At 44.0% G+C, this 72,089-nt stretch overlaps 4 protein-coding genes across 7 annotated transcripts in view; 1 reads left to right on the forward strand and 3 right to left on the reverse strand.

Moving 5' to 3' along the window:
* The first annotated feature begins 12,085 nt into the window (after nt 1–12,085).
* On the forward strand, nt 12,086–14,606 carry LOC106612127 (D(1) dopamine receptor-like). The gene has a single exon (XM_014213017.2). It carries the CDS (start codon nt 12,089–12,091, stop codon nt 13,235–13,237), a length of 1,149 nt encoding a protein of 382 aa, XP_014068492.2. The 5' UTR covers nt 12,086–12,088; the 3' UTR covers nt 13,238–14,606.
* A 17,052-nt stretch (nt 14,607–31,658) lies between these two features.
* LOC123744802 (proline-rich extensin-like protein EPR1) lies at nt 31,659–34,479 on the reverse strand. Its single transcript, XM_045724989.1, has 2 exons — nt 34,472–34,479; nt 31,659–33,177 (listed from the first exon to the last, which is right to left on the reverse strand). Exons 1-2 carry the CDS (start codon nt 34,477–34,479, stop codon nt 31,659–31,661), a joined length of 1,527 nt encoding a protein of 508 aa, XP_045580945.1.
* Nucleotides 34,480–36,514: 2,035 nt separating this feature from the next.
* msx2 (Homeobox protein MSX-2) lies at nt 36,515–38,830 on the reverse strand. Its single transcript, NM_001141603.2, is given in 2 exon segments — nt 36,515–37,450; nt 38,387–38,830. Coding segments are annotated over 2 exon segments (837 nt in total). The 5' UTR covers nt 38,754–38,830; the 3' UTR covers nt 36,515–36,980.
* Nucleotides 38,831–64,704: 25,874 nt separating this feature from the next.
* Nucleotides 64,705–72,089, reverse strand: part of LOC106612156 (cytoplasmic polyadenylation element-binding protein 4) — a 10,918-nt gene continuing 3,533 nt past the window's right edge. For 2 of the 4 annotated variants that reach the window (XM_014213087.2, XM_045724167.1), the window contains exons 3-12: nt 71,734–71,829; nt 70,467–70,560; nt 68,327–68,377; nt 68,134–68,157; nt 66,974–67,150; nt 66,686–66,775; nt 66,461–66,579; nt 65,926–66,040; nt 65,561–65,742; nt 64,705–65,338 (exon numbers count right to left, since the gene is read on the reverse strand). In XM_014213087.2, the coding sequence (XP_014068562.2) occupies nt 65,111–65,338; nt 65,561–65,742; nt 65,926–66,040; nt 66,461–66,579; nt 66,686–66,775; nt 66,974–67,150; nt 68,134–68,157; nt 68,327–68,377; nt 70,467–70,560; nt 71,734–71,829 (1,176 nt within the window). In that variant the 3' untranslated portion in view covers nt 64,705–65,110. The remainder of the gene's footprint in view (nt 65,339–65,560; nt 65,743–65,925; nt 66,041–66,460; nt 66,580–66,685; nt 66,776–66,973; nt 67,151–68,133; nt 68,158–68,326; nt 68,378–70,466; nt 70,561–71,733; nt 71,830–72,089) is intronic. The other 2 variants (XM_014213082.2, XM_045724168.1) reach the window with 2 other exon arrangements.

Below are 72,089 nucleotides of genomic sequence, written 5' to 3' on the forward strand. Positions count from 1 at the left end.
CACAAAAAACATGAAACTATCATAATCATAAAACACTTTCATCAGATTCATATATGAACGAATATCATCCCTGACCATTAATTGCTGTGGTGATGATGATGATGATGATGATGATACTGTGTTTTCCTTGATGTCTCCGACCAGGGCTGTTTCAGTGACATCACGGTTTCTTTACGCCCTCTCACAACAACTTCCTGTTTGTTTATCATAAAAAGCATCAATGCTGCTGATCTCTATCATATTCACTTCACACATTTTACAGAGACCGACCGACCGAGAGACCGACAGAGAGAAACAGAGAGAGACAGAGAACCAGAGATCACAGTATGAAAATGATAAAGTCTGTTGTCGTCGTTATGTTTCTCAACATGCTGCATCTCTGTCTGGGCAACAACGTACGCACAGAGATCCTGGAAGACTTGGAAAGCCTCACTAGGAAGAACTTCGCTTTTGTAAGTATACAGTCATAGGAATGTTTTCATCACTTGTAGTTAGAGTTGTGCCACAAATGACACCCTATTCCCTATATAGGGCACTACTTTTGCCCAGAGTAGTGCCCTATATGAGTACAAGGGTGCTATTTGGGACGCAAACTTAGAGTTCAAAGTTAAGCTCACTGACAGTAGTTCACATGTGAGGAGTTGGTTGGTGAGTTCCATACTACGTGCATCATCGGGGCTAGTCACAAACTGCAGGGCACTGGTTCAACAAGAGATGCTTTCTAAATGAAATAAATACACAGAGACAGTGAGATGACTGGTGGAGTTGTAATATACTACCATTCTGAATGACTGTTTTACTTCCATCATACAGACATTTCTGAACTACAGAGTACCAACACCAGAAATGGAGGATAACGCAGTAAGTCATCTATCCTTCATCAATCCACACGCGCACACACACACACACACACACACACACACACACACACACACACACACACACACACACACACACACACACACACACACACACACACACACACACACACACACACACACACACACACACACACACACACACACACACACACACACACACACACACACACACACACACACGTCTGTAGTGTATGCATAACTCACAACTGTTGTCTGAATTGTGGTCTGATCAAGTCTACTCATGTATTAGCGGGAGTGTAAGTGCCAGGGGGTGTTTGCCACTGAGCTGAAGCGTGTGGTCAACAAGGTGGAGGCCCAGACCGAGGAACACAAACCACTTCTGAACAGACTGAAGAAGAACATCCAGGCTCTGCCTCAGATCTCTACCCCTGAGGTGAGTTTCTGAACACTGGCTGTTTTATACACATTGTTTAGTGAAGTGTTTTGGACAAGTCAGTCCCTATGGGTCCTGGTCAAAAGTAGTGCACTATATAGGGAACATGTTGCCATTTGCCTCTGTTTAATACACACAGTTTATTCAAGTGTTTTGGACAGGTCACTCCCTAAACACTCTCTGGATGCATCCTAAATATCACCCTATTCCCTATATAGTGCACTACTTTTGACCAGGGACCATTGGAATAGGGTGCCATTTGGGACTGTTTAGTGAAGTGTTATTGGCAAACGATAGCACTCAGTTCAGGTCCAGCTCCGGCACAGTTCTGCCCACTCTACTTGTAGAAGTTGGTTCAGGTCCAGCTCCGGCACAGTTCTGCCCACTCTACTTGTAGAAGTTGGTTCAGGTCCAGCTCCGGCACAGTTCTGCCCACTCTACTTGTAGAAGTTGGTTCAGGCCCAACTCCGGCACAGTTCTGCCCACTCTACTTGTAGAAGTTGGTTCAGGACACCGAAGGCTACATACTAATGGTTGAATGTGTTTTATTTTTAAAGGAGGCCAGTATCTGCCCCATGATGGACAAAAAACTACCCCTTGACCTGTCGAGAATCGTTCTAATGAAGTACATACTTTTCCTCAAGAACCTTAATGAAAATGATTGTGTGTGAGAGATACTACTGTATAGATACAGTAATCAGATTATCTCTATATCTTCTAGATTGATCTCTTTGGGTAATATGGCCCATAAATATGCTGCATCGCTCTTTGTGACAGAAGTAATTATTATTTATAGACCGTTCTCAGGTTTAGATTGTTCATGTATTTTTCAATGTACTACTTACTGATTGGATCACTATGTTTCTAATGAAAAGGTATTCAAAAGTTTTGAGTCATTTTTTTTAATGTATTTATTTATTTATTTAAACAAACATATGTATTTGTTAAATTATTACTTTTTAAATATGTCTTGAAGATTACAGTCCGTGTTCTTCCCATGTCTGTTTGTAGACAGAATAAAAAACGTTTGATTGATATATGGTACTAGGTACTTCCATGATGAAAAGCATAATAAGATAATTTTATATTGTATTACAGAATATTTCAAATGAATGTACAAATGTTATATGTAGTGATTATTTATTTATTTATTCTATAATGGTTGAATGTGGATTAATCCTACATTTTATACTGTAAAGAACTTACATCAATGATGTGCGATCAACTGTATTTCTTAAGGAAAATAAATATATATTTTTCAAAACATTTTCTTGTGAGTAATAGCAAACTACAGATATCTACACGGAGGGCCGGAGTTTGTTCCTACAAACAAGACCCAGGTCATCCAGTGGTGTCCAGGGTTCATTTGTCAAGTCCCTGTCAGGAGAGATATCAGATAGATACCATATTTATGTCTCTGCGTGCTGGAAGTCTACAGGAACAGGTAGCATGTAATTTCAGCCAGTGGTGCCTGGCCTTACAGACTTCAACATCCTAACCCCCAACGGAAGCAGAGGAGGACACATTGCACAGTCTCCTGTGTCCCAAATGGCATCCTATTCACTATATGGTGCACTAGTACCCTATGGGTCCTGGTCAAAACTAGTGCACTATATAGGGAATAGAGTGCCATTTGGGGTGCATCCAGTGAAAGGAGACGTAATCAGTGAAATGAGATGTGATAGCTACTGTTCATCACCTCTGTAGACCTCAACCCAGATATACAGACCAGATTTATGATGTACAAGAAGATACATGCCGTTATCCACAATCCTCTCTATGAGGATGGAGAGATCTTATCTGAGTCCTTTATTTAGTCTCTCCATCTGAAGAGGGCGAGGATTTAAAGTTTGTACGAATGCACACACGCACATACACACACACGCACACATATGCGATAAGATACCCCAAACATAACTCGTTACTCCAAACATCATTTCACTATTTTGCTGCGCTCTTGTGTGTGTTTTCCGGGTGACTACGTAACTGTCAGCATTTTTCTGTTTGAATGCTCTCCACTGTGTTATCATGCATTGAATAATTCCACCAAAGATCTTGGATATTTTAAGACGATCAACTACAGTACAAAGTCTGGAGAGGAGTACAGGAAGACCAACATGTGGGTTATGTCCCAAATGGCACCCTATTCCCTATTTAGTCCCATACTTTTGACTAGGGCCCATTGGGAATATGATGCCCTTTGGGACGCATCAATGGTATGGGTTCAGAGCAGGTTTGTCATCTCTGTGCTTTTACAACATCTTGGAGTTCCAAGGAGACTCATTTCTTCTGATAGTGGATTACTACTCCAAATATCCAGAGGTGCTGAGGCTGTCAGACAAGACATCAGGTAGACAGTAGATCAGGTACTATCATAGCAAAGTTTAAAGCTGTGTTTGCAAGACATGGTATTGCAGCTGAACTGATTGCAGATCATGTACCCTTTGCCAGTGCTGAGATGGCTCAGTTTGCTAAAGAGTGGGGTTTCAAAATCACTCATTCTGGTTCAGGGTTTCCCCAGTCAAACGGAATGGCTGAGAGGACCATTCAGTCAGTGAAAAACTGAATTTGACAGCACAGACAGGTGTTGACCCTCACACAGCTCTCCTGAATCTAAGAAACACACCTGTCACAGCTCTGCAGTACTCCCCTGCTCAGCCACTCATGGGATGTGTCCTACGTTCCCACCTACCTCCAAGTAAAGCAGCCCTTCAGCCCTTCAGCCCTTCAGCCATTGACTCCCATTTCCATCATGCCTTGAAACGCAGACAGCTGCAGCAGAAGACAAACTATGACAGAACGACGTCACCACTTCCTTTGTTTCGGGAGGAAGAGAGAGTGTGCATGGAGAGGGACAAAGGATGGCAGCCAGCAACAGTGGTGAAAATCAGAGAAATTGACCAGGAGAGTGACTCAGAATGAATGGATACCCAAGAAGACTCAAGGCTGTAATCTGCCAAAGATGCTTCAACAAAGTACTGAGTAAAGGGTCTGAATACATATGTAAATGTGATATTTAAGTTTTTTTTTATTTTATACATTAGCAAAAATGTATAAAAACATGTTTTGCTTTGTCATTATGGGGTATTGTGTGTCGATTGATGTGGAGAAAAAAACAATTTCATTAAGTTTTGAGTAAGGCTGTAACGTAACACAACGTGGAAAATGTCAAGGGGTCTGAATACTTTACAAATGCACTGTATATGAACATGTATTACAATGTGAAACATGATGTACAGTATTTCTATATGAAACACTGATTAAGTTTGGTGAAAAAGAGACTGTATGATTTTGTGTGTTGTAGACTACTTAGCTAATTTAACATTTAGCTTAGCCTTTTAAATGATCTGTTGTGAGTTTTGTACTAAGAGTTGTGAAAATGTACCACATACTTGTGAAAATTACACCAAGTCATACAAAAACTGTAATTTGCTCTGTTGTTATTTAACATATGTTTGTCAGTGTCGATCACTGAGCTGCTAACTCAATGTGGCTCTACACGCTAGTTGCCTGTTCCGTCAGCCTGTTGCAGTTGCCTGTTCCAGCTGCCTGTTCTAGCTGCCTGTTTAAGCAGCCTGTTCCAGTTGCCTGTTCCAGTTGCCTGTTTTGCAGCCTGTTCTAGCTGCCTGTTCTAGTTGCCTGTACCAGTTGCCTGTTTTAGCAGCCTGTGCCAGTTGCCTGTTTAGCAGCCTGTTCCAGCTGCCTGTACCAGCTGCCTGTTCTAGCTGCCTGTTCCAGTTGCTTGTTACAGCTGCCTGTTTTAGCAGCCTGTTCCAGTTGCCTGTTTTAGCAGCCTGTTCTAGTTGCCTGTTTTAGCAGCCAGTTCCAGTTGCCTGTTCTAGTTGCCTGTTGCAGCTGCCTGTTCTCGCTGCCTGTTCCAGCTGCCTGTTCTAGCTGCATGTTCCAGTTGCCTGTTCCAGTTGCCTGTTGTAGTTGCCTGTTTTAGCAGCCAGTTCCAACTGCCTGTTCCATCTGCCTGTTCCAGTTGCCTGTTTTAGCAGCCTGTTCTAGCTGCCTGTTCCAGTTGCCTGTTCCAGTTGCCTGGTCTAGCTGCCTGTTCCAGCTGCCTGTTCCAGCTGCCTGTTCCAGTTGCCTATTTTAGCAGCCTGTTCTAGCTGCCTGTTGCAGCTGCTTGTTCCAGCTGCCTGTTCCAGTTGCCTGTTTTAGCAGCCTGTTCCAGCTGCCTGTTCCAATTACCTGTTTTAGCAGCCTGTTCTAGCTGCCTGTTCCAGCTGCTTGTTCCAGCTGCCTGTTCCAGTTGCCTGTTTTAGCAGCCTGTTCAAGCTGCCTGTTCCAGCTGCCTGTTCCAGTTGCCTGTTTTGGCAGCCTGTTCTAGCTGCCTGTTCCAGCTGCCTGTTCTAGCTGAAGGTTCCAGCTGCCTGTTCTAGCTGCATGTTCCATTTGCCTGTTCTAGCTGCCTGTTCCAGTTGCCTGTTACAGCTGCCTGTTGCAGCTGCTTGTTCCAGCTGCCTGTTTTAGCAGCCTGTTCTAGCTGCCTGTTGCAGCTGCCTGTTCTAGCTGCCTGTTGCAGCTGCCTGTTCTAGCTGCCTGTTCCAACTGCCTGTTCCAGCTGCCTGTTCCAGTTGCCTGTTTTAGCAGCCTGTTCTAGCTGCCTGTTCCAACTCCCTGTTCCAGCTGCCTGTTCTAGCTGCCTGTTCCAGTTGCCTGTTTTAGCAGCCTGTTCCAGCTGCCTGTTCCAGTTGCCTGTTTTAGCAGCCTGTTCCAGCTGCCTGTTCCAGTTGCCTGTTTTAGCAGCCTGTTCTAGCTGCCTGTTCCAGCTGCCTGTTCTAGCTGCATGTTCCAGCTGCCTGTTCTAGCTGCATGTTCCAGCTGCCTGTTAGAGTTGCCTGTTACAGCAGCCTGTTCAAGCACCCTGTTCCAGCTGCTTGTTCTAGCTGCCTGTTCCAGTTGCCTGTTTTAGCAGCCTGTTCTAGCTGCCTGTTCCAACTCCCTGTTCCAGCTGCCTGTTCTAGCTGCCTGTTCCAGTTGCCTGTTTTAGCAGCCTGTTCCAGCTGCCTGTTCCAGTTGCCTGTTTTAGCAGCCTGTTCCAGCTGCCTGTTCCAGTTGCCTGTTTTAGCAGCCTGTTCTAGCTGCCTGTTCCAGCTGCCTGTTCTAGCTGCATGTTCCAGCTGCCTGTTCTAGCTGCATGTTCCAGCTGCCTGTTAGAGTTGCCTGTTACAGCAGCCTGTTCAAGCACCCTGTTCCAGCTGCTTGTTCTAGCTGCCTGTTCCAGTTCCCTGATACAGCTGCCTGTTCCAGTTGCCTGTTTTAGCAGCCTGTTCTAGCTGCCTGTTCCAGCTGCCTGTTCCAGCTGCCTGTTCCAGTTGCCTGTTCCAGTTGCCTGTTTTAGCAGCCTGTTCCAGCTGCCTGTTCCAGTTGCCTGTTTTAGCAGCCTGTTCTAGCTGCCTGTTCCAGCTGACTGTTCCAGTTCCCTGATACAGCAGCCTGTTCCAGCTGCCTGTTACAGTTGCCTGTTACAGCAGCCTGTTCTAGCACCCTGTTCCAGCTGCCTGTTCTAGCTGCTTGTTCCAGTTGCCTGTTTTAGCAACCTGTTCTAGCTGCCTGTTCCAGTTGCCTGTTACAGCAGCCTGTTCCAGCTGCCTGTTCCAGCTGCCTGTTCCAGTTGCCTGTTACAGCAGTCTGTTCTAGCTGCCTGTTTTAGCAGCCTGTTCTAACTATCTGTTCCAGTTGCCTGTTTTAGCAGCCTGTTCTAACTATCTGTTCCAGTTGCCTGTTTTAGCAGCCTGTTCCAGCTGCCTGTTCTAGTTGCCTGTTACAGCAGCCTGTTCTAGCACCCTCTTCCAGCTGCCTGTTCTAGCTGCCTGTTCTAGCTCCCTGATCCAGCAGCCTGTTCTAGCTGCATGTTCCAGTTGCCTGTTTTAGCTGCCTGTTCTAGCTGCCTGTCCCAGCTGCCTGTTCTAGCTGCTTGTTCCAGCTGCCTGTTCCAGTTGCCTGTTTTAAAAGCCTGTTCCAGCTGCCTGTTCCAGTTGCCTGTTTTAGCAGCCTGGTCTAGCTGCCTGTTCCAGCTGCCTGTTCCAGTTACCTGTTTTAGTTGCCTGTTCTAGCTGCCTGTTCCAGCTGCTTGTTCCAGCTGCCTGTTCCAGTTGCCTGTTTTAGCGGCCTGTTCCAGTTGCCTGTTTTAGCAGCCTGTTCCAGCTGCCTGTTCCAGCTGCCTGTTCTAGCTGCATGTTCCAGCTGCCTGTTCTAGCTGCATGTTCCATTTGCCTGTTCTAGCTGCATGTTCCAGTTGCCTGTTACAGCTGCCTGTTGCAGCTGCCTGTTCCAGCTGCCTGTTTTAGCAGCCTGTTCTAGCTGCCTGTTGCAGCTGCCTGTTCTAGCTGCCTGTTCTAGCTGCCTGTTCCAGCTGCCTGTTCCAGTTAACTGTTTTAGCAGCCTGTTCTAGCTGCCTGTTCCAACTCCCTGTTCCAGCTGCCTGTTCTAGCTGCCTGTTCCAGTTGCCTGTTTTAGCAGCCTGTTCTAGCTGCCTGTTCCAGCTGCCTGTTCCAGCTGCCTGTTCCAGTTGCCTGTTTTAGCAGCCTGTTCCAGCTGCCTGTTCCAGTTGCCTGTTTTAGCAGCCTGTTCTAGCTGCCTGTTCCAGCTGCCTGTTCTAGCTGCATTTTCCAGCTGCCTGTTATAGCTGCATGTTCCAGCTGCCTGTTACAGTTGCCTGTTACAGCAGCCTGTTCTAGCACCCTGTTCCAGCTGCCTGTTCTAGCTGCCTGTTCCAGTTCCCTGATACAGCTGCCTGTTCCAGCTGCCTGTTCCAGTTGCCTGTTACAGCAGCCTGTTCTAGCTCCCTGATCCAGCAGCCTGTTCTAGCTGCATGTTCCAGTTGCCTGTTTTAGCAGCCTGTTCTAGCTGCCTGTTCCAGCTGCCTGTTCCAGTTGCCTGTTCCAGTTGCCTGTTTTAGCAGCCTGTTCCAGCTGCCTGTTCCAGTTGCCTGTTTTAGCAGCCTGTTCTAGCTGCCTGTTCCAGCTGCCTGTTCCAGTTCCCTGATACAGCAGCCTGTTCCAGCTGCCTGTTCCAGTTGCCTGTTTTAGCAACCTGTTCTAGCTGCCTGTTCCAGCTGCCTGTTCTAGCTGCCTGTTACAGTTGCCTGTTACAGCAGCCTGTTCCAGCTGCCTGTCCCAGCTGCCTGTTCCAGTTGCCTGTTACAGCAGCCTGTTCTAGCTGCCTGTTCCAGCTGTCTGTTCTAGCTGCCGGTTCCAGTTCCCTGATACAGCAGCCTGTTCCAGCTGCCTGTTCCACTTGCCTGTTACAGCAGCCTGTTCTAGCTGCCTGTTCCAGCTGCCTGATCTAGCTGCCTGTTCCAGTTGCCTGTTACAGCAGCCTGTTCTAGCTGCCTTCTCCAGCAGCCTGTTTTAGCAGCCTGTTCTAGCTGCCTGTTCTAGCTGCCTGTTCTAGCTGCCTGTTCCAGTTGCCTGTTTTAGCAGCCTGTTCTAGCTGCCTGTTTTAGCTGCCTGTTCTAGCTGCCTGTTCCAGTTGCCTGTTACAGCAGCCTGTTCTAGCTGCCTGTTCCAGCAGCCTGTTCTAGCTGCCTGTTCTAGCTGCCTGTTCCAGCTGCCTGTTCCAGTTGCCTGTTCCAGTTGCCTGTTTTAGCTGCCTGTTCTAGCAGCCTGTTCTAGCTGCCTGTTCCAGTTGCCTGTTATAGCAGCCTGTTCTAGCTGCCTGTTCTAGCTGCCTGTTCTAGCTGCCTGTTTTAGCAGCCTGTTCTAGTAGCCTGTTCTAGTAGCCTGTTCTAGCTGCCTGTTCTAGCTGCCTGTTCCAGCTGCCTGTATCAGTTGCCTGTTTTAGCAGCATGTTCTAGCAGCCTGTTCTAGCTGCCTGTTCTAGCTGCCTGTTCCAGTTGCCTGTTTTAGCAGCCTGTTCTAGCTGCCTGTTCTAGCTGCCTGTTCCAGTTGCCTGTTTTAGCAGCCTGTTCTAGCTGCCTGTTTTAGCTGCCTGTTCCAGCTGCCTGTTCCAGTTGCCTGTTACAGCAGCCTGTTCTAGCTGCCTGTTCCAGCAGCCTGTTCTAGCTGCCTGTTCCAGCTGCCTGTTCCAGTTGCCTGTTTTAGCTGCCTGTTCTAGCAGCCTGTTCTAGCAGCCTGTTCTAGCTGCCTGTTCTAGCTGCCTGTTCCAGTTGCCTGTTCTAGCTGCCTGTTCTAGCTGCCTGTTCTAGCTGCCTGTTTTAGCAGCCTGTTCTAGTAGCCTGTTCTAGCAGCCTGTTCTAGCTGCCTGTTCCAGCTGCCTGTATCAGTTGCCTGTTTTAGCAGCCTGTTCTAGCAGCCTGTTCTAGCTGCCTGTTCCAGTTGCCTGTTCCAGCTGCCTGTTCTAGCTGCCTGTTCTAGCTGCCTGTTTTAGCAGCCTGTTCTAGCAGCCTGTTCTAGCTGATAGACAGACACAACTAGGACTATGAAAGCTATTGTCAAATTGTTTTATTTTTAGAGAAGCAAACAATTTATTAGTTGATGACGTACACTATTTCACCTGCATCAGCAGGGGCTAAAACCGAGGTGCCTTTGCGTTGTACAAGAAAGGCACTCTATTCTGATGGAGAGAAACTTGGCAATGTCCCAAATGTTAACCTATTTCCTACATAGTGGACTACAAAAGTAGTGCAGTATCTAGGGAATAGGGTAACATTTGGGACGTAAACTGGGAGTTTGATGGGTAGGCTAATGTGCTGACTAGACATTAAGTTATCTTTCACAGGTCATCACTAATTATTCGGATTGATTGAATGACCTCGTCTACCCACAGGTCACATCCTTCACAGATAGATGGATTTATAGACATCCCTTCATCCATCCATTCATCCATCAGTATTCTCTCTCTCTCCATTAGGTGGCCTCAGGGACCTGTGTGTCCAAGTGCATCCGGAAATAGTCTCTCCCTAAATGACCTTGAACACTAATGCTCTAAAAGGTTGAAGAAATCTTTATTATTCAGTAACACTTATTCAAGAAGAAACACAAGTAGGAGGATACTCCTCAATGAGGTTTGTAAAATGTCAACGTTTTATTCTGGAAGAGTGTCTAATTCTCATTTTTATATAAATAAAAAAACGGGTGAAGATTGAGTAGAGATTACCAGATTTGCTCACATTTTTCCAGACCGGAATGAAGTGCGCATGCAGGGGGATAAACCAAACGACAATCGTCTCATGTGGTCTCCTCTTCGAATGGCCAATGTGACGTCACAGCAGTGATGTGAAACGGGGTGGCTGGTGGTAGTGAGACCTCTCGGTGCCTTTGGTGTTGCGGAGACTGGGAGACCGGGAGAGCGGATATACCGGACTTGACTCCGCTGAGGGAAGCGTTGCGCAAACGAAGTGCTTTCGCGCGCAACTTCAGAAAGCGTCAGGGATGTTAGGCCGAATCAACTGTCAAATCAAATGATCATTGTGCTCCTGCAACCGTCGTGTCTGTCCGTATACCGTCGTTCATTAACTGATGGTCTGAAGTCAAGACTTAGGTCGGAGGTCGCCTGTCACTACCCCATTGATTTGTTACCTTCGTTCTTTGACATGGATCTAATTGGTAACTACGGTGCGGCTTCACAATATAGCCTCGGTTATTTGCCATAGCTTTACAGAGAGTGAACAGAACTCAATCCCCAACAAACACGTTCTTATTCAAATAGATTCATTATGTTTTCCCAAAGGAATGTACTTTTGGAGAAGTGATGCTGCCCTATGAAATCTCATGGTTGCCTTGTCCTGAGTAGATTGGTGAGTAACTGCTTATATGGATCTGGCTGGATGTTAAATAGTTGATCTAGTTCTAATCCACACTCATTTTTACAAAGCATCCTAGGTATGCAAAAACATACACTGGGAAACTAGAATATAATTGAATTAAATAGTAAAGTATTCTATATACTAGAATACAATATAATACAATACAATATAATTGAATAGAAGAGAATATGACTTCATTTTCTAGCCAAAGATTTTTGTACTAAAAATCTGATGTCCCCGGACCTGCCAGTACATTCTATGGCGTTAAAGCATGTGAAAACAACACAGAAGCTAATTCTCTCTATCAGGGAACCATGGAAAGGTATTTCAAAGAGGCAGAGTAAGTAACACAACATGATTGTTATTCAAAATAATGTAACTATTAAACAGACACTATTAAGGAAAAATATACAACCTAGTTCTATTCTGAGAACCACTATTGTGTAGGCTCACACTATTCATGATCTGACGCTGATGAGGCTATGTTGTCAGTCCTCTGGGACCAGTGCTGATGGTAGGGAGAGTCACCTCGGTCAGCCTGGGACCAGTGCTGATGGTAGGGAGAGTCACCTCGGTCAGCCTGGGACCAGTGCTGATGGTAGGGAGAGTCACCTCGGTCAGCCTGGGACCAGTGCTGATGGTAGGGAGAGTCACCTCGGTCAGCCTGGGACCCGTCTACCTGTCTTTCTGTCTGTCCACAGGACACATGGGATATAGCAGACAGAAGGACTCCTCTCACCCTGTACCGAGATCTAAAACCTCTACTATCCCTGTGGGAATATGTACAACCATCCACCTGTCCAGGACAAAGGATATCAGAACTGATACAGAGAGAGGCTGCCTGGAATGTCTTTTACCTTGTTGTTATTTGTTATCAAGGGACACAAACAAACAAGAAGATGTTATCAGAGATGTTTGTTTGGATGAAAAGGAGAAACCCAGGGGGCTTTCCTTGTAACGCGGCTCTTCTCTACACTATGAGCTGATTGACCCCTCTCCCCCAGTCCCCCAGTCCCCCCGCCCCTCCCCTCCCCCACCACACACACACACACACATCTTCCCTCCCCACCAAAGATGGATCTGACGAATGACACTATGGTCATCACAGACAGCGACAGGGGCGTCTTATTGGATGACTCCTCAACCCGCGTCCTGACTGGCTGTTTCCTCTCGCTGCTCATCATCTCCACGTTGCTCGGCAACATCCTTGTGTGTGCCGCCGTCATCAAGTGCCGTCACCTGCGTTCCAAAGTCACCAACTTCTTTGTGATCTCGTTGGCTGTCTCCGACCTCCTGGTCGCTGTCCTGGTGATGCCGTGGAAGGCCGTGACGGAGGTCGCAGGGTTCTGGCCATTTGGCTCGTTCTGCAACACTTGGGTGGCATTCGACATCATGTGCTCCACGGCATCCATCTTGAACCTGTGTGTGATCAGCGTGGACCGTTACTGGGCAATATCCAGCCCGTTTCGCTATGAGAGGAAGATGACTCCTAAAGTGGCGTTCGTGATGATCAGCGTGGCCTGGACGCTCTCCGTCCTCATCTCCTTCATCCCCGTCCAGCTCAACTGGCACAAAGCCCAGACCTTTACCTCTACCTCCATCACTACATCCACAACCACCCCCTACGGCCTCCAGGCCCCCCCAGACTCCTCTAACCCTGTTGGGGATGACAACACACATCAGGCCCCCCGGGACTGGGACAACTGTCACTTCAGCCTGAACCGGACCTACGCCATCACTACCTCTCTGATCAGCTTCTATATCCCAGTGATCATCATGGTGGCCACCTACACCCAAATCTACCGCATCACTCACCGTCAGATCAGATGCATCGCTACCCTAGAAAGGGCCGCAGAGAGTGCCAAGAACCGACAGAACAGTATGGGTGGAGGTGGCGGAGGATCCAGCATCTCCGAATCAGAGAGCTCGTTCAAGATGACGTTCAAACGGGAGACAAAGGTCCTGAAGACGCTGACTCTGATCGTGGGCGTGTTCGTGTGCTGCTGGCTGCCCTTCTTCATCCTGAACTGCATGGTGCCGTTCTGTGAGCCGTCGCCCCGCGGTGCCGCGGCCTCCTTCACCTGTATCAGCCCCACTATGTTTGATGTGTTTGTGTGGTTGGGCTGGGCCAACTCTTCCATCAACCCCGTCATATACGCCTTCAACCCAGACTTCCGTAAGGCCTTCTCTATCCTCCTGGGCTGCAACAGACTCTGTCCCGGAGATCACAGCATGTCTCAATAAGAAATGAGCTCAGAGCCTCAGAACTCCCAGTGGTAATACAACATCTGCTAAGACACTGGTCTCAGAAGAGGATCTACAGGACCAGAAGAGGATCTACAGAACCAGCTGTCATGGAACAACAGAGAACCATGGCATGCCATCATCTGGTGTGTTGTATCGCCATAAGAAAGCAGAGTAAGCATTACAACCTTGGTGTAAAAGGTTTGATGTTGTCGTTGAGGGTGCCACCACCTATCATGCAGTGTGATCTGAATTGGCACTGCAATAAGAGATGAGCGACACTGTGCAGTGTCCCTGACTGTGCAGTGTCCCTGACTGTGCAGTGTCCCTGACTGTGCAGTGTCCCTGACTGTGCAGTGTCCCTGACTGTGCAGTGTCCCTGACTGTGCAGTGAATGCGGGAAGTCTAGTGAAACAGTGTCTCTATAGAGTAGATACTACAGTGAGTCTGGTGTCTCTATAAAGTAGATACTACAGTGAGTCTGGTGTCTCTATAAAGTAGATACTACAGTGAGCCTGGTGTCTCTATAAAGTAGATACTACAGTGAGTCAGGGCCCCAGACTGGACTCTGATCCAGTGAGTCTGGTGTCTCTATAGAGTAGATACTACAGTGAGTCAGGGCCCCAGACTGGACTCTGATCCAGTGAGTCTGGTGTCTCTATAGAGTAGATACTACAGTGAGTCAGGGCCCCAGACTGGACTCTGATCCAGTGAGTCTGGTGTCTCTATAGAGTAGATACTACAGTGAGTCAGGGCCCCAGACTGGACTCTGATCCAGTGAGTCTGGTGTCTCTATAGAGTAGATACTACAGTGAGTCAGGGCCCCAGACTGGACTCTGATCCAGTGAGTCTGGTGTCTCTATAAAGTAGATACTACAGTGAGTCAGGGCCCCAGACTGGACTCTGATCCAGTGAGTCTGGTGTCTCTATAAAGTAGATACTACAGTGAGTCAGGGCCCCAGACTGGACTCTGATCCAGTGAGTCTGGTGTCTCTATAGAGTAGATACTACAGTGAGTCAGGGCCCCAGACTGGACTCTGATCCAGTGAGTCTGGTGTCTCTATAGAGTAGATACTACAGTGAGTCAGGGCCCCAGACTGGACTCTGATCCAGTGAGTCTGGTGTCTCTATAGAGTAGATACTACAGTGAGTCAGGGCCCCAGACTGGACTCTGATCCAGTGAGTCTGGTGTCTCTATAGAGTAGATACTACAGTGAGTCAGGGCCCCAGACTGGACTCTGATCCAGTGAGTCTGGTGTCTCTATAAAGTAGATACTACAGTGAGTCAGGGCCCCAGACTGGACTCTGATCCAGTGAGTCTGGTGTCTCTATAAAGTAGATACTACAGTGAGTCTGGTGTCTCTATAAAGTAGATACTACAGTGAGTCAGGGCCCCAGACTGGACTCTGATCCAGTGAGTCTGGTGTCTCTATAAAGTAGATACTACAGTGAGTCAGGGCCCCAGACTGGACTCTGATCCAGTGAGTCTGGTGTCTCTATAAAGTAGATACTACAGTGAGTCAGGGCCCCAGACTGGACTCTGATCCAGTGAGTCTGGTGTCTCTATAGAGTAGATACTACAGTGAGTCAGGGCCCCAGACTGGACTCTGATCCAGTGAGTCTGGTGTCTCTATAGAGTAGATACTACAGTGAGTCAGGGCCCCAGACTGGACTCTGATCCAGTGAGTCTGGTGTCTCTATAGAGTAGATACTACAGTGAGTCAGGGCCCCAGACTGGACTCTGATCCAGTGAGTCTGGTGTCTCTATAGAGTAGATACTACAGTGAGTCAGGGCCCCAGACTGGACTCTGATCCAGTGAGTCTGGTGTCTCTATAAAGTAGATACTACAGTGAGTCAGGGCCCCAGACTGGACTCTGATCCAGTGAGTCTGGTGTCTCTATAAAGTAGATACTACAGTGAGTCAGGGCCCCAGACTGGACTCTGATCCAGTGAGTCTGGTGTCTCTATAGAGTAGATACTACAGTGAGTCAGGGCCCCAGACTGGACTCTGATCCAGTGAGTCTGGTGTCTCTATAGAGTAGATACTACAGTGAGTCAGGGCCCCAGACTGGACTCTGATCCAGTGAGTCTGGTGTCTCTATAGAGTAGATACTACAGTGAGTCAGGGCCCCAGACTGGACTCTGATCCAGTGAGTCTGGTGTCTCTATAGAGTAGATACTACAGTGAGTCAGGGCCCCAGACTGGACTCTGATCCAGTGAGTCTGGTGTCTCTATAAAGTAGATACTACAGTGAGTCAGGGCCCCAGACTGGACTCTGATCCAGTGAGTCTGGTGTCTCTATAAAGTAGATACTACAGTGAGTCTGGTGTCTCTATAAAGTAGATACTACAGTGAGTCAGGGCCCCAGACTGGACTCTGATCCAGTGAGTCTGGTGTCTCTATAAAGTAGATACTACAGTGAGTCAGGGCCCCAGACTGGACTCTGATCCAGTGAGTCTGGTGTCTCTATAGAGTAGATACTACAGTGAGTCAGGGCCCCAGACTGGACTCTGATCCAGTGAGTCTGGTGTCTCTATAAAGTAGATACTACAGTGAGTCAGGGCCCCAGACTGGACTCTGATCCAGTGAGTCCAGTGACTGCAGACGACAGTAGAGATGAAAAAGGGTGCAGGATGTGATATTAAGACTGTGTGTGACAGAGTACAGGAGGAGAGAGAGCTGTGCTAACGATTCTCCGAGACTGATAATCCACAGACTGGGCAGGTAACACGCGCACACACACACACACACACACACACACACACACACACACACACACACACACACACACACACACACACACACACACACACACACACACACACACACACACACACACACACACACACACACACACACACACACACACACACACACACACACACACACAGTGACCGCTACAGATCTCAAATGTCATAGGGGTTTAAGACTCAAACCAAATCATATTTATGTATGAACATAAACATGTGAATTTATCCACAAGTGACTTAGAAACTGCTCTACTGAAGCAGCTAGAAGGCTTTCAGACTGTCCAATAGAGATATACATTGTGTGCATTATTGTGAATTTAACAGAATGTTAAAAAACAGGGACACTTTATTAGAAAAGTGAAGAGATGTAATACAATACTTCAATAAAATATGTTATTTTTTACAATGTGTTCTCTTACAAACAGTAACTTTGAGTGTTGTTCAAGTCCATACCAATACTGCAATTGTTTTAATTGATGGGGGAACACCAAATGATGGTCAACTGAATAATCTTTCTAATGATGGTAATGAAATTCAGAAAGCGTAAGGCTTTTTCATAACAAACATCAATTTAATTTGGAACACCATTTTCAATCCCCCTCCAAAGTGTTTTACCTTACTAATGAGCTACTCATCTTGCACTGTCTGTGGCTTTTCCAAAGCAATGCCAGGTGACTCAACAAGCTCTCCCACTGTCTGTGGCTTTTCCAAAGCAAAGCCAGGTGACTCAACAAGCTCTCCCACTGTCTGTGGCTTTTCCAAAGCAAAGCCAGGTGACTCAACAAGCTCTCCCACTGTCTGTGGCTTTTCCAAAGCAATGCCAGGTGACTCAACAAGCTCTCCCACTGTCTGTGGCTTTTCCAAAGCAAAGCCAGGTGACTCAACAAGCTCTCCCACTGTCTGTGGCTTTTCCAAAGCAATGCCAGGTGACTCAACAAGCTCTCCCACTGTCTGTGGCTTTTCCAAAGCAAAGCCAGGTGACTCAACAAGCTCTCCCACTGTCTGTGGCTTTTCCAAAGCAAAGCCAGGTGACTCAACAAGCTCTCCCACTGTCTGTGGCTTTTCCAAAGCAATGCCAGGTGACTCAACAAGCTCTCCCACTAGACGTTCAGCCACATTCTCCAAATGTCAAATTTTGAAGTGTTTTTGTAGCTCCTGCTGCTCTGTATGGTTCCATTTCTCCAAATGTCAACTTTCAAAGTTAAAGGTTAAGTTTAGGCACTCATTGCAAATGGTTAAGGTAAGGGTTAAGGTTTGGGATAGGGTTAAAACATTTGTTTTTAATTGTCTCAACAACTGGGATTAAAAACGCAACATTCTGATCCAGAGTCATGCGTCATGGGATTACGGCCATCTGCCACCCCTGTCCACAACACCCTAGCAAAACTCAAGTCTGTCTGTCTCTCTGGGTCCATCTCAAGTGGCATGCTGTTCCCTATAACGTCTGTCTGTCTCTCTGGGTCCATCTCAAGTGGCATGCTGTTCCCTATAACGTCTGTCTGTCTCTCTGGGTCCATCTCAAGTGGCATCCTGTTCCCCATAAAGTGCACTACCTTTTATCAGGACCCATAAGGTGCAATTTGGGATGCAGCCTCTGCATTTCTCTCTCTCTCTAAGGGCTTTATTGGCATGGGAAACATATGTTAACATTGCCAAAGCAAGTGCAATAGATAATAAACCAAAGTGAAATAAACAATACAACATTTATAGTAAACATTACACTCACAGAAGTTCCAAAAGAATAAAGACATTACAAATGTCATATTATGTCTATATACAGTGTTGTAATGATGTGCAAATAGTTAAAGTACAAAAGGGAAAATAAATTAACATAATTATGGGGTGTATTTACAATGGTGTTTGTTCTTCTCTGGTTGCCCTTTTCTTGTGGCAACAGGTCACATATCTTGCTGCTGTGATGGCACACTGTGGTATTTCACCCAATAGATATGGGAGTTTATCAAAATTGGATTTGTTTTCAAATTCTTTGTGGATCTGTGTAATCTGAAGGAAATATGTCTCTAATATGGTCATACATTTGGCAGGAGGTTAGGAAGTGCAGCTCCCTAGCAAAACTCAAGTCTACTTGATGGTGATAGCGTTCACTGTTGCATCAAGTGTCTGGTTTTGTAGGCAATTCTCATCATCCTTAGGACATGGAGAGATGTCCAATCTTGAACGATCTCCCTGGGTGGCCAGCTATTACATAGTCATTTTAGGAATATTTTTATAATTTTTGTGTCATGTCTGAATTTCTCATTAAAAGTTTCCCCTTAATTATCTGGGGGGGAAACTAATTAAAACAAACGACCGTGTGATTGTCATGAAACCGACATGGAGCCAAGAAAGAAAGTCTGTGTCCCAAACGACACCCTACACCGTATAGTGCATTACTTTTGACCACGGCCCATGAGGCTCTAGTATAAAGTAGTGCACTATATAGGGAATAGGATGCCATTTGTTTATTACCTCTCTGAAACCAATAGCTGTTATCTCGACTGGAAGCATCTCATTGTAGATCCTATAACAGCTATGTGTCTGTGTGCCAGTATACAGCTATTCTTTCTGAATAAATATTATAGATGTGTTTTCATTTTCATCATATGGCCTCTATCTGTGGTATGCTGATGATTACTAAGGCCTATGCCTGATCCACGCTGAATAGAAGTACAGTGAAGTAGCTTTGTCCGAGCAAGAATGGCCCATAGGGCAGGTGTTTATCTCCTGTTTCTGTAGCGTGAGGCAGCTTGATGTACCACCCCCTGGACAGGGCGGCTAGTCTTTTGCAGGGCTTTGCACCCATTGCGTCTTCCTCGTCATCTCCAGTGAATAGTGTGGATCACTGAATAAAAGCAATAGTCAATAGTCACCAGAACAACATTCACTTTGGGTTCCAGGTTAGTCACTCTGAAGTTAATGTCATACCTCCAATGTTATCAAACCTGACGAGAGGAACGCTCTGTCTCTCAGCCAAAGCCTCTCTCATATTGTACTGTAGACTGTACACACACACACACACACACACACACACACACACACACACACACACACACACACACACACACACACACACACACACACACACACACACACACACACACACACACACACACACACAGCGGAGCACAGTTCTGCAGTGGGATGACAGTGTTGTGCAGTGTTCTGATGTTCAGTACGTTCAGTACTGCCCTTGCCTCAGTGTCAGCAGAATGTCCTGAAGCGTGCTGGGGGCTGTATTAGAGGGCCACAGCAAGGGGACAGCAATTAATGTGACTGACATCATTCAGAGTGATGGCTGGGGCCCTGAACTGAACTAGTGAGGGAGGGAGAGAGGAAGAAAGGAGGGAGGGAGGGGGGTAGGGTTGGAGGGAGGCAGGCAGGCAGGCAGGCAGGGTGGTAGAGACATATTGATGATGATGACACCTGTTTCTGTCTGTCTCTCTGGGTCCATCTCAAGTGGCATCCTGTTCCCTATGAAGTCTGTATGTCTCTCTGGGGCTTTATTGGCATGGGAAACATATGTTAACATTGCCAAAGCAAGTGCAATAGATAATAAACCAAAGTGAAATAAACAATACAACATTTATAGTAAACATTACACTCACAGAAGTTCCAAAAGAATAAAGACATTACAAATGTCATATTATGTATATATACAGTGTTATAAAGATGTGCAAATAGTTAAAGTACAAAAGGGAAAATAAATTAACATAATTATGGTTTGTATTTACAATGGTGTTTGTTCTTTACTGGTTGCCCTTTTCTTGTGGCAACAGGTCCCAAATCTTGCTGCTGTGATTGCACACTGTGGTATTTCACCCAATAGATATGGGAGTTTATCAAAATTGGATTTGTTTTCTAATTCTTTGTGGGTCTGTGTAATCTGAGGGAAATATGTGCCTCTAATATGGTCAAACATTTTGCAGGAGGTTAGGAAGTGCAGTTCAGTTTCCACCTCATTTTGTGGGGAATGTGCACATAGCCAGGTCTGCCTTCGGCGGCCTTTCTCAATAGCAAGGCTATGCTCACTGAATCTGAATTTTGGGTCAGTCACAGTGGTCAGGTATTCTGCCACTGTGTACACTCTCTTTAGGGCCAAATAGCATTATTTTTTGCTCTGTTATTTTTGTAAATTCTTTCCAATGTGTCAAGTAATTATGTTTTTGTTTTCACATTATTTGCTTGGGTCTAATTGTGTTGCTGTTCTGGGGCTCTGTGGGGTCTGTTTGTGTTTGTGAACAGAGCCCCAGGACCAGCTTGCTTAGGGTGCTCTTCTCCAGGTTCATTTCTCTGTATGTGATGGTAGAATTTTAACGGCTCTTTTCTGGATTTTGATAATTAGCGGGTATCGGCCTAATTCTGCTCTGCATGCATTATTCGGTGTTTTACGTTGTACACTGAGGATATTTTTGCAGAATTCTGCATACACTCTCAATTTGGTGTTTGTCCCATTTTGCGAATTCTTGGTTGGTGAGCGGACCCCAGACCTCACAACCATAAAGGGCAATGGGTTCTATAACTGATTCAAGTACTTTATATCCTAATTGGTATATTGATTTTATGTTCCTTTTGATGGCATAGAAGGCCCTTCTTGCCTTGTCTCTCAGATTGTTCACAGATTCTATGGATTCTACAATTACATTGAGCTGATTTCTGACATGCTGTTCCTTCTTTTTCCGTAGTGTATTTCTGTATTGTTTTAGTGATTCACCATAGTGAAGGTGTAGACTCAGGTTTTCTGGGTCTCTGTGTTTTTGGTTGGATAGGTTTTCTCAATTTCTTTCTTAGGTTTTTGCATTCTTCATCAAACCATTTGTCATTGTTGTTAATTTTTGGATTTGATAGGGAAGCTGAGAGGTCAAATATACTTTTTAGGTTTTCTACTGCCAAGTTTACACCTTCACTATTACAGTGGAACGTTTTGTCCAGGAAGTTGTCTAAAAGGGATTTAAGTTGTTGTTGCCTAATTGTTTTTTGGTAAGTTTCTACACTACTTTCCTTCCATCTATAGCATTTCTTAATATTACTCAGTTCCTTTGGATTTGATGCCTCATGATTGAGTATTGCTCTGTTCAAGTAGACTGTGATTTTGCTGTGATCTGATAGGGGTGTCAGTGGGCTGACTGTGAACGCTCTGAGAGACTCTGGGTTGAGGTCAGTGATAAAGTAGTCTACAGTACTACTGCCAAGAGATGAGCTATAGGTGTACCTACTGTAGGAGTCCCCTCGAAGTCTACCATTGACTATGTACATACCCAGCGTGCGACAGAGCTGCAGGAGTTGTGACCCGTTTTTGTTGGTTATGTTGTCATAGTTGTGCCTAGGGGGGCAGATGGGGGAGGGAATGCTGTCACCTCCAGGTAGGTGTTTAGCTGTGGCTCAGTTGGTAGAGCATGGTGTTTGCAACGCCAGCATGGTGTGTGCAATGCCAGGGTTGTGGGTTTGATTCCCACGGGGGGCCAATACAAAAAAAAGAAAAAATTAAATTAAATAAAAAAATGCATGAAATGAAATGTATGCATTGTAAGTCGCTCTGGATAAGAGCGTCTGCTAAATGACTAAAATGAAATGTGTTTGTCCCCCTGTGTATTGAGGGTGTCAGGTTCTTGTCTGGTTCTGGCATTTAGGTCGCCACAGACTAGTACATGTTCCTGGGCCTAGAAATGATTGATTTCCCCCTCCAGGATGGAGAAGCTGTCTTCATTAAAGTATGAGGATTCTAGTGGGGGGATATAGGTAGAACACAGGAGGACATCTTTCTCTGTTGAGATCATTTCCTTTTGAATTTCTAGCCAAATGTAAAATGTTCCTGTTTTGATTCATTTAATAGAGTGAGTTAGGTCTGCTCTATACCAAATTAGCATACCCCCTGAGTCCCTTCCCTGTTTCACACCTGGTAGTTTGGTGGATGGGACTACCAGCTCTCTGTAACCTAGAGGGCAACCGGTGGGTCCATCTCTTCTATACCATGTTTCTTGTAGGATGACAATGTCTGTATTTCTGATTTCTTTGGTGAAGTCCAGGCTCCTGCTCTTTAGGCCAAAGGCAGATGACCTCAGGCCTTGGATATTCCAGGATGAGATAGTGAAGGCTTTGTGTTCCATAAAGTGTCCAATGTTGTTGGTCGTGTGGTTTGGCCTCAGGCCAGTAGGTGTGAGCAGAACCTGCTGAGCATCTGGCATCTCTCTCTCTCTGTATCTTTGTGTATGTGTGTGTTGGGATATAAGGTTAGGATGAAGAATATTTTGTATCTAAGTTTATGGTCTTATTTAATCTCTTAAATGTTCATTCGTTTTACTCTGAATGTGTCACTCAGTAATCAGTCTTTAATTGAAATGTGTAATTATATTTTTTACTCTGTATCTGTAACTCATTTTGTTTTAATCGTGTCAGGAAACACTCAGGAAATCCAGCCCAGTCCCACAGTGTCCTCTCCTCCTCTCCTCCTCTCCATCTTGTGGATGAGGAAGATGATTGGGACAGCTGCCTGCTGCCTGCACTCTAGTTATCAACAGGGAAACAAGACAAGGAAGCTAGGACAGGGAGAGAATCTCAAAAATCCTTCCTCAATTCCTATCGTCTTGTCATCTCTGACTCTGTCTCTAAAGGGGTTAGTGAGGATCTTCAGAGGGAAGTGAGGAGACTATTGGAGGAGAAGTGCTGAGGAGAGAGGAACCAAAGGAGGACTTTAGAGATTTACTCTGAAACAAGGACATAGAACACAGTGAGAGGTACGGAACTATGCCAGGATAGTTGGAGAGGTGAAGGCTAGCTTATGGGGACCACCATGGTGGCTGGTGAAGGGAGGTGGGTGAAGGCTAGCTTATGGGGACCACCATGGTGGCTGGTGAGGGGAAGTGGGTGAAGGCTAGCTTATGGGGACCACCATGGTGGCTGGTGAGGGGAAGTGGGTGAAGGCTAGCTTATGGGGACCACCATGGCGGCTGGTGAGGGGAGGTGGGTGAAGGCTAGCTTATAGGGACCACCATGGCGGCTGGTGAGGGGAGGTGGGCGAAGGCTAGCTTATGGGGACCACCATGGTGGCTGGTGAAGGGAGGTGGGTGAAGGCTAGCTTATGGGGACCACCATGGTGGCTGGTGAAGGGAGGTGGGCGAAGGCTAGCTTATGGGGACCACCAGGGCGACTGGTGAGGGGAGGTGGGAACTTCTGGTCTCGGGCACCTTGTCATCGCTGTCATTCACGGTCAGTATAAAGTGATATAAAACACTGGGTTTTGGAGTATAGGACAGTGGAGAGGAAAGATGGTAAGCTACTGTAGCTAGGACTGTGAGGTCACAGGCATTCTCCCTGCGACCGGTTCATGTTAATACCAGGGAACATCTGGTCTGGGGCACCTTGTGGCATGAATCATCGCTGTCACTCACGGTTAGCATAAAGAGATGAAGAGATGAAGACGGAGGGAGAGAGAATGAGTGAGAGGCTGAGAGAAAGTGAGTTTGAGGAGGAGAGATAGAGAGACAAGAAGAGAGCGGCTTAAAACAAGTGATGGAGTCAGAAATACTTAAACATTGATTAAAGCTATGTGTGTGTGTAGAATAGTTTTAGCTCTGTTTATGTTGAGAACAGGAGTGATTGTTTCTGATGTCAAAAGTCTCCAAACCCTGTTCCCACACTGAGTCTCTCTCTCTCTCTCTCTCTCTCTCTCTCTCTCTCTCTCTCTCTCTCTCTCTCTCTCTCTCTCTCTCTCTCTGTGTGCTGTTACCTTGGTGAGTAAAAACATATGTACATTTCAATAGGTGGTCCTGGTCTGTCATGACATCACAAGTTGGGGGCTGGGCCTTTCGTCTTTTGTTCTCGACTGCTCCTCCTTTGTTCTTCAAGCAAGGGGGAGGCCGATGACATCACGGATTCCCATCAGACCAACATTGCAGTTGTGTGTAAAAAACATTATTTTACTCAAAACATATATATTTGTTTTACCTTTTAGTGTGTGTACTTTACTGTATTTATACTTGGGATATCACTTTTCAACAGTAAAAGTAAAAAAAAAAATCTGTTGGATGTGTATAAGTTAATAACATATGCATATATCCTGACCTTTGACCCCTTTGTTGACCACTATTGTTACCTACGACAAGTTACCTACGACCTGTAATGGCTGGCTGTTTCCAGTTGCTTCTAGTTGCTTTTGACCTGTAATGGCTGGCTGTTTCCAGTTGCTTCTAGTTGCTTTTGACCTGTAATGGCTGGCTGTTTCCAGTTGCTTCTAGTTGCTTTTGACCTGTAATGGCTGGCTGTTTCCAGTTGCTTCTAGTTGCTTTTGACCTGTAATGGCTGGCTGTTTCCAGTTGCTTCTAGTTGCTTTTGACCTGTAATGGCTGGCTGTTTCCAGTTGCTTCTAGTTGCTTACGACCCGTAATGGCTGGCTGTTTCCAGTTGCTTCTAGTTGTTTACGACCCGTAATGGCTGGCTGTTTCCAGTTGCTTCTAGTTGCTTACGACCTGTAATGGCTGGCTGTTTCCAGTTGCTTCTAGTTGCTTACGACCTGTAATGGCTGGCTGTTTCCAGTTGCTTCTAGTTGCTTACGACCTGTAATGGTTGGCTGTTTCCAGTTAATTCCAGTTGCACACATGCACACAGGGACCCAGCTGAGACTCAGAGTGTGGGAACAGGGTTTGGAGACTTTCGACATCAGAAACAATCACTCCTGTTCTCAACATAAACAGAGCTAAAAGTATTCTACACACACACACACACACACACACACACACACACACACACACACACACACACACACACACACACACACACACACACACACACACACACACACACACACACACACACACACACACTAATAAATGTTTGTGTTTCTATTCCTAGCCCATTTGTGTAAAGCTGAGTCCATCACTTGTTCTAACCTGCTGTCTTCTCATCTCTCTGTCTCTCTTAGCATCTCTCTCTTCTCTCTCTTCTTTCTCTCCACCCTCAATCTCGATTAGCCTCTCTCACTCTCTCTCTCTCTCCCTCTCTCTTCTTTCTCTCTCTCTCTCTCTCTTAGCCTCCCTCCCTCTCTCACTCTTCTTTCTCTCTCTTAGCCTCTCTCTCTCTTCCTCTTTTCTCTGAGGCAGATTGTTTCTTCAGCTTGTAACCTCGGTGACAATGGATTTGCAGTGTGTGTGTATTTGAGTGATGGGCTTTTCTCTCGTCCCCCTCTCTTCCGATACACAGAGCTGAACCATTTCTTCCTGTCTGTCTGTCTGTCTGTCTGTCTGTCTGTCTGTCTGTCTGTCTGTCTGTCTGTCTGTCTGTCTGTCTGTCTGTCTGTCTGTCTGTCTGTCTGTCTGTCTGTCTGTCTGTCTGTCTGTCTGTCTGTCTGTCTGTCTGTCTCTCTCTCTCTCTCTCTCTCTCTCTGTGGGTGTGTGTGTTGGGATGAAATGTTAAGATGAAGAGTATTCTGTCTAGGGTTGAAACACTAGAGGCGATCACTCGTCAGAGAGGATAAAACTCACCAGGCTGCACACAGAGATGTCTGTGGGAGGAAGGATCCTTTTCAACTGTGCAGAGGCTCACTATGATTGTGAGCACACACACACACACACACACACACACACTCTAGCAGTGGGATCATAGTGAACTTGTCTGGTCTCGACCCTGGATGGAACCTGTGAGATTCAATTCTATGCGATTCAATTCAATAGATCTGTATTGTCCCAAAGGCAATGGCGCGCAGTAAAGCACACACATACTGTACATCGTACATACAAAATAAAATGATATGGTTGAGCCCCATATGGCACCCTGTTATTCCCTATATGCTGCACTACCAATGGGCTCTGGTCAAAAGTAGTGCACTACATATGGAATAGGGTGCCATTTGGGATGCAGGCAATATGTAGCAGAGGAGGTTAGAAGGTTAAAGACATTACAAATAGGATGTGATGTGAGATGTGACAGAACATGAAATAATATTTTATCTTCTGTATATGGTGGAAGCATCCCTTCAAGAAGCAGAAACACATCATACTGAGGCTTTTTTATGCAAAGAGATCTCGATTTGGGTAGTCCTACCTTTGTAAGGTGTGAGTCATTTAAATAGCATCCTACCTTTAAGGGACAGGCCAGTGTCAACTGAGTTAGAAACTCACTGTAACATGTATATATTACTCTGTAGATGTCACACCCTGATCTGTTTCACCTGTCTTTGGGATTGTCTCCACCCCCCTCCAGGTGTCGCCCATCTTCCCCATTATCGCCTGTGTATTTATACCTGTGTTGTCTGTTTGTCTGTTGCCAGTTTGTCGAGCCAACCAGCGTTTTTGTGTCATCTCCTGCTTTTCCCCAGTCTCTCTTTTCTCGTCCTCCTGGTTTTTGACCCTTGCCTGTCCTGGCCCTGTACCCACCCACCTGACCACTCTGCCTGAGCCTGACTGCCATCCTGTACCTTTGCCCCTGTTGCTGTTAGAAACATTGTTACTTCGACACGGTCTTCATCTGGGTCTTACCTTTATCCTGATGGTAGGAGATTTCTCTCTCTCTCTCTCTCTCTCTCTCTCTCTCTCTCTCTCTCTGACCTGGAAACCGGCCGCTAGGGGTAGGGGCAACTGTGAGCGCCGTTACCTTCTCATCCCCAACCATCAATCTGTAAGTCTCTCTTTTGATGTGCGGTTATGTTGTTGGGCTCTAGCATGCCGATCATAGTCGTTTTGGTTGGCTAGGCTAATAGCTAACATTATTAGCCAAATAGCTAATGTTAGCTGGCTAAGATCACTGCATATAGCAAAAAAAACTATGATATATGGTTAGATGGCGTAATGTATTTCCAAACATTTGTTTTACTTGAATGTAAGCTAGGTGAATGTAAGCTAGGTGACGATAGCTGGCTAACTTATTCAGTGCTAACATAACATTAGCAGGCTAGTTGGCTAATGTTAACAGGCTATTATGGCTAATGTTCACAGGCTAGTAGGGCTAACTTTAGCAGGCTAGTTGGCTAGCAACCTTGCAAGTTGATTTGTAACAAATTCATGAAGTATTTGCTTGTTAGTTGGCTGGAAAATGAAATTGAAACCAGTAGTTATGAGTGCAAACAATTTGGTTTAATTTGAAGTTATACATTTGAAATTATTTCTGTTGGAGTTTAAATTAAAGGGAATAGCGTGGCTTGCCGGGTCTTCCATATTACATCACACCCCTGCAATATTTTCCGACATGAATTTGGAATTCTGATCAGTTTTATGTAATAACGCAAAAAATTGAAAAGTGAAAAATTGGGACTTTTGATGCGTATGCAAATCCATATGTTACATGTGGCTACGTTTATGCTAGCTCTCGAAACATTCTTCCTTCTCCCTACAGTTCTCAGGCATTAGCTTCCCCCACAACTGGCTCATGTGAACTACAATCCCGATGCTGTGTTTTAACATTTAGAAACATCAATAATAATTACATGCGATAAGGCTTTCGAAACATATGGCCCTCATCTTTCATCAGCGAGAAAGAATCCTTCAAATAAAAATATATACTTACTGTAGCAGTTACAGATCCATACAGATATGTGCCTCCATCCAATGAAACTACACTTCCTGAGTTATGCTTACATATAGGTGTTCAGAGCATGCTGGATAGCTAATTAGCACAGGTGGTTGCCTCTTGTCTATCGTCTGTTTTCCGTAAACAAGCTCTGTAACATGGAGTTATGGCCGTGTGGGAACACTAACCCTGTCAGAGTGTGTATCAATTTAACCTTTTCGTTTTTTGAAAATTATTCCTCGCTGAAACCGTACAGCAAGCGATGCGCGTTGATGTTCACATTGAGCATCGGGGGTTCTTTAAAAAAATGTACTCGTACAAAACACGCATTTGTCCAATGACTCTTATGTGTAATGTAATGGAATTGAGAGCCATGATCACGGGCTATGTTTATGCTACATGGACTGCACGTAGCCTAGTGGTTAGAGCGTTGGGCTCGAATCCCCGAGCTACCCCTGAGCAAGGCAGTTAACCCACTGTTCCCCGGGCTCTGAAAATGTGAATGTCGATTAACCTCTCTAGGGTATGTGGGACGAAATCGTCCCACCTACGTAACAGCCAGTGTAATCCCGTGGCGCGTTATTCAAAAACCTCAAATGCAAAAACTTCAATTTTTCAAACATATGACTATTTTACACCATTTTAAAGACAAGACTCTCGTTAATCTAACCACACTGTCCGATTTCAAAAAGGCTTTACAACGAAAGCAAAACATTAGATTATGTCAGCAGAGTACCCAGCCAGAAATAATCAGACACCCATTTTTCAAGCTAGCATATAATGTCACATAAACCCAAACCACAGCTAAATGCAGCACTAACCTTTGATGATCTTCATCAGATGACAACCCTAGGACATTATGTTATACAATACATGCATGTTTTGTTCAATCAAGTTCATATTTATATCAAAAACCAGCTTTTTACATTAGCATGTGACTAGCATGTGACTAGCATTCCCACCGAACACTGCCGGTGAATTTACTAAATTACTCACGATAAACGTTCACAAAAAGCATAACAATTATTTTAAGAATTATAGATACAGAACTCCTCTATGCACTCGATATGTCCGATTTTAAAATAGCTTTTCGGTGAAAGCACATTTCGCAATATTCTCAGTAGATAGCCCGGCATCACAGGGCTAGCTATTTAGACACCCAGCAAGTTTAGCACTCAGCAAAGTCACATTTACTATAAGAAAAATGTTATTACCTTTGCTGTCTTTGTCAGAATGCACTCCCAGGACTTCTACTTCAATAACAAATGTTGGTTTGGTTCCAAATAATCCATAGTTATATCCAAACAGCGGCGTTTTGTTCGTGCGTTCAAGACACTATCCGAAAGGGTAAATAAGGGTGACGAGCATGGCGCAATTCGTGACAAAAAAATTCTAAATATTCCATTACCGTACTTCGAAGCATGTCAACCTCTGTTTAAAATCAATTTTTATGCCATTTTTGTCATAAAGCGATAATATTCCGACCGGGAATCTGCGTTTAGGTAAACAGACGAAAGAAAATAAAGCATGGGGTCGACTCGTGCACGCGCCTAAGCCCATAGTACTCTGATCGGCCACTTGCCAAAAGCGATAATGTGTTTCAGCCAGAGGCTGCCTCGATATCGTTCAGCTTTTTCCCGGGCTCTGAGAGCCTATGGGAGCCGTAGGAAGTGTCACGTTAGAGCAAAGATCCTCAGTCTTCAATAAAAAGAGCCAAGATGAAACACAACTTGTCAGACAGGCCACTTCCTGCATGGAATCTTCTCAGATTTTGGCCTGCCATTTGAGTTCTGTTATACTCACAGACACCATTCAAACAGTTTTAGAAACTTTAGGGTGTTTTCTATCCAAAGCCAATAATTATATGCATATTCTAGTTACTGGGCAGGAGTAGTAACCAGAGAAAACGTACCCGATTTAATATCTGGCCGTGTCAATACTGCCCCCTAGCCCTAACAGGTTAAGGCAGCCCCCCCCCGCACCTCTCTCTCACCTCTTAAAGGGTTGGGTTAAATGTGGAAGACGCATTTCAGTTGAATGCATTCAGTTGTACAACTGACTAGGTATCCCCCTTTCCCTTTAAGTAAATCAGGTGTTCAATAAGTACATGTGTTCCTCCTCCCCAGTCACTGTAAGAGAGTCTCTCCATTCCATTGTCATTCTATGAACAATCACATTCAGGACAAATCAGCTGTAGGGTCAATATAAATCAATGGATTATAGGGTCAAAGATTATACTGTAGACAAGCCTGTCTCCGGGACAAATGAGTTAACAGCCAGTCAAATATATCAGCCATTTGTTCCTCCCTTTCTTATTGTAATACAATGTATAGTATTAGGAAAATTGAATTACAATCCTGGGTAGTAAGGTCAAAACACTCCTGGTAGCCATAAGACTCCTGAACAGCTAATCAAAGGGCTACCCAGACCCCTCTTTTATGCTGCTGCTACTCTCTGTTTAGTATCTACGCATAGTCACTTTAACTCTACCTACATGTACATATTACCTCAACTAACCTGTGCCCCCGCACATTGACTCTGTACTGGTAACCCCTGTATATAGCCTCGCTACTGTTATTTTACTGCTGCTGTTTAATTATTTGTTAGTCTTATTTTCTATTTTACTTAACACGTTTTTCTTCTTAACTTTTTAAAGCATTGTTGGTTAAGGGCTTGTAAGCATTTCACTGTAAGGTTGTATTCAACAGGTTGTACCTGTTGTATTCGGCGCATGTGACAAATAAAGTGTTGATTTGATCAGGGACTGACTCAGACCTGGGAGAGAGGGTGTCCCATGGAGACAAAGAGCTTTCCTTTTTCTTCTCACGTTTTCTGTGTTTAAATGTTTCTGAATATGTTTGCTGTGTCAACCTATCACGAGTGTTGTGTGATCAATTATTGAAGTGTGGAATACATAAGTGTGGAGAGAACGCAGGCATTAAGGCAGCCTCTCAGCTAGGACCTCTCAACATTGTTCTCACCAAAAAGAAAGACGGAGAAAATAAAAAGAAGTGCTGGACTCGTACATGAAAACGTTTGCAGCCTGACAATGGAAGGAAGAGATGGAGAAATTTGAGACTCCATCTGATTGATGGAAACAATAGTTCCATCCGTGACGTCACAGAGAAACACCATAACAGTATTCTCTGGATGACCCGGCCAGAGAAGGAACAGAGACTTAACATTCTCAGACAGAAATAGCCAGAGGGATACTAGGAGTATGAGAAGAGTAGCTCTTTTTCTCTCTCGCTCTGAGCAGCTGTGTAATTAGTTCAAATCAGGCTCTTTCTCTGCAAGGGATCCGTTGAGTCAACTTCCAACTCCCTAATCAGACCGCTCCTGATCTGATAGTATGGTTTCATAACATTCTCTCTCTTTCACACCCTCCCTCTACACCCCCCTTTCTCTTACTCTCTGTTTCATAATCTCTCTCGAAGAGTCCCAAACCCCAGTGGAGATACGATCAGCCCCCGTGTGCTGACATACCAACTAGCTCAGTCTCACATCAGAATTAGACGTTCATCCATGTTTCTCAAACTTCAAATTTCAAAGTTGTGAAGTGTTTTTAAGTTTAGGCATTTTTCTCCCAAATGGTTCATGTAAGTGTTAAGGTTTGGGATAGGCTTAAAACAATAATCACAAAACAACTTTCTATCACTGGATTCAAACTTACAGCATTTGGAATCAGAGGTAGATGCTTACACCCATCCGCCATCCTCGTCTACTCCGCCATAGCAAAACCGAAACCTACTTGAAGGTAACGTCATCTCCCAACGTCCTCAGACATGGATGGACGCCTAATACTGACTTGTATCAATCACAGGTGACCTGGCTGGACATACTGCAGGTTGTTTGGAGTATAGATGTACTTCTTTACTCTAGATGGAACACAGAGGGAGGTATAATACACCTGGAGATACAGCTTGTACCCAAATCTCTCCACACACACACACACGAAAATACATCCAGAGACACGGATGGTATCAGAACCCAAATCTCTAGCTGCCAGGATAAAGAATAAAGCACTGATTGTTCAATGAAGCACACCTGTTCTCACGCACACACACACACACACACACACACACACACACACCTGTCCACTGTAGCAGCTTTGAAGAAACAGATCAAAGTGTCTACCCTAATGACAGCACATAAAAGAACACAAAGACTCTTTCTTCACTTCTTTCCAACTTCTATGAGGTATGGATCCAATACCGCTACGTGGGGATAGCTGGTGTGGTCCGGAGGTGAGGATAGCTGGGGTGGTCCGGAGGTGAGGGTAGCTGGGGTGGTCCGGAGGTGGGGATAGCTGGGGGGTGGTCTGGAGGTGGGGATAGCTGGGGGGTGGTCTGGAGGTGGGGGTGGTCTGGAGGTGGGGATAGCTGGGGGGGTGGTCTGGAGGTGGGGATAGCTGGGGGGGTTGGTCTGGAGGTGAGGATAGCTGGGGGGTGGTCTGGAGGTGAGGGATAGCTGGGGGGGTGGTCTGGAGGTGGGGATAGCTGGGGGGTTGGTCTGGAGGTGGGGATAGCTCGGGGGTGGTCTGGAGGTGGGGATAGCTCGGGGGTGGTCTGGAGGTGGGGATAGCTGGGGGGTGGTCAGGAGGTGGGGATAGCTGGGGGGGTGGTCAGGAGGTGGGGATAGCTGGGGGGGTGGTCTGGAGGTGGGGATAGCTGGGGGTGGTCTGGAGGTGGGGATAGCTGGGGGTGGTCTGGAGGTGGGGATAGCTGGGGGTGGTCTGGAGGTGGGGATAGCTGGGGGGTGGTCTGGAGGTGGGGATAGCTGGGGGGTGGTCTGGAGGTGGGGATAGCTGGGGGGTGGTCTGGAGGTGGGGATAGCTGGGGGTGGTCTGGAGGTGGGGATAGCTGGGGGTGGTCTGGAGGTGGGGATAGCTGGGGGTGGTCTGGAGGTGGGGATAGCTGGGGGGTGGTCAGGAGGTGGGGATAGCTGGGGGGTGGTCTGGAGGTGGGGATAGCTGGGGGGTGGTCTGGAGGTGGGGATAGCTGGGGGGTGGTCTGGAGGTGGGGATAGCTGGGGGGTGGTCTGGAGGTGGGGATAGCTGGGGGGTGGTCTGGAGGTGGGGATAGCTGGGGGGTGGTCTGGAGGTGGGGATAGCTGGGGGGTGGTCTGGAGGTGGGGATAGCTGGGGGGTGGTCTGGAGGTGGGGATAGCTGGGGGGGTGGTCAGGAGGTGGGGATAGCTGGGGGGGTGGTCTGGAGGTGGGGATAGCTGGGGGGTGGTCTGGAGGTGGGGATAGCTGGGGGGTGGTCTGGAGGTGGGGATAGCTGGGGGTGGTCTGGAGGTGGGGATAGCTGGGGGTGGTCTGGAGGTGGGGATAGCTGGGGGTGGTCTGGAGGTGGGGATAGCTGGGGGTGGTCTGGAGGTGGGGATAGCTGGGGGGTGGTCAGGAGGTGGGGATAGCTGGGGGGTGGTCTGGAGGTGGGGATAGCTGGGGGGTGGTCTGGAGATGGGGATAGCTGGGGGGTGGTCTGGAGGTGGGGATAGCTGGGGGTGGTCTGGAGGTGGGGATAGCTGGGGGGTGGTCTGGAGGTGGGGATAGCTGGGGGTGGTCTGGAGGTGGGGATAGCTGGGGGGTGGTCTGGAGGTGGGGATAGCTGGGGGGTGGTCAGGAGGTGGGGATAGCTGGGGGTGGTCTGGAGGTGGGGATAGCTGGGGGGTGGTCAGGAGGTGGGGATAGCTGGGGGGTGGTCAGGAGGTGGGGATAGCTGGGGGGTGGTCAGGAGGTGGGGATAGCTGGGGGGTGGTCAGGAGGTGGGCATTTTGCCTTTTTCAAACACCTGAAACAGCTTTTTTCCTGCAATGAGCCATAATCATTATGCTTAATTCTATGTAAAAAATATGTCTATTTTTCTTCATATCTAAGCATATCTCTTGAGCTGTCTGTATCCTGGTGACCAGTGGTTCTTTTTTTTAAAGAAACTAAATATGCTTCTCTGCTAAAATCTGGGTAAAAGATGGAAAGGAAAGTGAGTCTTATTCGGTAATTTCTTGCTTTTCTAAAGTCTACCAATCTTGCCAGCAGGCATGCCAGCTAAGATAGACAAACTACTCTAACTTGATTGATAGCCTGATATGTCTTCTTGGTAGCTAGTTATGAGATTGGGAGATGGGGAACCTATCTGGGCTAGCTAAAGCCACCTTATAAAATTGCTATAGGTGGCTAGTAGCATTACAGAGAAACAAAAACAACATATATTATTTTATATATATATATATATGCAGGACAAATCTGAAGGGGCACGTGCCGCTGTGCCCCCTTTGGGCATGCCTCTGCCTCTTCTCATCCATTTCCTTTAATGTCCCATTTCATCATGTAACTATACTGAGCTCCCCTGTGTACACTGATCTTAAAATATGTGCAATTGTTTTCTTTTGTTCAATGGAATCTCACCGTTTGGCTCCTGATTTCACACTGAGTCGCACATCAATCACACAGATTAGGAGAGGAGGGTAGGGATGAATTCAGACTGGGGAATTTTCACAGCTAGAAGAGTCTGAGTTCAGGTGCTTTGAATTACTTGTTTTGTGATGAATGCAATGATCAGTCTGCTTCTACCAGGTTGTGAATGTGCAACACAGTCTCTATATTGCATTGGAAAATACAAACAAAATGACATTCATTCACGTTATTATCTCAATTGACTGGTGATTGACAACATCACAGTCCTGCCTTGCACCTTAGAGGGAAGCAAAGTGATCAACTGCAGTTCATTGTTCAGATATGCAGGAAAATAAAACTGGGATTATCATAAAGTAGGTGACTTCCTTTACTTGTTCAAGTTTATGCTATGATCTGTTAGTCTTCAACTCATTGTCATGGTTCCACCTGTCACCTGTCACCTAACCACATCAGTTAAGCGTTTTGAATGTTTCCGTCTTCAGATCCTATATACTGTCTATTCTCTGTAGCCTAACCCAAGGGAGATGAGCTGGTACAGCAATACATAAAGAGAGCCAAGCTGGTGACTTACTGGGCCATAACCGACTACAAAAATAGGAAATTGCTACATCTGGCGGACGTTGGTAAAACTGCAGGACACAAAATGTAGACACAAATGTATATTCTCATGTCTTTTGTCGAATACAGCCAATAATTTTTGAACAAAACATAATTTCACTATATATACCAGTTATATCAGACAGTCAGTGTACCGTACAGTGGAGCCAGCTCAGCCTGTGAGAATGTGTTTGTGTGTTTGTGTGTGTCAGTAGATTGATAAGTGAGGAAGGGAGAATCAACCCACTCATATAATATCCCTCAACTCCTTCACTAAACACACACATAATTTCACACAGCATTGGACTCCGAATCAGAGGATAAGCACAATTAGGAATGTGCTGGTTTGAAATAGAGCTCGGCATTTAGCACAGTTACAGAGTTCAAGAAGAGAGAGAGAGAAGGTGTGTTTATCAAAGGTCTACATTTTGTGGATGGATACAGTCAAACTCAATGCATAGAGCTGAGTCTGTGCTGTGAGGAGATATGGAAGACTTGCCAACAATCAACTCAATGAGATGTGTTATTTGCAGAAAATGCACAATTTTCAATGTGTTTAAAGTCAATTAAGCGATGTAAATATGAGTCCCAGGATAAAAGCACCACTTTATCTGGCCACCCAGATGTGTGGGGTCGCCACACACAGACTCAAACACACAACCTGACCCCAGATCTGTTTTTACTTTAACCAATTCCTCTATTCAGGCTGCAGTTAAGGTACATACAGATCTGGCACCAGGCTTCCAAAGACATTCACACTGCTTTAGCAATAACCTGGGTTGTATTCACTAAGCAACAAATAGAGGTAAACAGACTGAAACAGGGAGGGACTACCTGAACTTTTCCAATAAGCAACGTTTGTTTTTGTTTTACGTTGCAAAGCGTTTCGCTATGGTTTTCACTAAGGAATACAACCCATGGTGGTTCAGCAAGACCCTAAGCATTTAGCTACACATTCTTCAGTTTAAAGACTTTAAAAAATAATTGGGTGTTAAATACCATAGATGATTGGTCTAATGTGTTATGGTTCTTCGTGTAATGACATTGGTTAATTTCTTCTAAGACCGCCAGCTTGAGGAAAAGCCTCAGAGTGGGAGGGACCGACTTCAAAGTTTCCAAACATTATTACAGTAATAATACATCTAGCTATTAGCTGACCTAACTGGTTTAATACATCTAGCTATTAGCTGACCTAACTGGTTTAATACATCTAGCTATTAGCTGACCTAACTGGTTTAATACATCTAGCTATTAGCTGACCTAACTGGTTTAATACATCTAGCTATTAGCTGATCTAACTAGTTAAACCTCCCTCATCCCCTAATGCTAAAACCTCATTTATACCTGGCTCTAACATGTGTCCTTTGTCCTGATCTACACATGGTATTAAAATGTTTTTCTTATTCGTCCACTGTGTTCACATTGTGACCAGATTTCCTGGTCCCTTCCTGTATGCAAAATATTTGACAGCTATTCTTTCAAAAATAATGTTTATTTATTTTAAGACACATTGATGCCATAAGTCAATGGTTCCACCAGTCAATGATTTTAAAAGGGCAGGAGAATGATAATTTAAATGGTTTCACTGTCCAGATCTGTCTACCTTCGGAGGTGGTCAGGAATATCAGCATCAGATCAAAATGCGTCTTTCAATCATCTACACCTGTCTGGAAATGTGGGCACAATCAGAATGTGGACAAGATAAGAACAAATGATGAATGTTAGAACCAGGTATAACAGGGCTTGAATCGTACTCACTCTAAAAAAGTATTAGAACTGTTACCTCCTAAATGAGGTGAATTAGCCTATACTACACGTTTTAAAGCTCCAGGTACAAAGGTAAAGGTCTTATCAAACAATCAGATCTATACGCGATTAAACAATCCACTTGCATATGAAATTGTGGAGAATTTAAGCAATTTGTTCTTTGTATTTACCAGACATTGTAGAAGCATAATAAAATGAATTGAAAATAGAAGAGATGTTGAAGGTAAACCCCCATATCAAGACAAGGTCAGCAAATAACATTTTATTTTCAACATCAGACCACAAAATATTTACACTTGTAGATACATTTCATAAAATATATATTATATTACATTTATTCAATAAATATGTTATTATAGAGCTAATCTGGTATTTAGGGAGTGATCAGACACACGGTGGATCAGTATCCTACGAAACGATCCAACAAACTTTGGCAAATACAGCACAGGTCAGGTCAGGGCTATAGAATAAATGAACAATTACCCTGCCATGGAGCTTGTACTATGGGTGCTGGAACTATGGGGTGTTCTGATGCACTAGGCTCTTCCGTAACAAACCAGGGAACACAAGGTACCGTATAACCATGCACACTTCCACATCTGTTGACTATATCAAAGTTGGTCCAGCACAAGATATTCAAGGCATCCCTGAGAGTTAGGGTATCATTTCAAATCTTGTTGTGAGGTTCATCACATTCGCACGCACACACAAACCTTTCAGGACAGGTGGAACAGTCCGTACCCCATAGGTGAGGTGTACACCCCCAGATTTGGTTCTGTTTTTAACAGAGGGGTGTGTCTTAAGGGGAACCCCTGTTCTCCGTACATACCTGAGACCCACCCACCCAGACCCCCTAGACCACCCAAACTGACACAGAGGGGAAACGGCAGTGAGGAGAACCCCGGGTGATAGAACCCCGGCTTGGATCCAACACCTGTGGCGGCCATCTTGAGTTTCTCCGCCTCTGCCTCCTGTACTCTCTTGGCTTTAGCCCGTCGATTCTGGAACCAGATCTTTACCTGGGTCTCTGAGAGGGACAGGGAGGAGGAGAACTCGGCCCGCTCTGCAATGGACAGGTACTGTTTCTGATGGAACTTCCTCTCCAGGGACAGGAGCTGGGAGGAGGTGAAGGGGGTCCGGGGCTTCCTGTTGGTCTTGTGTTTCCTCAAGGAGGGACTGAGCTGGTCTGAGAGAGGGAGAGAAAGGAGGGAGGGACAGAGGGATGTATCATTAAAGGCATAATGAGTGTTTGTGGTATTTGTCAACATCCATTAGCCTAAACATGTCACTAATAGACAGAAAGAGAACATGAATCAAAATACACTGTGTACAAAACATTAAGAACACCTGCTCTTTCCATGACATACTGTAGACTGACCAGGTGAATCCAGGTGAAAACTATGATCCCTTATTGATGTCACTTGTTAAATCCACTTCAATGTGTGTAGATGAAGGGGAGGAGACAGGTTAAAGAAGGATTGTTAAGCCTTGAGACATGGATTGTGTATGTGTGCCATTCAGAGGGTGAATGGGCAAGACAAAAGATTGAAGTGTCTTTGAACGGGGTATGGTAGTAGGTGCCAGGCGCACTGGGTTGTTTTCAAGAACTGCAACGCTGCTGGGTTTTTCGCACTCAGCAGTTTCCTGTATGTATCAAGAATAGTCAACCACCTAAAGGACATCCAGCCAACTTGACACAACTGTGGGAAGCATTGGAGTCAACATCCCTGTGGAAGCTTTGGAACCTTGTAGAGTGCATGGCCTGATTAATTCAGGCTGTTCTGAGGGCACAAAGGGGGGTGGAACTCAATATTTGGAAGGTGTTTCAAATGTTTGGTATACTCAGTGTATATACACAAATACATACATTTAGCCTTCTCCCCTGATGATATGCAGTGTTTTTAATAGTTATAAAGAACTGATATTGATCTGTAGACAGTGTACAATAGTTTTATACCGTTCTAACTCAGAAAGTTATCTTTTTTCCACATAGGCTACAACTTCTAAAATACATTAGTAAACATACATAATGGATATTTCCCAATTGATCACCATGGGCCAAAAAGTTACCAGGCCATAGGTTTTTCAATAACTCTTCTACATAATAAGGTTGAGCACTTACGGAGCGCTGGAGCGAAATTGGACGCAAAGTCCCCTGGTTCCGACGTCTCTGATTTAACTGTCGAAGAAGACGGGCCAAAGTTGTGAGGAAAGTCTTCTGTACTAGACGCCTCTCTGGACACCGATATAGAGTAATTCCCCAGGGGAGAGATTATCGTACCGCTGTGGCGTCTCCCTCCGTCGCCAGGAGTTCTTCTATCCAACATGATCGCATCCACACTGAAAGGTAAAGGTGATTCAGGTGTTTTTCGCTCCTTGAGCTGCGTCGGTGGTCGAGGAGTGTCCTCATAGGTTGAAAAGCCATCTGTCGAATCTACTGGAGAATCCATGCTTCTTATTATGCCAAAATCAGATGTTGACGAACACATTCAACTTGTCCTAAAGGTAATAATAATATGCGCATCTCAACTGTTATCAGCGGAGAGGACAACAACTTCTGAAGTCTGTGTCTAAACTCATGAGAACACTTGTTTATAGCACTGTGACTTTCAACCAATTCAAACCCTGACAAAACGATAGAAGAGGAAGGAGACTTGCGATTGGCCTATGAGTTTCTGGGTTTTGGGTGTGGTCCTGGGTCTTGAGGTTAAAGACACCCTCGGGACAGACTACACTCAGGGTAAACACGAGGTCGAGTAAATACGAGCCTAATTTACAGCTAATTGCGTGAGAAGAAGGAGGAGGAGGAGGTGGATGGAAAATCGCTGAGAATTCATTTTCAATTGTTGCTCCCTCAAGGCTATTCCAACAAATATGTAGATTAAGCCTGCCTTACCCCGTTTTCCCAGAATAAATAATATAATTTATATTTTAAGAAATAATATTTTGAAAAATATTCTACATTCAACAAATGATGGACATTACTACGATGAAAAATAGCACATTTAATAAAATACTCTATCAGTGCAGTACATAGACAGCAGGTTGGCTGAAAACATCAGGAAAATGATGCACATGCATCCATGGGGCTGAAGGCCTTGCGTTGTTATGATTCTGAACGGTCAGATACCTAGCAACAATGACAAGAAGCTGCCATGTGGGGAATCGTAGATGACTCGTTTCAGCTTGTTATTGATACCATGTCTTGTTTTGACGCTTGTCACGTATGCTAATACAGCTAAAATTCACTAGCAGGCTAACCAACAAGTGTAACAATATATTTCAGAGACAACAAATGCTCATTTTGCAAATGTATTTATGTTTTCAATAAACATTTGGAGAAGAAATATATTTTACATGTTGTCAACAATCCTTTCACTCTAAGCCAACCATCTGTTTTGCCCCAAATTTGTTCACGTGTCAGTTTTGTTCGAAAACAACCCACCCGTCTACACATCAATAGAAACAAGGCAACAGTAAACATGTCGTCCCCCATGAATGCTGCAGTGCCCTGTTGGGCCAATTGAGATATGGCGTGTGACTAATACATTTCTGTTCATTACTAAACTCCCGCCTTGGGCCAATCAGTGTACTCTTGTAAATGCCAGATCTCTATGGAAAGACGCATTATTTATCCAAGTTTCGTCCAAATCGGACCAGTGCTGTCTGAGATATCGCGTGTGATGACGTACGGAAGACAGAGCCACAGTCCCCTCCCTGATTTCATCGTGGGGGACAATCATGGGAGTGTTTTTGCCAGGGTCATCCCAGTGCAGACTAGTCCAGGCTGCTGATAGGGGGGCTGATTCTAGTGGTATCTTAGAGGCCTTCTACTGTATCTCCCTCTCTGCTATTAGCTTGATTTTGTGTGTGTGTGTGTGTGTGTGTGTGTGTGTGTGTGTGTGTGTGTGTGTGTGTGTGTGTGTGTGTGTGTGTGTGTGTGTGTGTGTGTGTGTGTGTGTGTAGGCCTAGGCCTATGTGTCATCATAACTTGTCTCTGGGCGTCGGTCGGTAGCTGAAAGATGAAAGCGGATCAGAGAGACAACTTAACTGTTGTTACCACATCTCTGGCACCATGGAGCCCTGACAAGTCTCTCTACTCATGTTGAAACTCGCTATGACCTCAAATACCACTTTGGTAGTTAATCACAATGGTAATCAATAAGAATTATGTCAGTCGGGTAGGGTCCCAAATGGCACCCTATTCCCTATGCAGTGCACTACTTTTGTTCAAGGTCGATAGGGCTTTGGTCAAAAGTAGTGCACTATATAGGGAATAGGGTGCTATTTGGGACGCAGTTCAGTATGTTTTTCTACTTCAAACCTCATCTCAGCTTACTCACTCCACTGTGAGAGCAAGGCATTTGGAGAGGGCTGATGGTTGGAGGCAGGCAGGTTAGTAAATGACTGTCATTACATAGTTGTTATTAACACCTTGTAATTAGGCGTGTGGAATCCGGCTCCTTTAAGCAGGATTTAAGGGTAATGAAGGTAAATTACTACCTTCCTGAGGTGTGTGGCGCCCGCTCACAATAACCTCAGTCTATCGTCTCACAGACTGAGCAGAGCTGTCAGGCTAGGGAGTGTGTCTGTGTGTGGGACTGTTTGAAGCTCAGATATACACTACATGTCCAAAAGTACGTGGACACATGCTCGTCGAACATCTCATTCCAAAATCATGGGCATTAATATAGAGTTGGTCCCCCCCTTTGCTGCTATAACAGCCTCCTCTCTTCTGGGAAGGCTTTCCACTAGGTGTTGGAACATTGCTGCAGGGACTTGCTGCCATTCAGCCACAAGAGCATTAGTGAGGTCGGCACTAATGTTGGGCGATTACGCCTGGCTCGCAGTCGTCGAACCAATTCATCCCAAAAGGGTTTGATGGAGTTGAGGTCAGGGCTCTGTGCAGGCCAGTCAAGTTCTTCCACACCGATCTCGACAAACCATTTCTGTATGGACCTCACCTTGTGCAAGGGGGCATTGTCATGCTGGAACAAGAAAGGGCCTTCCCCAAACTGTTGCCACAAAGTTGGAAGCACAGAATCGTCTAGAATGTCATTGGATGCTGTAGTGTTAAGATTTCCCTTCACTGTAACTAAGGGGCCAAACCTGAACCATGAAAAACAGCCCCAGACCATTATTGATCCTCCACCAAACTTCACAGTTGGCACTATGCATTGGGGCAGTTAACGTTCTCCTGGCATTTGCCAAACCCAGATTTGTATGTCGGCCTGCCAGATGGTGAAGCGTGATTCATCACTCCAGAGAACGTGTTTCCACTGCTCCAGAGTCCAATGGCGGCGAGCTTTACACCACTCAAGCTGACGTTTTGTATTGTGCATGGTGATCTTAGGCTTGGGTGCGGCTGCTCGGCCATGGAAACCCATTTCATTAACAGTTCTTGTGCTGACGTTGCTTCCAGAGGCAGTTTGGAACTCGGTAGTGAGTGTTGCAACCAAAGACAGACGATTCAGCATTCAGCGGTCCCCTTCTGTGAGCTTGTGTGGCCTACCACTTCGCGGCTGAGCCATTGTTTCTTCTAGACGTTTCCACTTCACAATAACAGCACTTACAGTTGACCGGGGCAGCTCTAGCAGGGCAGAAATTTGACAAACTGACGTGTTGGAAAGGTGGCATCCTATGACCGTGCCACCTTGAAAGTCACTGAACTCTTCAGTACGGGCCATTCTACAGCCAATGTTTGTCTATGGAGATTGCATGACCATGTGCTCGATTTTATACACCTGTCATCAACGAATCCACTAATTGGAAAGGGCGTCCACATGCTTTTGGCCATGTATTGAACCTGTAGGACTTGCCCCAGTACATAATAATAATAATGATAATAATAATAATAATAAATATCATCTGTCTTCCAAAACAAAGTGTCTCTGTCCTGTAGAGATCGAGGACGCTATTCAAACAAATGCATAATATGGAAAATCTAGAAATGATGCGTGACTTTCGCCACTATGGCCTATTTATTGCCTTACCTCCCTAATCTTACTACATTTGCGCACACTGTATATAGTTTTTCTATTGTGTTATTGACTGTACATTTGTTTATTCCATGTGTAACTCTGTGTTGTTGTTTTTGTCGCACTGCTTTGCTTTATCTTGGCCAGGTCGCAGTTGTAAATGAGAACTTGTTCTCAACTGCCCTACCTGGTTAAATAAAGGTGAAATAAACTGTGCACACACACACACACACACACACACACACACACACACACACACACACACACACACACACACACACACACACACACAGAGAGAGAGAATCATGAAGGCCTAATGATGCAGGTGGGAGCAAGGGGCTGACACCACAACACTAATGCTCAACTGATTACAGAGCACAGCCCAGACACACTGGAGGCACTTACATGTGTGTGAATCAATGTGTTTACAGTAACACAACCATGCAGCCCCAGCATCATGTAAACACATGCAAATCAATTAAAGGCCTCTCTTTCATCCCCGCGGTTTCCTACTGTGAAGTGTGTGTTCTCTCTCTCTCTCTCTCTCTCTCTATCTGTGTGTGTGTGTGTGTGTGCGTAGTTTAATGAGTTGATGAGAAGAGGCAATTAGCTAGAAAGGCAGTTGAGTGAGAAGAGCGGTTGATATCAGAGCACAAGAAAAGCATGTGTTCATTGATATGTTGACATCCTTAGATTCCACCCATTAGTCATCTCCTCTCATCGCTTCTCTCTTTCCTCTCCTCTGATTCCTGTCCCTGGTTTAGGGGGCAGAGTGGCCACGCCAAGCCCAGCAGGGGTCTGTCTGATTGGGGATAGACACTGTCCCCTCCTCCCCAGATATACAGACGGCCAGCCTTAAGAGAATGTGTTCACATCTCTCTGGTCTCTCTGGTTGTCCACCTAAAGGTCAGCATGAGCCCTGAGCTCCAGACAATTACAACCCTCAGTCCCATTGATTAGATACCATACAATTAGCACTGCCACACACACACACACACACACACACACACACACACACACACACACACACACACACACACACACACACAGCTCTCTGTCTGTTCCACCTTTCTGAGTTAAGCTTGTGTAGCTCTAGCCATTAGGAAACTAAAACACATGGTTTCCTAGACCTAGAGACCAGGAGGAAGGAATGGCTATGAGGCGTAGACTAGCAGCTTTACTCTGTCTCCTCTTTAATGCAATTCTATTTGAATGGTGTTTTCGGCTTGATAATATTTGATCCTAATTGCTTCAGCATAGACCCTGGTCTAATCTACCCCAGAAGCTAGCCTGAGGTCACAATAAGCTACAGTCTCATATTCTAGAAACCAAGGGAAGGGTCTATATTGTTGTACAGAAAATGTAATGGTATTTTCTCTACCACAATACTTGCTTCACTAAAAACTCTGGTCTAATCCACCCCAGAAACTAGCCAGAGGTGTCAGTAGCAAGGACAAAATCCCTTAAGCATGAAACACTCGAGAATCTCACTGCCCTTTTGACTGCTGATACTGTAGGTACTTATCACAATGGGAGGCCTTTCCTTCTCTTGCTAGACTTGACTTTGAACCAATCATAGAGCACAAACCCCCACGTGGGGGGGGGGGGGGCAATAGGAGTGACAAGAAAAAGGAAAAAAGAGGCAATTTTCTCAGTACATCCACGGTTAAATATCATGGGACAGTTACACTTCATATGCATTGTAGGCTATGGGATGGTAGCTAGCTAAGTGCACAGACGCAATGCACAACACTAAATACTTCCTCCAAGCTAGCTAACCACTACCTAGTATTGACATTATAATGAAATCACAATAGATTAGTTTCCATGAAACAACCGCCTGTGTTAGTACAGTGTCCTTAGCTAGCTAGCTATGTTGTGCTAGCTAGAGAATATGTTAACATTAGCTAGCTAGCTAAACATTTGTCTATGGGCTGGCACTGGCAGTAAGAGATTATGAAGAGTGAATTAAATTGTTTCTTCATCTTCTTGCTAGGTAGTTATCTAGCTGTGGTCGTCTGGCTACTAACAACAAGGTTTTTTTACTAAATAGAAACATTAGCGCAGTTAATCTAGACCATAAACTAAGCAGCACACACAGACATGCATTGCCAAACAACGCTACTCCCACCTTCTGGTGGGTGTAGATTGTTTTAAAATGGCTGAGAGGCTGAAGACTTCAAGCTATTTGCTGTGTGTACACAAAAGAGTGACTGTCGACACACTGTTTCAGAGATGCTAAGTACTGTCGGCAGGCAAACATTTGACAATCCTACTGGTGTGTCTGAGCTATGGAGGGTTGCTGTGATTAGAATCCTTGAGGAGAACCAGATTTTAGCTACAGGCCAAAATTCCTGTAAGACAGATGTTCTCCTCTATAGACTGGTCGCAATACGACAACCCCCCCCTATTACAGCTGTCAACTCTAAGGAGGGTTAAAAGTTAGAAGAACATGAAAATACATTGTTTTCTGACAGTGTCAGAGACCTCTCAGTAATAACAGGTCTGGAGACAGGTTAAACAGGCAAATCACTGAGCTGAACAACCTCTTCTAAACAGCCTGACCCACACTGTATCTCTCACTGTGGCTGGAAGGACCATTTCCAGACTTCAATAGACAAGATAATCTAAGCCCAATTTTTAATTCTGTACCTGTCAAACTGCGTCCACAGAAAAGGGTTTAGACAATGAAAGTCAAAATAAACTTCACGTTAACTTCACCCACATTTTGATTTAATTATACTGTAAGTACAGTTTAGATCTAGGATTTTAATCATAAAAACAACAATGAAAATAGGAAAAAACTAAGAATAAATGAACTGGGAAAGAGAGCTTTCTGCTTAATTTGGAGCACACAGGGTCTGTGTGTGCTCAAATGGAACCCTTTTCCCTAGATAGGGTTCTGGTCAAAAGTAGTGCACTATTTAGGGAATAGGGTGCCATTTGGGGCACACAGGGACATGGCTGCTTGGGGATGAATTAGGATATTATAATATAACCACTCCCGAAAGACAATTTGCTTTCTAGACCACAGTGAATAAACACACAGTATAAAATGCTCTCACAGTACAGTTGAGTACCCGTGTGTGTGTGTATGTGTTTGTGCGTGAGAATGAGTGTTTGTGCCTGTGTGTGTACGCTGAACAACCATGTTGTTTTCCTCTGGTCTGTCATTTCTAAATGATCAAATTGTAGTGACCACCAGTTACTAATCAAAGTAAATGTCCCAAGTTGTAACCACTTTCCGGGGAAGAATTGATGGTGTGTTTAGTTTTGCATTGCTGGAATTTTTTTCAGACTCTTTGCTTATTGCTGCAACTCATCAATATAACCCCTGGGGCCCTAAAACAGGCTGGAACTACAACCAGCATTGTCAACAAAATCAGACTTAATTTCTCATTAGAGCAATTACAGTGTTTGGAAAAATACTGGACATTATGGTTGCCCAGAGTAAACTCATGTACTGAAACATTTGCAATGAAACGCAACAAAAGACAACAGAATGACTCAGCGAACCAAGGAAGAGGGGAAAGCTGAAATATAATCGTGATTATTTTATGGAAGGTTGGAGGGGGTCGGTGTGTGTGTGTGTGTGTGTGTGTGTGTGTGTGTGTGTGTGTGTGTAAGAGAAGTGACCAGGTGTGTTTCTCCTGGGCGTTTAGGCTCGATTGTCTAACATTTATTGCTTTATGTTTCCTTGATGGATCTCAATCGTGCTGTTCTTTATTCTCACCTACTGTAATCTACTGCACAAAATAATGTATGAATGAAGGAATTAATAACATTTTATTTTCGTGTCATACACCAATTGGCAACCCATCCCTTATGGGATTAATTGACACAAACTATGGTAATTAAATGATAATTCTTCTTCCAGGGGTCTCTACATTGTGCATCGCATAAATAGTGAAAACATTAAAGGTAGAAATCAATACATAATAGTAAATAAGGTTATCCAAACAATAATTACATCCCTGGAGCAGTAAAATAGTATACATACATACTGTTGAAGTCGGAAGTTTACATACACCTTAGCCAAATACATTTAAACTCAGTTGTTCACAATTCCTGACATTTAATCCTTGTAAGAATTCCCTGTCTTAGGTCAGTTAGGATCACCACTTTATTTTAAGAATAGAATTGTTCCCAAGGATGAACCAGACTCGTGGAGGGCTACAATTATTTTTTCTGAGTTCTTGACTGATTTCTTTTGATTTTCCAATGATGTCAAGCAAAGAGGCACTGAGTTTGAAGTTAGGCCTTGAAATACATCCACAGGTACACCTCCAATTGACTCAAATGATGTCAATTAGCCTATCAGAAGCTTCTAAAGCCATGACATCAAATTCTGGAATTTTTCCAAGCTGTTTAAAGGTACTGTCAACTTAGTGAATGTAAACTTCTGACCCACTAGAATTGTGATACAGTGAATTATAAGTGAAATAATCTTTCTGTAAACAATTGTTGGAAAAATTACTTGTGTCATACACAAAGTAGATGTCCTAACTGACTTGCCAAAACTATAGTTTGTTAACAAGAAATTTGTGGAGTGGTTGTAAAACGAGTTTTAATGACTCCAGCCTAAGTGTATGTAAACCTCCAATTTCAACTGTACATACATACACACTGTATATATACACATGGATACATACATACATAACATATACAGATAAATAAATACAGAAAAATTAAACAGAAGGCATTTGAACCCAGTCTGGCACAAAGGAAATATTCATAATGGAGACAAGCCTATACACCATCTATATACACATATGCCATTTACCACAATGAAGATAAATATTTGTACAATTTAATTATAGGCAGCCATTTTTCTTTTATTCCAGGCTTTATCTAAATATTCCACAAACGGAAATACACAATGGACAAAAAAACATTTCATTTTCTCCTCATCACTCAGCCACAGAATGCCAGAATATATCTGGTGGTCTGTCTCCTCATCACTCAGCCACAGAATGCCAGAATATATCTGGTGGTCTGTCTCCTCATCACTCAGCCACAGAATGCCAGAATATATCTGGTGGTCTGTCTCCTCATCACTCAGCCACAGAATGCCAGAATATATCTGGTGGTCTGTCTCCTCATCACTCAGCCACAGAATGCCAGAATATATCTGGTGGTCTGTCTCCTCATCACTCAGCCACAGAATGCCAGAATATATCTGGTGGTCTGTCTCCTCATCACTCATCCACAGAATGCCAGCATATATCTGGTGTTCTTTCTGGAATAAGAGCAAGCGTATATCGTGGTAGAAAGGACAATAGAGGATACAATGAGTTTCATTCTCTATTTCTTCTAGGTTACAATAGTTACATAGTCTTTGTTCCTCCATTTCAACCCAATACCGACCTGTTTCAATACGCAGGGGCAATATCTCTGATCTTACCTGTTTCAATACGCAGGGGCAATATCTCTGATCTTACCTGTTTCAATACGCAGAGACAATATCTCTGATCTTACCTGTGCACATAGTGATCTCTTGCTTTTAGGTAGGTTATATATAATATATCTCTCACACACAAATTCACACTTAATCAAACAAAAGGTTCTCAATTTGGGTTTATGATTAATCTCCTCCACCCATTTTTTTCCATATTGCATCAACAGTTGTTTTATAATCATATCTATGTCTCCCTTCATTTGTTTTTCGTACAGATGTTCACAGTCAGACTGTTGAAAAAGCTGGGACATTTCAGTTGCCCAGGCTCTCCTATGGATAGATCCCATTAAAAAAACTTTACTAGCTATTCTGGCAGTTGGCATATCCAACAGTCTATTCCAAAGTCTCACCATACACACCTTCCATCTCACCTCACAGGGTTCCCACCCCATGTCCCCAGTTATTGCAAGTATAGGTGCAAACTTGTGGACACCTAAAAAGTAACGTACTGCTCTGTTATGGACAAAAATACCTCTTAGCACCCCACACTCCTACAGAATAGTCCAGAACAGGACACACGCATGTCTGATACAGTTTGGAATACATGGCATAACCAATATCTTTGAGTGTTTTTGTTTTTCCTATAACTCCCCCAAGAGCTCTACTTGCAGAGTCGGCTAGGGCAGATGTTCCGTATAGAAAGGTAACATGTTCATCAATAAAAATACCAAAATGTATAATTGCTGGTAAGCTCAAGAATGTCTTCACCAAAATAAAACTGAAAAACACTTCTCTTAGTACCTGGTTTTCTAAAAATGCATTATCTGAGTTTTTGTCTGGTTCATCATGAGTCTCTATCTTTTACACCAATTGACTGCACATAATAACATGTTCTGCAGGTCTTGTTCAGTTTCTGCCATCAAAATAATATCATCACATAAAAGGATACTTAGCATTTCATCATCATATCTTACTCCAATATTTAACTGTTTTAATTTCTTTTGCCAAATCATTTATAAACAAAGCAAACAAAGTCGGTAATACGGCGTCTCCTTGTTTTACACCCAGTGTGTTGGAAACCAATCTGTACAATATTCATTGGCACACACTTACAAGCAATTGATACTTTGTAAAGAGACTGGATTGCGCGATAACATTTCCCATCAACCCCCTGTCTTTAACAAACTATAGGCTAAACGATCCCTATTTACAAAATCAAAAGCTTTCTGGAAATCAATGAAACATGCAAAACTAGGCTTCACTTCGTGTAATCTATTTCTGATAATTGTACAGACCGAGAAGATATGATCTTTACAGGCTCTGGATTTACAAAAAACATTTTGTTCTTCCACCAGAATGTTTTGATCCTCTAAAAATGTAATTAGTCTATTGTTGAGGATGGATGAATATAATTTATAAACCGTACTTAATAAACTTATGCCGTTCAATGGCACTCTCGGGTCATTTCTTGAAGATCTGGGAATGGGATTCACTATAGACTTATACCAAGTGGATGGCAGTATACTGTACTCAAAACACATTTGGAGAAAATCATATAGGATGTCAATTAATTTAGTGGATTTTAAAACCTCATTAGGCAGTTCATCAATGCCAAACGCTTTCCCATTTTTTTGCAGCTTCAATCAACTTCTTAACTTCTGCCACTGACAGCTCCTCATTTAAATACGGGTTACATATATAAGAGGGTTATAACATTGGATTTTCCAGTTTAGTTCTCAGGGAACATATGTCTTTAAAAAATTCTTCCTCAAAATATGCCACATTTTCATTACCTGAGAACAAACTAGCAAACCCCTTCCCCCACTCCTTAAGTACCTGTGTAATATCAGATTTCAGCCCCCCCTGCTCTTCCCTGACTTCCATTGGAATTTTCTTATGTCGTTTTGGTCCTAACTTGTTTATTTGGCTCTAAAACGGTTGAGGATTTCTTGTCTGTATCTCCTCAAGGTGTAATACCTGCCCTCTCTGATATCTCCGTTTAAATAGGCGCAGTCTTTCATCAAACACATGCTGTTTTGTTTTTAAATTCCTTCCTGCACTGTTGTCTTGTATTCCCATCTTTACACTGTAAAAACAAGCTGTCAGCATTGCACATTACTGACCATAGATCCCTTAACTCATAATTCCAATAAGGTTTGTTCAGCTTGTAAACTTTCCTGGACTTCATGGGGAGTATTCTTTAACCCATTTCAGTATATATAAAATCACAAAAATGTTCATACCACATATCTAAATGAAATGTTGTTTCTTGGCATCTTTGCAGAGTTTTGATGACTTCCACCAGAGCTCTACATGCCTTTTCAGAACATAGAAAGTCATTTGGCACATTTCTTTTCTTACATTTAGGCCTATACGGGGTATGTAAAGTAGCTTTATTTCCCTTCTTTTTTTTATCTTTTTTTTTTTTTTTGAAATTTTAACTACACAACATTTCAAACTATGTTAATTACAAGGCACTTGAGACACCAACCGTTTAAAGGAGGACAGCTCTGCTTTTAAACGATTGAGTGCATCTGATCTTTTAGCAAATTATGGCAGTTTAAATGTCAAATACCCTATGGTAACATCGGAAATGTAATTTATCTTCAAAGTCAAACGAGCAAAGTCAAACCAACACACAAATGCACACAGACACACACCTCATGACATAACACCTCGACAAGATGTAATTGTCCATCAGACTAAAATAACTCAACACCTCCCCACCCCCTTGCTCAACAAGTTTAAAGGATGTCATTAGCATATACAGTATGGTAGAAGTACCCTACATGTATATATGTGTGAGAAGATCTACAGAGAATGTACAGTACCGGTCAAAAGTTTTAGAACACCTACTCATTCAAGGGATTTTCTTTATTTTTACAATTTTCTACATTGTAGAATAACAGTGAAGACATCCAAATTATGAAATAACACATGTGGGAACTCCTTCAAGACTGTTGGAAAAACATTCCAGGTGAAGCTGGTTGAGAGAATGCCAAGCGTGTGCAAAGCTGTCATTAAGGCAAAGGGTGGCTATTTGAAGAATCTAAAATATAAAATATATTTTGATTTGTTTAACACTTTTTTGGTTACTACATGATTCCATATGTGTTATTTCATAGTTTTGATGTCTTCACTATTATTCTACAATGTAGAAAATAGTAAAAATGAAGAAAAACCATTAAATGAGTAGGTGTTCTAAAACTTTTGACCGGTAGTGTATACTATTCACTATGCAGTGTATTCCCCGGCAAAGGTAATGACTGATTTTGACCAGGGACCATAGGGTCCAATATATAGGGAATATGGGCCATTTGGGACATTGCCTTTCTCCCTCCCTCTCTAAGGTGTGTCTGAGGAGACTTGAAAGGAAACACACACCTTTGGGGATGCACATGTTGTCAAACCAGTTAATTTTAATAAGGACCTTGAAAATGTATCAAGCATAATAAATATGGTGAAATTAGCATAAGATAAGGTAGTAGAAAGGTAGTAGAAGGGTAGTAGAAGGGTAGTGGAAGGGTAGTGGAAGGGTAGTAGAAGGGTAGTGGAAGGGTAGTGGAAGGGTAGTGGAAGGGTAGTGGAAGGGTAGTAGAAGGGTAGTAGAAGGGTAGTAGAAGGGTAGTAGAAGGGTAGTAGAGGGGTAGTGGAAGGGTAGTAGAAAGGTAGTAGAAGGGTAGTAGAAGGGTAGTAGAAGGATAGTGGAGGGTAGTAGAAGGGTAGTAGAAGGGTAGTAGAAGGGTAGTAGAAGGGTAGTGGAAGGGTAGTAGAAGGGTAGTGGAAGGGTAGTGGAAGGGTAGTGGAAGGGTAGTGGAAGGGTAGTAGAGGGTAGTGGAAGGGTAGTGGAAGGGTAGTAGAAGGGTAGTGGAAGGGTAGTGGAAGGGTAGTGGAAGGGTAGTGGAAGGGTAGTAGAAGGGTAGTGAAAAGGGTAGTAGAAGGGTAGTAGAGGGGTAGTGGAGGGTAGTAGAAGGGTAGTGGAAGGGTAGTGGAAGGGTAGTGGAAGGGTAGTAGAAGGGTAGTGGAAGGGTAGTGGAAGGGTAGTGGAAGGGTAGTAGAAGGGTAGTGGAAGGGTAGTAGAAGGGTAGTGGAAGGGTAGTGAAAAGGGTAGTGGAAGGGTAGTAGAAGGGTAGTAGAAGGGTAGTAGAGGGGTAGTGGAGGGTAGTAGAAGGGTAGTGGAAGGGTAGTGGAAGGGTAGTGGAAGGGTAGTAGAAGGGTAGTGGAAGGGTAGTGGAAGGGTAGTGGAAGGGTAGTGGAAGGGTAGTGGAAGGGTAGTGGAAGGGTAGTGGAAGGGTAGTAGAAGGGTAGTGGAAGGGTAGTGGAAGGGTAGTAGAAGGGTAGTGGAAGGGTAGTGGAAGGGTAGTGGAAGGGTAGTGGAAGGGTAGTGGAAGGGTAGTGGAAGGGTAGTGGAAGGGTAGTAGAAGGGTAGTAGAAGGGTAGTGGAAGGGTAGTGAAAAGGGTAGTGGAGGGTAGTTGGAGGGTAGTAGAAGGGTAGTTGAAGGGTAGTACAAGGGTAGTGGAAGGGTAGTGGGAGAACGGTTGGACCGGAGGTACTGACTACAGAACATGATCTCAACAAGATGTAGTCTTGGCATCAGACTGGAAACAAAAATAACAACGAAAGAAAATCTAATTGTTGACAACAATTGTTCCTATAACCTTTAATCACCAGAGACACTCAGAGAGGTGGCCTGTTGTAAGCATCACTGGGGATAATCAGCGCTGGGATCATGGCTCACTTATACAGAGTGTGTGTGTGTGTGTGTGTGTGTGTGTGTGTGTGTGTGTGTGTGTGTGTGTGTGTGTGGCTTTAGGATGTGGTGAATGCCACCCATCCCCAATGTGCCCAAGTGAGTAATAGCACTAAGCATTGCGACTGGGACCCTGAACACACACACACACACACACACACACACAGACAGAGAGACACACAAACAATATGATGGATATACAGTATAGTAGTTGAGTTTGGTGGTCGATCAGGTAGAATAGTGTTTCAGCTTATCATGCTACTTTTAATGTAACAGGGTGGGTCTCTCCTAGCCTGGTCCCAGATCTGTGTGTGCTCTTGACAACTCTATTGCTTATTGTCTGGTATGACAAGGAGTTGGCATGATAGCACAAACAGACTGACACTCAGGCTATGCCTAATGGTTCTTTAATACAACACATTCCATTTCCAGGACTAGCCTAAGAGCCCAGAAACCTCCTTCGTGTCCAGAGGCCTCTCCATATAAACAACACCAGGAGCTTCAGAACAGCAGGCTGGGGTGGGGGGTTGGGGCCGGGGGGTGGGGGGGGGGGTGGCTCTCCCTTTCTTTAGAAAAAGGGTTAGCAACAATCACAGCGTTAGAGTAAATGTTCAATAGAGTATAGCGTGATAGAGAAATGAGCCTCTGTCCAGAGGCCTCTCCACATCAACAATACAGTGAACAACAAGACCAATGAGTCTCTGTCTCAGACCACAGCCCTGATTAGAAAATCTGTTCAGACCTCACACTGGAATGGGCTGTTTAGACCCCTATTCACCTCCTGAGAGTGACTTCATCCACAACACTGTACTGTAATCCTAACAAGCTAAGTAAATATACTGGTGGTTTGTATTTGTATTTATTATGGATCCCTATTAGTTCCTGCCAAGGCAGCAGCTACTCTTCCTGGGGTTTATTACGGATCCCCATTAGTTCCTGCCAAGGCAGCAGCTACTCTTCTAGGAGTTTATTATGGATCCCCATTAGTTACTGCCAAGGCAGCAGCTACTCTTCTAGGAGTTTATTATGGATCCCCATTAGTTCCTGCCAAGGCAGCAGCTACTCTTCCTGGGGTTTATTACGGATCCCCATTAGTTCCTGCCAAGGCAGCAGCTACTCTTCTAGGAGTTTATTATGGATCCCCATTAGTTCCTGCCAAGGCAGCAGCTACTCTTCCTGGGATTTATTATGGATCCCCATTAGTTCCTGCCAAGGCAGCAGCTTCTCTTCCTGGGGTTTATTACGGATCCCCATTAGTTCCTGCCAAGGCAGCAGTGACTCTTCTAGGAGTTTATTATGGATCCCCATTAGTTCCTGCCAAGGCAGCAGCTACTCTTCTAGGAGTTTATTATGGATCCCCATTAGTTCCTGCCAAGGCAGCAGTGACTCTTCCTGGGGTTTATTATGGATCCCCATTAGTTCCTGCCAAGGCAGCAGCTACTCTTCCTGGGGTTTATTACGGATCCCCATTAGTTCCTGCCAAGGCAGCAGCTACTCTTCCTGGGGTTTATTACAGATCCCCATTAGTTCCTGCCAAAGCAGCAGCTACTCTTCCTGGGGTCCATCAAAATTAAGGCAGTCATACAATTTTAAAAACATTACAATACATTCACAACACACTGTGTGCCCTCAGGCCCCTACTCCACCACTACCACATATCTATAATATAAAATCCATGTGTACGTGTGTGTATAGTGCGTATGTTATTGTGTTTGTGCCTCTATTTGTGTTGCTTCACAGTCCCCGCTGTTCCATAAGGTGTATTTTTATGTTTTTTTAAATCTTATTTTACTGCTTGCATCAGTTACCTGATGTGGAATAGAGTTCCATGTAGTCATGGCTCTATGTAATACTGTGTGCCTCCCATAGTCTGTTCTGGACTTGGGGACTGTGTAGAGACCTCTTGTGGGGTATGCATGGGTGTCCGAGCTGTGCGCCAGTAGTTCAGATAGCTCGGTACATTCAACTTGTCAATACCTCTCATAAATAAATGTAGTGATGAAGTCAATTTCTCCTCCACTTTCAGCCAGGAGAGACATGCATATTATTAATGTTAGCTCTGTGTAGATCCAAGGGCCAGACGTGCTGCCCTGTTCTGAGACAATTGTAATTTTCCTAAGTCCCTGTTTGTGGCACCTGACCACACGACTGAACAGTAGTCCAGGTGGGACAAAACTAGGGCCTGTAGGACCTGCCTTGTTGATAGTGTTGTTTAGTATGCGGAGCAGCGCTTTATTATGGACAGACTTCTCCCCATCTTAGCTACTGTTGTATCAATATGTTTTGACCATGACATTTTACAATCTAAAGTTACTCCAAGCAGTTTAGTCACCTCAACTTGCTAAATTTCCACATGATTTATTACGAGATTTAGTTGAGGTTTAGGGTTTAGTGAATGATTTGTCCCAAACACAGTGCTTTTAGTTGTAGAAATATTTAGGACTAACTTATTCCTTGCCACCCACTCTGAAACTAACTGCAGCTCTTTGTTAAGTGTTGCAGTCATTTCAGTCGCTGTAGTAGCTGACGTGTATAGTGTTGAGTCATCTGCATACAGTTGAAGTCGGAAGTTTACATACACCTTATCCAAATACATTTAAACTCAGTTTTTCCCAATTCCTGACATTTAATCCTAGTAAAAATTCCCTGTCTTAGGCCAGTTAGGATCACCACTTTATTTTAAGAATGTGAAATGTCAGAATAATAGTAGAGAGAATTATTCATTTCAGCTTTTATTTCTTTCATCACATTTCCAGTGGGTCAGAAGTTTACATACACTCAATTAGTATTTGGTAGCATTGCCTTTAAATTGTTTAACTTGGGTCAAACGTTTCAGGTAGCCTTCCACAAGCTTCCCACAATAAGTTGGGTGAATTTTGGCCCATTCCTCCTGACAGAGCTGGTGTAACTGAGTCAGGTTTGTAGGCCTCCTTGCTCGCACACGCTTTTTCACTATCTCAGAAACGGACGCCCTCCTGGGCTTTTCAGACATGACAGTGTCTAGGTCAGGGCTCACCAACCCTGTTCCTGGAGAGCTACCCTCCTGTAAGTTTTCGCTCCCAACCCCAGTTGTAACTAACCTGATTCAGCTTACCAAACGGCTAATTATTAGAATCAGGTGTGCTAGATTAGGGTTGGAACAGGATTGGAGAGGCCTGGTCTAGGGTTACAGAGAATGGTGCGACAAACAAAAACATCCAGTCAGCTGCAGTCCTGTGGGAGAAAAAAGCTTGTTGATGAGAGAGGTCAAAGGAAAATGGCAAGAATCATGCAAGGTAACAGGCAGGTCACAAACAGACAAATAACGATGCAATTCAACAGTAGTGTGCGGAAGGGCATCTCGGAACGCACAACTCGTCGATCCTTGTCATGGATGGGCTATTGGAGCAGACGACCACACTGGGTTCCACTCCTATCAGCTAAAAACAAGAAGAAGCGGCTCCAGTGGGCTTGCCATCACTAACACTGGACAAATGAGGAGTGGAAAAACATTGCCTGGAACATGACAGCAATTTCAGTTTAGTAGAGTGGCCTGGTCAGTCCCCAGACCTGGTTAGTCCCCAGACCTGGTCAGTCCCCAGACCTCAACCCAATAGACCATCTTAGAGATGAGATGGAACGGGCTGTTCACAGCATGAATGTACCGCCGTCCAACCTGCAGAAACTACGTCATGCCATCATGTCAGCATGGACCAGCATCCCTGTGGAACGTTTCCGAACCCTTGTAGAATTCCCTGAAGAATTCAGGACGTTCTGGAGGCAAAAGGGGGATCCGACCCAGTACTAGATGGATATACCTAATAAACTGGCCAGTGAGTGTATCTTCATGGTATCTACGAGACAGAAGGGTAATTCATGTGAGAAGGTACCATGTCATTAAGCCTGTGATAAATAATGTACGTTCAGCTGAAACATGTCTGACAGTTAGGAGGTAACGGGGAATCATTACAGGTAGAGGAGAGACAGGAGGTAATGGGGAATCATTACAGGTAGAGGAGAGAGAGGAGGTAATGGGGAATCATTACAGGTAGAGGAGAGAGAGGAGGTAATGGGGAATCATTACAGGTAGAGGAGAGAGAGGAGGTAATGGGAAATCATTACAGGTAGAGGAGAGAGAGGAGGTAATGGGAAATCATTACAGGTAGAGGAGAGACAGGAGGTAATGGGGAATCATTACAGGTAGAGGAGAGAGAGGAGGTAATGGGGAATCATTACAGGTAGAGGAGAGAGAGGAGGTAATGGGGAATCATTACAGGTAGAGGAGAGAGAGGAGGTAATGGGGAATCATTACAGGTAGAGGAGAGGGAGGAGGTAATGGGGAATCATTACAGGTAGAGGAGAGAGAGGAGGTAATGGGAAATCATTACAGGTAGAGGAGAGACAGGAGGTAATGGGGAATCATTACAGGTAGAGGAGAGAGAGGAGGTAATGGGGAATCATTACAGGTAGAGGAGAGGGAGGAGGTAATGGGGAATCATTACAGGTAGAGGAGAGAGAGGAGGTAATGGGAAATCATTACAGGTAGAGGAGAGGGAGGAGGTAATGGGGAATCATTACAGGTAGAGGAGAGGGAGGAGGTAATGGGGAATCATTACAGGTAGAGGAGAGAGAGGAGGTAATGGGGAATCATTACAGGTAGAGGAGAGAGAGGAGGTAATGGGGAATCATTACAGGTAGAGGAGAGACAGGAGGTAATGGGGAATCATTACAGGTAGAGGAGAGACAGGAGGTAATGGGGAATCATTACAGGTAGAGGAGAGACAGGAGGTAATGGGGAATCATTACAGGTAGAGGAGAGAGAGGAGGTAATGGGGAATCATTACAGGTAGAGGAGAGACAGGAGGTAATGGGGAATCATTACAGGTAGAGGAGAGACAGGAGGTAACGTGGAATCATTACAGGTAGAGGAGAGACAGGAGGTAATGGGGAATCATTACAGGTAGAGGAGAGACAGGAGGTAACGTGGAATCATTACAGGTAGAGGAGAGACAGGAGGTAACGTGGAATCATTACAGGTAGAGGAGAGACAGGAGGTAATGGGAAATCATTACATGAAGTGGTAAAACACAGATGGAGAGCTAATAACCAGAGGTATGTGGTTGTTTAACATTTCCCTGCTGAGAAAGTAACTGGGAGTCCTACAAAATGACCAATGAAATACAGGGAGAGGTGTAGTTTAATGTCTTACCAAACATTTATATACCTTATTTCAAATATTCTAGATTAGATAGATGACCGTGTCAGTTGATCAAATATAGCTGATCCTTTTGGGGATGTTTTTCTGTGTGTGAACTCTAGAAAAATAATAATTGAGTGTGTTGTGACACACAGGGCAGAGGGCCCACAGGGCAACACAACTGGCCTGTTAATACTACAGCTAATGATGCCTAGAAATCAAAACATTATGAAGCTGCTCAACAATTTATATAGTCAATTGTGAATATTACACCTGCCAATATTTTACTGTTAGGATAAGAAGAACCACATGTTGGCTGTGGGTTGTTAATTCACTAATAAGGTACAGGAAACAGAACCACATGTTGGCTGTGGGTTGTTAATTCACTAATAAGGTACAGGAAACAGAACCACATGTTGGCTGTGGGTTGTTAATTCACTAATAAGGTACAGGAAACAGAACCACATGTTGGCTGTGGGTTGTTAATTCACTAATAAGGTACAGGAAACAGAACCACATGTTGCCTGTGGGTTGTTAATTCACTAATAAGGTACAGGAAACAGAACCACATGTTGGCTGTGGGTTGTTAATTCACTAATAAGGTACAGGAAACAGAACCACATGTTGGCTGTGGGTTGTTAATTCACTAATAAGGTACAGGAAACAGAACCACATGTTGGCTGTGGGTTGTTAATTCACTAACAAACAGAGCTAATAAGGAGCAGGAACAGAACCATATGCTCTAGTCAAAAGTAGTGCACTATAATTAGCCCTGGTCAAAAGTAGTGCACTATAAAGGGAATAGGGTGCCATTGTGACACTTCTTGGCTCTACTGAGAACATCTGACTGAGGAAGTTGAGCTTTGGCTGACCTGTGTATTCAACTTTTAGGTGGCTGAGTGTACATTATTGTCTGTCACACACACACACACACACACACACACACACACACACACACACACACACACACACACACACACACACACACACACACACACACACACACACACGAGAGACACTTCCCTCTAGTGGAAAAAGAGGTTCTACATGAGGAAGAAGGGCTGGTGCAACGGCATGCATACTCAGAAGTAGCTCTCCAGGAGGGTTGGCTGACCTGTTATAGCTCACCAGACATAACACAAATGTGTCCAACCACTTCCATATTATGTGAGCAACATTTGAAATTGTGTGGATAAATGGATAAAAGTAGAGACTCAGAGCTACAAAATGGTATATCATACACTACAGTTGAGGAACAATGGGAAATAAATTATGCTTTGAAAGTTGATCAACTTGTAACCCACTTTTGAGAAAATGGCCCTTGAATGTTTTGGTAACCCTACTGGAGAGCTCTTTGTCTACACCCATTCAGCATCATTCACACCCTCTTAAACCTTAGTCCCACCCATCTCAAGAACTTGTTTTAATTCCGAAGTCTTCTTTCCCCATGACAACAGTGAAAATCTGTTTTCCCCATCAAAACAAAACCAACATAGTCAATTTCTTCAACCAGAGTATATTAAAGAATAAACTAAATGAACAGATTGCTGGAGATGTACAGTACCTGTTTCGTTACAGGTAACATAAATAACCTTCATTCCATCTCAAATCAGCACATTTTCCAGGTTGTCCATAAACTTGGGCAAAAGAAAATCATAATAACATTTAAGGGAAACAAAGAAAACTATTCCATTCCTGAGTTTGAGAGGGAAAGAGAAGTTCCATAATCAATTACAGATTGTAATCTAGTCTTCAATCGGAGTTAAATGTATAACCTGACTGCTCTGACTGAGGGAGTCCAGGCTCTCTCTGATGCTCCTGCTCTCCTGCAGCATCCTACCGCTGGTCCTCAACACAGTCTGTCTGGCTGCCCACTGCTGGGGAGGAGAGGAGAGAGAAGTTCTCTCGTCCTTTTGTTTCTTCTTGGACAGTGCGGGTTTGTTGTTACACTTTGTTTATTTGATCTTTTTCTTTGACAACTGCATCTCGCCTTCTCTGTGAGCGGGGCCACTCGATCAAGTACTCTTTCATTTGCTGTACATCTTTGACTACATAGTGAGGATTGAGATCCAAAACTTAGCATGCAAACAGTCTTGAACTGAGCACATGGTATCTTATTTCTATGCCTGTCTATCAAAAATAACTTGAAGTTAACGTTAGCTAGCTAAAGTTATTAGCTAGCTAGAGAAATGCTGCTGGCTAGCTAGGCCAGTAAATGGACAGTCCCTCGAATCTCCAGGCCGTACCGTACCTCAAGCAGGATTAGGATTAGCTGCATGTGCCCAGTCTGTAAACAATCTATTTATCCAGTTAGAGAAGCAAGAACGATGAGGATGCCAGAACGCACAATTATTTCATTCTCAATTTAGCTACTAATCACTTATTTGGTGAACATTAGTGTTGTCACTCGCTGATCAAAAGAGCAGTACAATTTGCCACTGCCAACCAAATGGATTGATGAAAATTAGATCTTTGCCATGCAGAAATTCAATAGCACATACAGTTGAAGTCAGAAGTTTACATACACTTAGGTTGGAGTCATTAAAACTCATTTTTTCAACCACTCCACAAATTTCTTGTTAACAAACTATAGTTTTGGCAAGTCGGTTAGGACATCTACTTTGTGCATGACGCAAGTAATTTTTCCAACAATTGTTTACAGAGATTATTTCACTTATAATTCACTGTATCACAATTCCAGTGGGTCAGAAGTTTACATACACTAAGTTGACTGTGCCTTTAAACAGCTTGGAAAATTCCAGAAAAATCATGTCATGGCTTTAGAAGCTTCTGATTGGCTAATTGACATCATTTGAGTCAATTGGAGGTGTACCTGTGGATGTATTTCAAGGCCTAACTTCAAACTCAGTGCATTTTTGCTTGACATCATTGGAAAATCAAAAGAAATAAGCCAAGACTTCTGAAAAAAAATGGTAGACCTCCACAAGTCTGGTTCATCCTTGGGAGAAATGTCCAAATGCCTGAAGTTACCACGTTCATCTATACAAACAATAGTACGCAAGTATAAACACCATGGGACCACGCAGCCATCATACCGCTCAGGAAGGAGACTCGTTCTGTCTCCTAGAGATGAACGCACTTTGGTGCGAAAAGTGCAAATCAATCTCAGAACAGCAGTAAAGGATCTTGTGAAGATGCTGGCGGAAACAGTTACAAAAGTATCTACATCCACAGTAAAACGAGTCCTATATCGACATAACCTGAAAGGCCACTCAGCAAGGAAGAAGCCACTGCTCCAAAACCTCCATAAAAAAAGCCAGACTACAGTTTGCCCTTGCACATGGGGATAAAGATCATACTTTTTGGAGAAATGTCCTCTGGTCTGATGAAACAAAAATAGAACTGTTTGGCCATAATGACCATCATTATGTTTGGAGGAAAAAGGGGGAAGCTTGCAAGCCAAAGAACACCATCCCAACCATGAAGTACAAGGGTGGCAGCATCATGTTGTGGGGGTGCTTTGCTGCAGGAGGGACTGATGTACTTCACAAAATAGATGGCATGAGGCAGGGAAATTATGTGTATATATTGAAGCAACATCAAGACATTAGTCAGGAAGTAAAGGCTGGGTCGCAAATGAGTCTTCCAAATGGGAAATGACCCCAAGCAAAGTTGTGGCAAAATGACTTTAGGACAACAAAGTCAAGGTATTGGAGTGGCCATCACAAAGCCCTGACCTCAATCATATAGAACATTTGTGGGCAGAACTGAAAAAGCGTGTGCGAGCAAGGAGGCCTAAAAACCTGACTCAGTTACACCAGCTCGGTCAGGAGGAATGGGCCAAAATTCACCCAACTTGTTGTGGGAAGCTTGTGGAAGGCTACCCGAAACATTTGGATTAAATGTTAGGAATTGTGAAATACTGAGTTTTAAATGTATGTGGCTAAGGTGTATGCAAACTTCCGAGTTCAACTGTAATTGCAGTGGCCTGCTGAGACCAGCATTCTCAAACACTTTCAAACCTCTAGGTATCTGTCGTTGTTGGTATTAGGAGCCAAAGGTCCAGGCTGGAGGATTGGATCTGCCTGAATCTATAAATAGCCCTGCCTGACCTGGTTCAGCACAGCAGGCTAGATGTGTCAGAAACCACTGTCGCTGTCTGTCTGTCACACCATCACACACAGCTGCATTGAACGGTTGTGGTCCAATTCTCCACCCTTCTAGTCAAGTTCACAACACACTTTACACAATTAAAAAGAGGAACAAAACAATGTAGAGGGGGTGAGGGAGGGTATTGTGAGGAGGAGGAACAATCTCCTCCATGAAATGTACACTTACTCTCCTTCGAGAAATGGACTGGTGTATAATATGGCGCTAAACTCCCTCAATACAATTTATACCAATCCAATGTTTTTAAATCCATGAGTGGAGTTAAGTGTCCACTTTAGTAACAGAATGAGGTGTTGTACTGCATGAGTCAAATAGTAATTCATATTTGGGTGCAGGGTTCAAAAGGAATGTACTGAAGAATTTTTTTTAAACGGTGCACGTTTTTCCTTTTCCAGTACATGTACACTTTTAGCAGCACACACGCTTTGCTTTCCTCAAGAAGTTGACCACAACCACTGTTGGACTTTTATTCTTTAAACATCTCATAATACACATACTTCAAATGTTGTATGCATACAGTTATAAATAGTTGGCTGCAAATGATTATATGACATTAGATCTTGTTTTTTTTACTTCAGTTCTACAAACCAACTATAAAAACTGATGTCTGTTATTAGCACAACATAATTTGGGGGGGGGAAATACAAATCGGAACTTATAAATGTGAAATGACATAATAAAAATCAAGATGATGTCTCAAGTAAAAAAGGTATATCAATAAATACAACCTTCCCAGCATACCATTAAAAACTATTGGCATGTTTCGCAATCAAGTAATACTAACAGACATTATTCCTCTGAATGTGGGGCACAATACAGCAATTAGAAAACCTAGACATCAACAAGTTCAACACATCACCCCAAAAAATAGAAAAATCTGATCCAAATGAAAGTGTTACATTTCAATTGAGAATACATCACCAACCTAGTATATACAATGTTTTCTCAATCACAGTAGCATGGTAGTAGCAAAATCATTGAATAAGCACAAAACTAACGTTTAAAAATAAATTCACATATATATTAGAACATTTTGCATTGCAGACACCAGCATGAACAATAGTAGACTGAAAAAGGAATCCTGTTTTAATGTTTACATGGTTTTACATTGCAGAATGAGAGAAACTGTTTTAGGAAAGAAGAAGAATTGCACATAAGGGCTCAAAGTTAACTTGCAAGATGAATCACATGAATCACATTCAAGTCTATGTCCCAAAGCATGCCACATCACAGGGGTGGAGTGATCAAGTCTCTTTTAGGAAGAAGTGTTGTCTATATGGCTAAACTCGTACAAGTGTTATCACTCTGGTATCCTGTCTGCCTGCCTGTCTGCCTGTCTGCAGACTTTAGGAGAGAAAGAGAAGCTAGATATTAGGAGGCGATCTGAAAGAGAGAACTAAAAACTCAAACAAAAATAAAAAGGGAGAGTGCTCTAGACAATAGTTTCCTGCATTAACACTAGCCAATAGTCTTGTTGTTATTCTGTATCACGTCATGCATGCATAGAATAACTGGAACGTTCTGGAACCTTCAGGTAGTTCCAGAAAGAGAATCTAGTTTTTAAGAACACCTGTCATCATTCACTCTGATGATACAAGGGAATAAGGGTTTACTCATCCACCCATGTCAAAAAATGTCATCTAGATTTTCCTTACCCACTACAAGCTGGATATATGTTTCAAGACTATCAAAATAAGTTTAGAAAGGTCTCGTCATGCCTTAAGATCCAGTACTTATGGTTTATTATTATGAAAGAGAAGTCTGTACACGATTGGCTAACCATCTGTAGTCTGGCTGTTTCTTTCCTTTACACAATCACACCAATGGACCAGACAATTTAAGATTTACCAGCACTTAAATATATAAAAAGCTAAATTGAAAATTATATTAATATCATTAATTTTTTCTTTTTAAATTAAGTTTTACAATAAATGCATATCTCTTAGTAACAAAGGTACAAAATTATTTCTCACCAAGTGGAAAAAAATGAGGTATTGCAAAAGGAGTTATCCCATCTTATGAAAAATGTGCCTAAAATGACTATTGAAAAAAATATTTAGAAAAGTAGTGCATAATAAATGTATATGTTCATGACAAAATAATCAGCTATAAAACACTGTACAAAAATCAGCAGGCCATGTATAAAATAATATCTTTATCTCTGTGACAGCAAGTTCTTCAGTGTCCAGCTACTAACATATTCATCCTCCACAGCTAGGATTCACTAGCGTATCCATTTCCTCTACACTCCAGTCATGGGAGAGAGAGTGCATCAGATCACCATGAGACTAGCCTGGTAGTCCAGTCTGTCTGTGCTTTAGCCAACTCTCGGTGTTAATTAGCTGTACAAGGACAGGCAGAGGAGTTGGTTAAATACTGAAGCACATACAGGCCAGGACCAGGCTACATACTATGAGTCACTCAGGGAACACTGTAGCTAGCTATCACTGTACTGTGAATTCCTACTAGTACTACAACATTAGCATGTTAGCATCCAGTGCTAATATCCCTGACAATATAAAGTTAGCTAATACTACTGCCAATTCCTGAGCCCTGCCTAGACAGCTAGGGCTGTAGTCTATCAGCTGAAACCTGTCTTTCCAAAGACGGTTTCTCCCTTCTCTCCACAATTCAACAACTTAAAAACAGCACTAGCCTTCCTGACCTTCTGAACCTGAAAATGGAGTCTTATAGTCCTTAAACCCCTCAGATAATCAACTGCCGTTGATCACTTGTTTTTAGGCCAATCTTTGGTTTGCCCATTTTGGCTACAAAGAGTCAATTGAAAACCATGATCTAGAAACACATGCCAGTAATCGCTGCCAGGCCCGAGAGGATAATTTTTTCTTAAATAATCCTGCATGTATTCTGAACAGTTTATTTATGATGAAGGGAATTGTCAGTCAGTCTTCCTTTCTGCAGTGGTTTTCTTTGACTATTGAACTTTAACCCGACCAGTTACTCTCAACCTTTGGTTAACGATACAAATATCAATCTAATCCTGCATGCGTAAATTAACAAAAATAAGTGTACCCTTCTAACACACAACTGTTCTAGTTAATATACTGATTGAGGTGCAGCACATACCTCACTCAAATGTTATATGTTACTCTTGACAACAAATGTAAGCAGCTTCGCCAGCTAATGCGAGAAAAGAAAGTACAGTCAAGTCAGAAGAAACATTTCTTCTCATATCTAATAATGCATCCAAGTACTCATGCACACCTTAACTTAAATTCAAAACGGGATTTCTTTCACTTAGTTGTCCTTCTTCTTAGCATTTACTGTTCTGAGAAGGTCCGATTAAAAAAATAAAGATTAAATTAAGCTTTTAAATTAATTTTCCAAACTAAATAGGAACCAGAAAAAAGAAAAGTGCATTTATTTTCTACAACATAGCCCGTCACCCTCCCTAGTTCCACCTGAAGGATATGTGTCGAGGCCGGTCTCCCCCCTCCTTGACCAGTGGCTTGTGGAACTCTCGTCCGGCCCGGGAGTGTATGGCTGCCCAGCAGTACTCACAGTAGTACTGGAGACAGGTGACGTTAGCGCAGAAGAAGGGAGCGAACTTTCCCCCACAGCGTGTCCCCTGGCACTCATCACACAGCTGATCATCCAGCACGTATGGCTTCACTTCCACCTGGGGGAAAGGGGGAGGACAGAAGGGGAAAGAAGGTGGGAGGAGGAGATGAAACATACCCAGATGGAATGGGACAAAAGAGAAACAAGAGGGGAGAAGCTCAGACCCAGCTCCATTTTGTAGCTTAGCTATTGTGTGGGTGAGGTCTCTATGGTTCTTCTCCTGGACAAAATGCACAGCGCATGTGGCTCCGCTAAACTACCAAAGATCAGACTGACTCACCCGTTTGTCCATCTCGCCGTGCTGCAACTGAACGAATCGAGCGCTGATAGCAGCGATGTAACTCTGCTGATTGGAGAATGCCACACGGCCCGCTCCTTTAGGGTACTTCAGCTCAGGGTCTGTGTCGATGCCAGCGTAACACACTCCTCCATACAGACGATCCATTATCATGGCCAGCTCCACTGGAACAAGGACATTACATATAGGCTGATGATGTGGCTGTCTGTCACACCAGACAGTGTTAGCCTGCTGAGCTAAAGCCTAGGCATTACTACTGTAGCTCAGGGTCTTTAACTCTTCCACTCTCTCACCCCATTCCACCCTCGCCCCCACCAATCCTCTCAGACACAGAAACAGTCCAGTACCTGCGCGTAGAGGACGTGGCACCCCCCCTACAAAGATGGTCTTCCTGGGGTCCAGAGGCTGAGAGCCGTCCATCACAAAGTCACTGTCGTTCAGGTTCCAGGGACGGATCTGGACCTAGAGGAACACAGGCATGGCCAGACAATGTTCAGATAACACCCATATAACACTCAAACAACATCTAGAAAAGGCTGTAACAAATTCCATGTAACGTCTGTAAAATTATCTTTCAATGTCCATACAACTAGATGTGAACCGGGGGGGGGGGTTGGACTGGGCTGAACTGGGCTGAACTAGGGGGGGTGGACTGGGCTGAACTAGGGGGGGTGGACTGGGCTGAACTAGGGGGGGTGGACTGGGGAAATCTCACAACTATTTATACCAGCAGTGCTAGACTGACAAGGAGGACAGACAACTCCAACCAAGAAGTTTAATTACAGTCAAAAACATTTTTAAATAATGCCTGGGTGTGTGGGAGACTCAGACTGTCTCACACTAGCCAGACACACACACACACACACGTAAAGCTCCACTCACAGGCTTGTCCTTGATGGTGGGGCTGGAGACACAGAGGTAGAGCTTGCCATCCTCCTCAATACAGGCATCAATCAGATCCTGGACAGAGGTCTCGTCTTGGAACAGCAAGAATGCATAACCTTGAGAGGGGAAAGAAAGCGCTCAATACTCGCATGACCTTCATCCATTTCCCTTCCTACCAGGTCAGCGAGTATTCGCTGGCCAATGTGACCATATCAGACTCACCTTTGGGTGGGAAATAGGACTTGCTCTCAGCCTTGTGGGGCCAATCGACAAACAGGTGACCGAACCGGCGGAAACTGGCAGTGATCTCATCTGAGAATGAAAGAGTCAAAGCTAGTCAACTACACAGGCTCTTCAGCAACCTGCAATGGTGGGCCACAGCCTCTAAGGCTCTATGACATCATATGTCGGGGCCCATTACCATAGAAAACACAGACGCCTCTCAAACCATTGTTTTTAACCCCAAAACAACATTGTAGAAGGTGTATTATTCTGTTCATTGATCAATACCTTCGTCTATATCGGGGGGCAGTCCTCCCACAAACACCTTGCGTGAATACCTCTCCACTCGCTCTCCATTGAGCTGCGGGAAACAGTGGGCGGATCCTAAACCAGGAAGTCCCTGGTCACCTGACTCGTCCTCTCCGAAGGAGTGCTCGTCCCCCATGGGGAACAGGTTAGAGTGACCTGGAGGGCGTAGAGAAAGAGATACTCAAACCCTACTAACCCAGACACCCTGGACTTATTTCACACCATCTTGCCAAAGCAAACCGTACTAACCCAGACACCCTGGACTTATTTCACACCATCTTGCCAAAGCAAACCGTACTAACCCAGACACCCTGGACTTTTTTAGCCACTTAGCACCCATTTGTGGTTCTAATTTTCCAAACCATAATGTGCTGACTCCGATATTTCATTTTCACATTGTCCCTTCCAGCAATTATTGTGAACGTTTAACCAGGCCAGCTTGGTATAGCTCTGCTCAGCTCTGTTTGACTCAGTTGTGGAAAAAGGGTAAGGTTTTATCCAGATAAATACACTTACAATAACATTTTGAAATAGGTTCTTCACTTGCGATACATTCACTGGAATCAAAATAACAAATGAGCTAGAGGGATTTATTTTTCATTGTGAAGACAAACGAGGATCATGAAACCAACAACGATTTCCTCAAGCGCTTGCAACATAATGCTTTGTTAAAGTCCAGTGACAAGCCACCACAGCCAGGTCACAAAAGCCCAGCAGGAAATAGGCAGTCTACAATCATGTCAGGTCATCTTTTTTTTGCTGTCGCGCTCATAACAACCACAAGTGTTGAACGTTATTAATATAGCAATCTGTGAGACGGTCAGTCAGCACGACTGCAATAAAGATGACCTGGAAATCTACCATGCTTTTTAGTATTTGGATTGAATTAATACTATTTATTTTTATGTTTAAAAAAAATACAAATTTCAAATCCTCCCTGGGGACTTAAGTCTTCCTCTGCAGGTTCAGTCGGGGCCTAGTGAACAGTCAGCAGTCAGGAGGAAAACACATATCTGAAACTCTACCCTATTACACAGCGAGGCCAAACCAGACAGACAGCATGTACTCTGTAATGGAGGCTTTGCAAATAATGATATGATGGAAGCTAAAACATGAAGACATTTTGGGTTTGGCTTTACCTCGTCGTCTGCCATAGCTCCTAGCTGCATGTAAAACAAGAGACAACAACCTTCATACCAACTCTTAACAGCACAGGGTTACAAAATTATGTAAATCCCATGAACAAATCGCATCCAATTCACTACCACTATTGTGAATGACTGAACAAAGCTATAAACTTTATAGTATTGAGGCAAAATAACATTTCCATACCATTCATGGGCAAAGACACGTCTCCGCCCTGGTGAGAGAAACCATAGCGACCTGGAGAGGAACAGACAGAAGACAGTTAGAATGCAAAATAATGTGTATTCTCACTCCATACAGCCACCGCATTCTCACTCCATACAGCCACCGCATTCTCACTCCATACAGCCACCGCATTCTCACTCCATACAGCCACCGCATTCTCACTCCATACAGCCACCGCATTCTCACTCCATACAGCCACCGCATTCTCACTCCATACAGCCAAGATATTCTAACAACTGTAGCTGTTCTGTTATGTACTGAGGAGAATGAGAATTGAGATTAGCAGCAGAACCATCAAAGCATCCAGAGAACTCTTGACTTAACAGCCGACCGATTGCGAGACATGATCAGAGGGGGGAAGTAAGTGCATAATCAGGGTGGATCGACTGGCCTACATTAACATAGTGACAGTCTTAGCAATAAAACGTGTCTTCAGAAATGGGATGCGACAAAACGTCATGTTTAATTCATGTTGGTGGAGAGAGGAGCAGAGATGAAAGTGCCAGCATAGATGTACTTTAACAGGTAGCTTTGTGTGTTCCATTGAGCAGGTTAAGACAGAAGAGTATTGCTCAGAACTCCCACCACTCAGAGGACTCGGTCTTAAATATGGCTGTGCTCCCTGTACTCTGTACTACTGCAGCTCAGGAATTCAGCAGGATACGTCGTTCAAAAGACTGACATCAAAGAGTATCATCTTGTATGAGTATTCGGTACAACCACATTTGTGTTGGTGCAGCGATTTGAGCTAAGCAGCCATTTCACCAACCAGTCAGAATTATGTGACATCAACCTATCTCTACATAAAAAAAATATGCCATTACTGTATGTCCAGCTAATATTTTCTCATTGTTTGGAGTATTTTAGAATACCATGGCCTATATTCACAAAGCATCTCAGAGTAGGACTGCTGATCTATGATCAGGTCCCCCCCCGACCATAATCATATTTCTTATTTTCTAAAAGAGAAAACTGATTCAAGAACAGCACTCTCTGACTTAGAATGCGTGGACAACTACAAATACCTAGGTGTCTGGTTAGACTAAACTCTCCTTCCAGACTCACATTAAGCATCTCCAATCCAAAATTAAATCTAGAATCGGCTTCCTATATCGCAACAAAGCATCCTTCACTCATGCTGCCAAACACACCCTCGTAAATCTGACCATCCTACCGATCCTCGACTTCAGCGATGTCATCTATAAAATAGCCTCCAACACTCTGCTCAACAAATTGGATGCAGTCTATCACAGTGCCATCCGTTTTGTCACCAAAGCCCCATATACTACCCACCACTGCGACCTGTACGCTCTCATTGGTTGGCCCTCGCTTCATACTCGTCGCCAAACCCACTGGCTACAGGTCATCTACAAGTCTCTGCTAGGTAAAGCTCCGCCTTATCTCAGCTCACTGGTCACCATAGCAGCACCCACTCGTAGCACGCGCTCCAGCAGGTATATCTCACTGGTCACCCCCAAAGCCAATTCCTCCTTTGGTCGTCTTTCCTTCCAGTTCTCTGCTGCCAATGACTGGAACGAACTGCAAAAATCTCTGAAGCTGGAGACTCATATCTCCCTCACTAGCTTTAAGCACCAGCTGTCAGAGCAGCTCACAGATCACTGCACCTGTACATAGCCCATCTGTAAACAGCCCATATATCTACCTCATCCCCATACTGTATTTATTTTATTTATCTTGCTCCTTTGCACCCCAGTATCTCTACTTGCACATTCATCTTCTGCACATGTACCATTCCAGTGTTTAATTGCTATATTGTAATTACTTTGCCACCATGGCCTATTTATTGCCTTACCTCCCTTATCTTATCTCATTTGCACTCAATGTATATAGACTTTTTGTTTTCTTTTTGTTCTACTGTATGTTTTTGTTTATTCCATGTGTAACTCTGTGTTGTTGTATGTGTCGAACTGCTTTGCTTTATCTTGGCCAGGTCGCAGTTGCAAATGAGAACTTGTTCTCAACTGGCCTACCTGGTTAAATAAAGGCGAAATAAAATAAAAATGAATAAACTCTTATTCTGAGATGCTTTGAATACAGGCCCAGGGTGTTTTTTCATACTGTGTGAAACAGAGAAACCCACCTTTCAAGGAATCCTGTTCAGCCCTCATAATATCAATCAGACTGTTCTCCAGGGAGTGCATGCTGAAGCCATCAAAGGAACGGGTTCTCTCCTGCTGAGAGAGATAGAGACAGGGAACACGATGATAAGCCTGCGGTGTTCTATGTAAGAACAGGAAAATAGAACCATTCCGACTCTAGAACCCAGAGGTGGTAGGTTGTAATCTAGATCCCTGACAGAGTTTTGCTCTGATAATAGATGACACCCGTGTTATCCTGGTACTCTAGACCCTCTAAACAGTTACACGTCCATGGAGACATTCTGTGGTGAGGCTTATCAACAAAAATCCAGACTAAATCTATTTATCTGATTCTACAGAGATGCCTACAGATGTAGACCATCTACTGCTTTGTATCACATGCCCCTGCCCCTGTTATGCCCCTTCCATGTGTAACTCTGTTGTTGTTGTTTTTGTCGCACTGCTCTGCTTTATCTTGGCCAGGTCGCAGTTGTAAATGACAACTTGTTCTCAACTGGCCTACCTGGTTAAATAAAGGTGAAGAGAGAAAAAAAAAAAGGAAAAAAAACTAGATAAACAGTGAATTCTTTTCAATTAATCCATTCCTTGAAGTAATCACTGATCTGTATGTGACTGGAAAGATAAAGCTAGATTTACGCAAATCCAGGTCATGTCAGATCTGCGATTTTCAAACAGGGCCAAAGCCTGCAGAAGTGAGATGACAGTATGTAAACGTTTGTCATACAGGCGTTGTGGCATCTCTAGCGCGCTGCATCTCTAACAAGGACAGAAGACTGGGGTTTCTGTCCCAAATGGCACCCTATTCCCTATATATATATATAGTGCACTACTTCTGACCAGGCTCTGGTTAAAAGTAGTGCACTATACAGGGAATATTGTGTCATTTTGGATGAACACATTACCGGAATAGGCCTCATCCTGGCATTCGCTTACCACCACAATGACAGATCTATAAGACTACATATCCAATAATACATAGTTACTTACATGTGAGCTGAATCATTTAGCTGGCCTGATTGTCATTGATGTTATCAGATGATCTACTTACTAGACTTTAGTAACTAGATCATATTTGCTCTTATCATTTACTTTGATGTGTACTGTATTGCGCATAATCGAAAAGGCATTAACAAGGCTACATGTGTTGGTTTTAACAATATAAAAGCATGTTTTAACTCCACTTTCATTGTCCTGTAAGAGTGGATGAATATACTTTCCCCTCTACAGTTCTCTCATCTCTGTACTCACCTGGAAAGGGAAGTTGTCAGTGCGACTCATGCTGTCTTCCATCCAAGCCTTGTGGTTGAACCCTGAGTTGTTACGAAGATACTTCTGAGAGGGAACCTGGAAGACAGGAAAATATTCTGTACGATTGTACCATGTAGTACATGTGGGATAGTACCATGTGATTGTACCATTAATGTGCATGACAGACAGTTTATATTAAGGCTCAATAGACAACAGCAATAGCTGGATTACAGCCTGTAGGTGTGAATAAATGATATCATAACCAACTAAATCAAGCACAATGAGTTTGGCAAAACATTTAAATGAAAGAAAATAATTTACTAGTTAAATTGTAGGCCATTATGATTATGGTTAAC

Source organism: Salmo salar, chromosome ssa09 (assembly GCF_905237065.1).
Source record: "Salmo salar chromosome ssa09, Ssal_v3.1, whole genome shotgun sequence".
NCBI classification, from domain to species: domain Eukaryota; kingdom Metazoa; phylum Chordata; class Actinopteri; order Salmoniformes; family Salmonidae; genus Salmo; species Salmo salar.

Excerpts from the sequence above, each read along its gene's own strand:
- LOC106612127 (XM_014213017.2), top strand. The coding sequence starts at position 12,089 with ATGGTCATCACAGACAGCGACAGGGGCGTCTTATTGGATGACTCCTCA.